Below are 72,089 nucleotides of genomic sequence, written 5' to 3'. Positions count from 1 at the left end.
TCAATACATAAGGCAAATGCTAACAGCCATAAAAGGGGAAATCGACAGTAACACAATCATAACAGAGGACTTTAACACCCCGCTTTCACCAATGGACAGATATTCCAAAATGAAAACAAATAAGGAAACACAAGCTTTAAATGACACATTAAATGAGGGACTTAATTGACGGGAAGGGAAGAGCACTGGAATAGTCAAGTAAAGCTTACTATAGGAGGTGGATTCCAGCTGGATCACGAGGAAAAGTAAATTGATTGTGGAGAAGCGGCTTGAGGTCTTTCCAGACTTGGAGGACAGAATCAGCAAAGGCCTGGAGGCAGGGGTGGCCTTGACATGTGTGGGAGACAATGAGATGGTCTCCCTGCTGGAGAAGAGCATGCCTCGGAGAACTTCTGCTGGAGAATAATGAGCAGGTGCCATGGAACCAACCGAAATGCCCAGAAATCCAAGGTAGGGTGCTTGGACTTGACTCCACGAGCAGAGAGACCCCGAAGTTCCTTGAGTAATTTGGTGAAAGCAGTATTTTAGGGAGCTTCAAAGCTTCATTTGGCAGAGATGGGCAGGTGGAGTTGGAGAGGGGAGAGATTAGAAGCGGGAAACTGGACAGCTTGTTCATGTGAAACTGATGAACAGAGCTGTCATCCCTCCGTGCAGACCCTGCCATCCACCATATATGCCAACCACAGAGGCTCTCCTGAATCCCCACACTCACACTGCTTTGCACCTTGGCCCCTTTCCACACACCTTCCTCTACCTGCAAAGCCATGCCTCTTCTCCACTCAGTAAACTCCTATTTGACTTGGAGGACCAGCTTGAATGTGCTTGTGTGTCACCCTGGTGGGGGATGAGTGTGAGGAAGGAGTGTCCCTGGAGTAGGGAGAGCCCTACAGGGCATCAGGGGCAATGCTCTGAGCAGCTCTGCCGGGATGGACAGTTCAGTGGTGGTCTGGAGGAGTCAAGGCCATGCCATGAATCAAAGACAGAGAACCGAGTAAACATAGGGCTTGAGACATCGTGGGGAACCTGTGACTAGGATGGCAGAGATGGGGGAAGTTTAGGGTCAGGGGTGCATATCTCAGTCCAGAAATGGCTTTGCAGGGGCTGTGTCCTGGCAGTAGGTGCTGTGAAGGAGCCAAGCTGGGCTGAAAAAAACGTCACTTCCCTGGGCTCTCCTTTCAAGAGACATAGTTGCTCCCTCCTCTCTGCACTTACATTTGTTATGCTACACACTGAAGTGTGGTGTTAGTACTTGCCCATCTCCCTATGGCTTCAGTTGGACAGTAGACTCCTGGAAGCTGGTGATCTTGCTTTTTCTTCCACGGTGGTTCTGCCCAGATCCCGGTATCCTGCCTGACACATTGTTTTTGCTTAGTAAATGCTCTGTTTGTCCTTTCAATCTATGCTGACCCCTCCAATTCTCCTCGAGGGCTTCAGGAGGAAAACTGATGGCTTTGAGATGACTCTGGCCAATGTCCTGAAGTTCTTGCAGTTCAAATGGTCAGTATCTACTTATTTGATGTTTGATTAGTGACATGGAGATAATGTCTCAGCAGTTGCCTTCTTCCCTGGGTTATCATGATCTTATTCCAGCTCACCTCCAACAGTGGAATTGCAGGTAAATCACAATTATTAATACCTCCTTTTTATTTCTATGACTATATTTTCTATGACAGTGGGGGTGGTGGTGTTCTGGGTCATCTACCTCTTTATCTGTTAGATGTTCCTTTTTAGTCATTGTGCAATAAGCAACCATTGAATTGGAGTCACATTAAATAATGTGAATTCATATGTATGAAATTAAAAGAGAGCAAGAAAGAAACAGTGAGCCAGTTACAATGGTGTATGTGGTGAAGTGAGCCTGAGGTGGGTGTGTCCATCTGCCACCAGCTTCTAGCCTCTGTCCCCGAGCGCCTGCCCCACTGTGAGAAGCTCACCAGGTGAAGGGTGGCTCTAGGTTTACACCATGGCCCCTAAACACTGCTCAGCGACCTCACTGGCTGCACAATCAGAGACTCGGATCTCTTTCTACCCTGGAATTAAAACAGGCTTTTCTGGACCTGCTGAGAGATGGTGTGCACTCTGGGGTGAATGGAATTGGAAGCTCATGCTGGTCTCACGACATCGTTGCTTTAGATGCTGACTTTGGAACCTAATCTCCATGTAAGATGCTTCATGCAGCCACTTCTCAGAACTTCAGCGCCTGCTGCAATGACGACATGAACTCGGTGGAGCCCTGAGGGAGCTCACAGTCTTGTCCTGTCCCTATTCCACTCCCTGGGGCTACTTCTTCTGTCTTTACAGGTGACCAGATGATGCTACCCTGCCCTTTCTCTCTTCATAAGTGATCTGACATGGAAGGTTGAGGAGGGGGTTGATCTGATCCAGTAAATAATTTCTAACAGATCCAAATATAAACTTTTGATAGCTCCTATTTTGTTTTTATGAAGAGGAAAGAGATACCTGTCCATTCCTGACACTGAACGTGAGGTTTAGTCACCCTCTCGTGATACGATGACCAACACACCAAACCTAATCACAACAGCGGATTTAAGCAATTGCTTTACATTGTTCCTCATTCACCATCCATCCAACCACCTGCCTATTTATGATAAATAAAAACGTCCTATACCCTATGGCAGACTTTTATGCAATATAGGAAGGCTGACAGTGACAAGCAAACGCTCCTTTCCTGCTCATCCTATTTCCCCAGTTTCTCTTCCCAATTTTTAGGGTATATTTCCACAAATATTTCTTGTATAAAAAGCAGTATATTTGGGGGGGGATGAATTAGGAGGTTGGGATTAACATATACACGCTACTATATACAAAATAGATAACCAACAAGTACCTACTGTATAGCACAGGGAACTACACTCAATATCTTGTAATAACCTATAATGGAAAATAATCTGAAAAAAATACATATATATATATATCTGAATCACTTTGCTGTACACCTGAAACCAATACGACATTGTAAAACAACCATACTTCATTTAAAAACATTTAAAAAGCATTACTTTTAAATCCTTGTATTTTATTTATTTTTGCTTAAATAATATCATAAAATACATACTGTTTCACCTTGTTCTATTTCACTTAACAGTATATCTTGGATTTTCCCACATCTCTGAAGTACATTTCTCTCTCACTCCTTCCTGACGCTTCCTTCTTAGCTCTCACACTGACGTTCAAGTTCTGCTTGTGGCCTCTTCAGTTGTGGCAATGTATATGAATAACAACATAGCAAATGTATAGCACTTTACATATATTAACTCATTTAATCCATGCAACGAAATTATCCGCACTTTGTGGATGAGGAAACTGAGGAATAGAGAGGTCACAGCAGGAGAGTGAGCAGTAAGAGCTGGGGTTTGAAACGGGCAGTGTGGCTCTGGAGTCCCCCCAGCCCAGCTTCTATGATACACCTGCCTTGGCCATATATATTTAGCTTTGCTTGCTTTATTGATTTCAATATTTCCTGCATTCTCAGAGGAGAGGCTCCTTCTTCTAGGTTGGGCTCTGCCCTCCACCCCTGCTAGGGGTGATAAAATTCAAACAGGATCTGGGGATGATAAAACTGGGAGTCGTGAAGCAACCTGTACTCCTGGACGGAACGCAAACATTTGCACGTAATCTCACCTTCCAGGGATTACCTGATTGGGGAAGAAATCGGGTCACAGCAAGTTCCCAAACGTATCTGCTCTGGCTGATATGTCTTGGGAACTCTATGCAGTGCTCCCTCTACTTTCTCCCAGATAGGTTTTGGAAACCCTGAAGAATGCCTCATGAGTGCTGCACAAATCAGTCCCCTTGACCATCTCCCCTGGAAGCTGCCACTTTCCAGCCGCCTGTCCTGGCTCCTGGCCAGGGTGCCTCTGATTTTGCAAAGGCCACAAGGGGCAGTTACATACCAGATGCCTGCCAAAGGGGCTGCCCTGCTGGTGCCTGCCTGTTCTGCAGCGAGAGGAGATAAGTGTCTTCCAAGAGCTCTGAGCAAAGTGCCCTGAGGTGGGGGAGAGCCTTTGGATCTCGGGGTTGGGGACTGCTCACAAGGGGGTGCCTTTGATCTGGAGACCGTGTCAGTGGATGTGGGCAGATGCTATTCTGGGCAAGGAGAACATCGCAGACGAGACACACAAATCTGTCATCTGGGACTACTGAGTGGTGCTCTATGCCGAGCCCTGAACTCAGCTGGAGATGCCCCTAGTTTCCCACTGATTCAAATCCTACCTGACTACACAGGGCGTGCGTGAGGCTCTGCCACCTCCTGGTCCAGTTCCTCTTGGACTTCAGTAACATTTATCACCCAGGAGAAATCGACACATATTTATTGAGAGCCAGCTGTTTGCTCAGCACTGCTTTCCATTTGGTGTATATCTTCCCTGGAGTTGGGTGAGGTGGGGTGAGACAGGACGCTTCTTACCTCCTGCATTGTCTCTCCCTCCCTTCTCATCCCAGGCTGTGAGGGTTTTCTCACTATTCAGCACTCATTGAGGGGTTGGCAGCCATGGCCAGAGCATGGCCTGGAGCTGGGTTTCCTAGAGCTCAGTTTGATTAGGCGCACGTAGCTGATGAGATAGAGCGTAAAGGGAGGAGGAGATGGGTTGCTGAGTCTGACAGCATCAAAATCACCTCCATCTCAAGGTCCTGAGCTGCATCCTCTTGTGGATGCATTTGTAAGTTACTGATCAAGTTCTTTGGGGGTTAAAAAAAAAAAGCAATGCAAAGCAAAGAGGAGAGAATATTTTCAGACTGTTCAGGAGAAAAATCAGAGCAGTTAACTTCTCCAAAAAGGCAGGCAAAGTGAAGGTGGGACTAGACAGAGACCCTGACACCCTGGGTCCCAGACTCAAGTTCTCATCCATACATACTGCTACTAATTAGAGCCTGGGGTTTCTTGATGCTGCTTACCTGGAATTTTCCAAAAAGATCTGGATCTCTCCATACACCAGAGAGAAGGGCTGCTCCCAGGATTTTAAGCTGTATGACTTGAAACTAGGTTAACAACAAAGGAATCCACAACACAGCCACACGAGGAAGGGCCACGCCATTGAGGTGGGTGGGACTGCCTGCCTTGAGGAAGATGCTCTGAGTTCCTGGATATTTGAGGACAAGAGTCAGTCCTTATTTTCTGAAAAGAAGTCGGGTAGAGATGAAAAGGAACCAGTCCCTCAAAGCAGGAGTTGAGTGTATGAAGGGGTATTTATTGATTCTATCCCATAAGCTTTTGAAAATGATGAGAAGAGTTGCAGCACTTTTGGGGATTTTGGGGAGTTCTGGATTGCACTGGAAGTCCATGGAAGCTGAGTGAGAGAAGGAGGGAAGTGGCCTAAAAATACTCGGTGGAGGAAGGGCCCATGAGGTCATCTCCCCAGGATACTCTGTCCACCCTGGCCAGACTCTGGCTCCCACCCCTTGTCCAGCTCTGAGTACAGTCATCTGAACAGAGCTGGAGCTCAGTAATGAGTGTTGACTGACGGGCAGCTTGAGAGGGACACAGGGAACTTGGAGAGGGTTCGGAGGTGATGAAATGGCTGGAAACTGGAGTTCAGCTGCAAGGTCAAGCTAATGGGACTGGCTCCACCTGGACAGGAGCAGGGCGGGGGTGAGGGCTGGGGGAAGAGGCATTTCTAGCCCCTGAGGGGTCAGGTCCTGGCTATGCTCCGGCTCTTCAAGGATGGAATCAGAGTCATGTGTGGTTTTGCTTTTGGGGGTGGACCATGAGTTCCCAATGCATTTGAAACCCCACGGCAAGGCAGAGCTGCATTTTTCAGGTTATCTGTGCAATTGCCCCCTTCTGTAAATGAGAGTGACTAAGATTTACAGCCACTGCAGTAACAGGTCCTGAAGCCCTCTCAGCCTATAAGAATGACTCGTGAGTGGTGTGTTTCAGACAGCTGGCATGGGAGTGGTGGAGACATTCTTGAACAGGTGGGGAGCCTGTCTAGTGCCCATTAATCACCCTCTGCATGAGGTCACCCACTTCTACAATGCACCCTGGAAGGGAAGACTGGAGTGAGGTCAAAGTGGGTAGGTAAGGACTCTTTTTCTGGGGGAAGGGAACGAGCTCACACTTATGGAACCCTTACTATTGCCAAGAACTTTACATGGGTTTCCCATTTAATTTTTCAATAATCCTATGAGGGAGAGAGGAGAGGGATTATTCTCCCATTTTACAGGTAAGAAGATGAAGGCAGAAAGAAATTAAGCAATTTACCCAAACTTGCGTAGTTAATTAGTTGTACAGTTGCGGTTTGAATCAGGGCAGGTTTAATTCCAGAGCCCGTCTGCAGCTGGTGAGAGGAATGTGGAGAATGCAGTCAGATTTTCATTTGGCTGCGTGCTCTTCACTGGTACCCAGGGAACATCCTTAGGTCAAGCTTGTTTCTGACTCTCAGGGTCCATGTCTAAATTAAGAGGCCAGTTGAAAGTTTCTCCAGAATCCCTCCCCATCCCTTAGGTCTGGATCTGCTCTAAGTGGAGGGTCCACCTTGGACCCTCTCTGAAGTCCCTTCCAGGCTGAGAGGAAAGCTGAGCGGGGAGGAGGAGGGATGCAGTTTATATGTCTGGAAGCAGCGAAAGAGATACAATCCCCAAGCTTGGATTTACAGTGGGTGTCTGGTTGCCTTGGCCTGGAATCTGAACCGGACCATTTTCCATGGGTGAATGAGCTAAACAATCCAGCCTACAAAGGGAGCAGCTCTGATCTGTCAGTTAACAAGCTGAGAGGGGCTGGGGGTGCACGGAGCTAGGAGGTGGGGGAGGAGATTGCTGGCGAGAAATCGACCTTCTCTTGTCTTGCTACCCTGAGTCCAGCCTTTCTGCTTGGGAACCTGGACGGGAGGCTGGTCTGATCTCCCTGTGGTCTGAACGGTGGGAATTTTTTTTGGTGGCCGGTTATATTTTCCCTAGGCGGTTTGAATTACACCTGCCCCATTTCATTTAATTAGGGCTGATGCTGCTGTCTATTGTGTCCAGTGGGCCTTCCTGCATGAATAAATAGTAACATGTTTGTTTTCTTTTGGGTGGGGTATTTTTCTTTTTTTAATGATGGGTTGGCAAAGGGGAGAGCATAAGGAACGGTGATGAAATCATCAAGAAAGAGGATGTTAGAGGGCAAATTCTCATCTCCCTGAGCCTGCAGGGGTGACTACCCCCCACTTCTTCTTGGATCGACTTTTACACAATGTATTCAGAAACTCCTCTGTTTTCACTTCTATTCCCCAGCCAGGCTTTCTTTCTCTTTGCAACATGCCTGGGAATCAGGCATTTCCTCCTTTAGTACTACTTGTCTCCCCTGCTCCTTCTCATTTTACTGTAATTTTCCATCCAAACTCCTTTCTCTCTCTCTCTCTCTCTCTCAATAGCTCTGTCTACTATGAGATCATTAACAGGGAGCTTGTTGAATAACCAATGGCATGGTCTTGCCTTGGAATGTTATGAAGCCAGGAAAAAGGATATAAAGATCTCCATATATGTTGACTTGGAACACTTGTCAAGAGACATTACAAAGAAAAAGATGTAAATAGTATGCTCCCTTTGTACAATGAAGGGATGCTTGTATGTGCACATACATTTCTGGAAATACAGAAAAAAAACATCAGCAGTGGTTGATTTTAGGGAAGGGGGATAGAGCCTGGATTTGAAGAGAGATCTACTCTTATATTGCATACATTTTGGAGGTATTTGATATTTTTTATTATATTATCATGTGCATGTATTATTTTTTGCAATAAAGAGTTGATTTATAAAAGGAAAACATGAAATATGAAAACATAATACAAGACAATACATATTTTATTACCGGGGAAGCAGTGATTAAGATCTGGCTTAGAGGATCTAGGTTTGAATCCTAGTCCCACCAAATATTAGATGTATGACTATAGGCAATTTACTCAATCTTTCTAATTCTCAGTTCCCTCATCTGTAAAATGGGGAAAATAATCGTACCCACTTTGTGAGGTTTCAATCTAATAGTTTTCAGGGAAAGCTATTCATTAAATATATGAATAAATGGATTTAAGTTTCAATTTCTTTATCCAATTTTCCTTGTAAGTAAACGCACAAATCATTAAAAAAAATGTTAAGATCACGGATCTTGTTTTTCCCTTTAGAAAATGATAGAGCAAGATAATGAAAGCTCTAAATTCCAGGGAGAGTGAGAGCCTTGTTTACCTGGGATGTTCCTAGAGGCTGTGGGGAGGAATCACAGACAGCTGAACCTTGAGAGGTGAAGAGAGTTTCGCTGGGCTGCTTGGTGAGGCCATCCCAGTCATGAGCAACGGTGAGGTCCAAGGGACCGAAGAAAGAATAGAAAGTGTTAGTGAAGCGGTGACTAAACAAATTTGACAGGAGCAGAAGTTTCCTCCAGAGGGCAATAAATGGAGACAAAGAGGTTGGAACCAGCTTGTTGAGGGCCTTGAAGGCCAAGCCAAGGATCTCGCACTGTGTCCCAGAGGCGATGGGAGGCACTGCAAATGTGATAAGGGAGTGGTTTAGCTATCTATCGCAGTGGAATAAATTGTGCCCAAACATAGTGGATAAAACAACCATTTGTTATGCTCACAGAGTGAGATGTATCAGGGATTTACACTAGGCACAGCAGGAACCATCTGTCCTTGCTTCCTAATGACTGGGGCTTTAGCTAGAAGACTGAAAATGGGTGGTGACTGGGGCTGGAATCATCTGAAGTCTTGTTTACTCATATGTCTGCAGTTGATGCTGGCTGTTGGCTACATCCCTGGCTGTGTCTGTCTGCCAGAACATGTACTCAAGGCCACTCCATGTAGGCTGGGCTGCCTTGTAACATGGAGGCTGGGTTCCAAGGATTAGCATCCCAAGAGAGCCAGAAAACTGTAATACCTTTTCTAACACAGCTTTGAAAGTGATGCAGCATCTCTCCACAGATTCTGTCCATCAGGACAGTGGCAAAGTCTTGACCAATTAGTAAGGGAGGGAAAGTAGAGTTTATCTCTTGATGGAGGAACAGTATATGGAACCAAAAATCTTGTTGGGGCCATTTTTGCAAAATACAATCTGCTCTAGAGTGTGACATGGGAAAAGCCATTCATTCAAAACAAATATTTGCAGAGTGTCTGTTATGTCTTAGGCAGCAGGCTAGAAGCCGAGGTTAGAGTGACAAGTAAAAAGAGACCTGATTCCAACCTGCTGGAGCTGACAGCTTGGTGGTGGAGGCTGACATTAATCAATTCATCATACCAAAAATTTCAACAGTGTAAGTCCTGGAGAGCAAGAGAGGGCTATGAGCTCATGTGACAGAGTGTGGATTTTACAGAGTCAGAGAGGGCAGGAAAGTTTCCCTTAAGGACGTGATGTTAAGGTTGAGAACTGAAGGATGATAGAAGCAGAGTAAGCAGAGTGGGAAGGAAGTAGCTTCTCTGTGCGAAGGTCCCATGGCAGGTGGGAGAAGGCGTACGTGATGACTATTTGTGTAGTGCTGATGAGAGAGGACAGTGGCAATGAGAATAAATAGCCATTTATTCTACTGACAGAGAAATTTTGAAGGAAGAATCAGTTGACTGACTGTATATGGGGAACTTAGGAGAGGTGAAGTGTCAAAGGTTTCTACAATGTTTCAGGTCAGGATGAGAATGAGGGTGATGCTACCATGAATGAGAGTCAAGAAGTCAGAACAGGGAACAATTTGGAGGCTAAGAAATTGTGTTCAGGTTGAGAGATGTTGAATTTGAGGCAGTAGTAGCATGAAATAACAGAGATAGGGGTAGGGAGTTGGTTTGTCTGAACAGGTAAGGGATGGAGCTACAGATTTTGGAGCTATTGATAGAAAACTGAGGAATGAAACCATAAGCATGAGTTATATTTTCAAGGGAAAGAGAGTAGATTGAGAAGGGCCTGAACTCTGGGGAATCCCCTTGTTTAAAGGGAAAGAGGAGGAAGAAAGCCAAAGAAGGAGATGGTGAGAAAGGTCTGAGACAGAAGAACTGGAGTAGGGAGTCATCTGGAAAGTCAAGGAGGAAAACATCTCAGGAGGAAGGGGTGGTCCATGATGCCGCATACAGCAACCAGGGCAAGAGCTAGCACTGAACAAAACCTCATTTATGCCAAGCTGGGTAGTTTGGTACAGGCTTTTCCCAGGGACTGGAGACAGAAGGAGGCAAGTAGGGTAAGTCAGAGCAGAGATGGTGGTCAGGAAGTGGAGGCAGATGATGGGAGTGGCTTGAAAACTTTGTCAGTAAAAGGAGGGACCAAGCTATGGGGAGAAAGCACAGATAGGTCAAGGAGGCTGGACAAAATCGAGGAAACTTACTCTCATGAGAGAACAAGAGGAAGGAGCTGGAAGATGCTGGAACAGGAGCTAGGGTGTGTTGGAGGCAATATCTTCAGGTCTTTGAATCTCTCTTTGTCTAAGGATTCCCTACTTACATTTTAGGGTGGTGATCCCAAAGGGTCATGGTTAGAGAAGACCCTGTCAGATAGAGAGGTGTGAACCCAGTAGAGATTACTTAATGTTTTATTTTATTTTATTTATTTTTAAAAGCATGGAATCTCAGCTTATTATTTTATGAAATCTATCCATTTGTTCTGCTCTGGTCTGAATAAATAGAAGGCCTGTACCCACCCAACACAAACTCTTCCCTCCTGTCCACCCCCAGTGTCTCCTTTGTTTTTGTTTTGCTTGGTTTTTAAAAAAAATTTATTGTAGTATAGTTGATTCACAATGTTGTGTTAGTTTCAGGTGAATTAGTGTTTTATTGATTTATTTGTTTTTGGCTGTGCCAAGTGGCTTGTGGGATCTTAGTTCCCCAACCAGGGACCGAACCCAGGCCCCTGGCAGTGAGAGCACCGAGTCCTAACCACTGGACTGCCAGGGAATTCCATTGAATTAGTGTTTTAAATCCACTCCTGGCCAAGTAACTAATGTCAAATTATAGCTGAAAACCGCTCATCTGTATAAAATTTTGCCTCAAGTTTCCCTTACAATTAAAAAAAAATTTTGAATGTTAAAAAGCCCTCCAAGGGCTTCCTTGGTGGGGCAGTGGTTGAGAGTCCGCCTGCCGATGCAGGGGACACGGGTTTGTGCCCTGGTCCGGGAACATCCCACATGCTGTGGAGTGGCTGGGCCCGTGAGCCATGGCCGCTGATCCTGCGCGTCCGGAGCCTGTGCTCCGCCACGGGAGAGGCCACAGCAGTGAGAGGCCCGCGTACCGCAAAAACAAACAAACAAACAAACAAAAACCCTCCAAAGGCCTCTCCTATGCTGCCATCGGGACATTTACAACATCATTTTAAAATGTTTTATTCACATACTCCCCTCTCCTAGCTAGCCCCCATCTCTCCAGGCCAGGGGTTGTGTCTTATTTGTCTTGAATTCACTTTTGCTATTCACAAGAAAGTTACAGATTTATTAAAAAAAATTATTCTTACAGAAGAATCTTCATTGAATTCTTTTAGTCAATCGCCATGAGTCTGTGCATAATCTCATTGGGAGATGATGTCAACATCTATTTTTGAGGCTCTGAAGGCTTTGAGACAATGGTCAAATGACCCTCCTACCATGACAGCTTTCCCAGTCATCCCCCAATCCTGCCTGGCCCCCTGCTGAGCACTGTGGCATACAAAAGGCACTCGATACATGTGCTGTTTCCTTGGTTTGGACCACACTGTCCATAGACATCTCTCTGGAGTCATCCTTCACCCTTTACAGACTTTTTTTTTCTATACTGAAACTTTATTACAAAGTTATAAAGCAGAGCTCCATAACAAAAAATACACATTTCGGTTTGCTCTTAACACACAAGTAAGTTTGAGAAAATCTTAATATAAGCCACATTCACATCCAAAAGATTTCAACAAGTTTATACATTTTATATTGAGTGCTAATTCCTGTACAGCTTATTCTTACTAGTTTGGATCCAGCTATTCCAATGTATTATGAACGAGTCAGCTGTCCATGTCTTTTAAAACAAGTCTCAACTGAAACCTCAGAACAGTCACAGCAAAAGCCATGGAATAATGGAAGAATTAGATGTTTCCATGATAATTAAGACCAAGGACCTATGAGGAGGAGAGAATATTCAAGGATAAAAGTCAAGTTTTCGACCTAGGTTAGATAGTAACTGAAATGGGATCTTAGAATTCCCAACTTTTACTTGGTGTAGGAATAAAGAAGATACCAAAAAAGTGGGAGGAGGTGTTTGCCACCTTTTTTTCTTAAATGGAAGCCTTCACCAAAAGAGGTGAGAAGACTTCAAAGCAAGTTCTTTCTCCAAAATGAGTAAATGACATCAGTTCTAATTCTTACTGAGGTTACAGACCAACCATCAGGGTATTATTAACTCGTGTCTAAGAGGGAAGTTGGGAGGTAGGGAGAGGTAAGGCCTCAGCAGAGAAAGCAAGTTTTAAGTGGGGAGACAGCCAGCTTCTGCCCTGAAGTTATTGCTAGGTTGTAACTGAGCTGCATACATGTAGACCTGTTTCACAGTGGAATTGAGGAGTAGCTGAATCCTTTGTTAAACTGGTGGGCACTGTAAACTGTAGTGTTTACTGTCCAGCAGAAAGGTGAAAGACGATGTCTTTATAGGGAAATTTCTTGACTCCCCCAGTTCCTACAATACAGACCTTTGCTCAAACCTCTTTGGAGCAGCCTTCCCTGACCATTCAATTTTAAATCACAGCACTCCCCATGCCCCTACACCTCTGACCCCCTTCTCAGCTTTATTTTTCTCCATCACACTTATTGTCATCCGATATTCTACACACGTTGCTCATTTGTTTTATTGTCTGTTCTTTCCTTCTAGAATGTGAGCTCCATGAAGGCATGGAATTTTGATCTAGAGTGAAGGTAGTTGGCTTGTAGTTGTTATAACAAAGGACCACAAACTGGGCGGCTTACACAACAGAAATTTATTGTCCCCTGGAACTGGAGGCTAGAAGTTTGAAATCAAGGTGTTGACAGGTTTGGTTCCCAGCAAGGCAGTTACACACACATAATCACAGTGACACAGATTCAGCGTTCAGGGCAAAGGAAACTTAATTCAGTTCAAGGAGCAAATGTCGATCACCAACCAGCAAAGCCTAGACCCTGGGGATACAGAGATAAGCTAGCAACCTAGTAGAGGAGATGGGCATGTAAATAAAAGTTCAGCACCACAGGGAAAGTGTCAAATGAGATACAGAGTTTGTCTCTATTTGTTTCTTAAGGCTGCTATTCACTAAGAACCAGAAATTTATAGTCTCACCATTCTGGAGGCCAGAAGTTTGAAATCAAGGTATTGGTAGGGTCATGCCCTCTCTGATGGCTCTAGAGGAGAGTTATTCCTTGTCTCTTCTAGATTTTGGTGTTTGCCAGTAACCTTTGGTGTTCCTTGGCTTGTAGATGGATACACCACTCCAGTCACATGACTGCCTTCTCCCTTGTCTCCACATCATCTTCCCTCTCTAACTGTCTGTCTCTGTGTCTAAATGTCCCCTTTTTATAAAGAACCTCAGCCATTCTGAATCAGGGCCCACCCTAATGACCTCATTTTGACTTGATTGCCTCTGCAAAGACCACATTTCCAAATAAGGTCACATTCTGAGTACCGGGGATTAGGACATAGCTTGTGGTTTTGTTTTTTTTTTTGTTTTGTTTTTTTTGTTTTTGTTTTTGGAGGGGGGATACAATTCAATGCATAACGTTACTCAGTGAGGGAGTGACTACCTCAAGGTGTGTGTATACATTGGGTAGAGGGTTAAGGAAGGTTTCAAAGGGAGATGAAGGTAGAAGGAAAGGCATCCCAGGTAGGCAGAACAGCATGGACAAGAAGACATAAAGATAGAGACTGGGATCCAAGGGAAGAAGGAACTGAACCCTCTTGGAGGTCCTACCTGTTGGGTTCACCCCCATAGCACGTACTACACAGATACCATCATTTCATTGACTCCTCACCACATTGCCATTACTATCCCACTTGACAGATGAAAACTGATGTGTGGACATAGGAAGTAAGTGGCCAATGGTCAGACCACAGTGTGACACCTCAGTGGAGATAAGAACTCACACTCTGGACCCTACGTCCAGGGACTTAACCTTAAAAATGGCACGAAGTTGAAGGGTGCTCTCAGGCAGTGACTCCCAGGTGGAAGAACGTTTGGGGGCAGGAGTGCCTGATATCATTGCACGTGGATGGAAGCCTACTCCATGGGGGTCAGATATCACAGGAAGGCCTTGGGCTGACCTCTGCATCTCCAGGGAAGCCAGCTGACCTTCTGGAGGCTTATGGATCCAAGCAGCCACGGAGATGGGGCTGAGTGATCACACCCCATTGCAGAACTTGGCTCAGTCTGCCTCCTTGGGAAGACAGCGCTGTTCCTGATGAGAAATCTAGCTCTTGATTTCCTGTGTGCCCGTGGCCTTCAGGGAAACAGGGAGCAACCAGGAGGTCCTGACTCTCCTTCCTCTGTGCATTTGCCCAGGTGCTCACCCCCACCCGCTGCCTCGAAAGTCCTACTAAATACTCCGTGAACTGCATTGAACAATCTAAGCTCCCACAGATGTAGTGAGAAAATCTCTGCCTCTGGAGGTGGAACATTGTGTTTGAACTTGGGTCCTCCTACTTACTGTGAGATCTTGGCCATGTCAGTTCTGACCCTCAATTTCCTCATCTAGACATTGGCAAAATAATACTTAATTCACAGTGCTGTACTGGGTATTGAATAAGATCAAGATGCATTTTCTTACTTAAAAACTTTTGCACATCAAAGGAAATCATAAACAAGACAAAAAGACAGCCCTCAGAATGGGAGAAAATATTTGCAAATGAAGCAACTGGCAAAGGATTAATCTCCAAAATTTATAAGCATCTCATGCAGCTTAATATGAAAAAAACAAACAAATCAGTCCAATAATGGGCAGAAGACCTAAACAGACGTTTCTCCAAAGAAGATATACAGATTGCCAACAAACACATGAAAGAATGCTCAACATCATTAATCATTAGAGAAATGCAAATCAAAACTATGAGATATCAGGCTTCCCTGGTGGCACAGTGGTTGAGAGTCCGCCTGCCGATGCAGGGGATGCGGGTTCGTGCCCCAGTCCGGGAGGATCCCACGTGCCGCAGAGCAGCTGGGCCCGTGAGCCATGGCTGCTGAGCCTCCGCGTCTGGAGCCTGTGCTCCGCAACGGGAGAGGCCACAGCAGTGAGAGGCCTGTGTACCGCAAAAAAACAAAACAAAACAAAACAAAAACTATGAGATATCATCTCACACTGGTCAGAATGGCCAACATCAAAAAAATTACAAGCAATAAATGCTGGAGAGGGTGTGGAGAAAAGGGAACCCTCTTGCACTGTTGGTGGGAATGTAAATTGATAGGGCCACTATGGAGGACAGTATGCAGGTTCTTGAAAAAACTACAAATAGTACTACCATATGACCCAGCAATCCCACTACTGGGCATATACCCTGAGAAAACCATCATTCAAAAAGAGTCATGTACCACAATGTTCATTGCAGCACTATTTACAATAGCCGGGACATGGAAGCAACCTAAGTGTCCATCAACAGATGAATGGATAAAGAAGATGTAGCACATATATACAATGGAATATTACTCAGCCATAAAAAGAAACGAAATTGAGTTATTTGTAGTGAGGTGGATGGACCTAGAGTCTGTCATACAGAGTGAAGAAAGTCAGAAAGAGAAAAACAAATACCGTATGCTAAGACATATATATGGAATCTAAAAAAAAAAAAAAATGGTCATGAAGAACCAAGATGGGAACAATGACACAGACCTACTAGGGAATAGACTTGAGGACACAGGGAGGGGGAAGGGTAAGCTGGGACAAAGTGAGCAAGTGGCATGTACATATATACACTACGAAATGTAAAACTGATAGCTAGTGGGAAGCAACCGCATAGCACAGGGAGATCAGCTCGATGCTTTGTGACCACCTAGAGGGGTGGGATAGGGAGGGTGGGAGGGAGGGAGATGCAAGAGGGAAGAGATATGGGGATATATGTATATGTATAAATGATTCATTTACACTCCAATAAAGATGTTAAAAAAAGATGCATTTTCTTAACATTAAAGTGCTATGTATATGCGAGTTATTCAGACTCTTCGTGGAGCTAAATCAGATCATCTTTCCTGTAATTCTTTATCTTTCGAACAGAATCCTCTAAAATTGGGGTTCACAGCCCATGCCTCACAGGCCAACACTGTCCTGTCTCCTGTGTCGTACAGCCCATAGGCTGAGAAAGACTGTTACATGTTTAAATGGTTGGGGAAAAAAGTCAAAAGTAGAATATTTCACAACGTGTGAAAGTGATACAAAATTCAAATTTCCATGTCAATAAACGAAGGCTTATCAGGATATGGCCGTGCCCGTCGGCTGCTGTCTGTGGCTGCTTTCATGTTATAAGGGCAGAAGTGAGCAGCAGCGACAGACACTGCACGTCTGCAAAGTCCCAAATATAGGCTAGTCCCCTCTAGTCCTTTGCAGAAAAAGTTTGCTGCCCCTGCTCTAGAATAACAACACTAAACAAATAGAAACTCTGGGCCAAACCCCAATCTGTAAGCATTCATTCACATGGGCTATGTGCACAGTCCTTAAATCTTTGGGTCTTCGAGACGTCAATATGGACCTGACTTCCTGAGTCAGCCTGAGTCGCTCATGGCTTGGGCTGAATTGACAAAGCTCCCAGGAGAGCCCTAGTGGGGGGCAGCCCCCAGATCTGCCCCGCAGGAGAGCTGCAGAACCACACAAATCCAGTCCTACCCACTGCACTTTAGCCATTGAAGTTGCCTCATGTCAGCTGCTGGAGGACTTCACCTAGTGAGAGATCTCTCATTTAGATATAATCACCTTTTTATATCCATGTAGCTCTCTGAATGCCTCTCCCGACCAGAGCTTTCCCTGGTGATTGAAAAGAGCTAATCCAACAAAGGACATGATCTCCTCTGAATGGCCTCAGTTTATCACCTGGACAAGCCCAGAGAGTTCCATCTTGAGCTTCTCTTTGTTGTAGCAACAGGTGCTCCGGAAGGGGGTAGGGGTGGGTGAGGGGGAGGATGGGTTTAAATGCCGGAATGGGGTGAGAGGAGGGAGGCTGTGGAATGCTCTTTGGGGGAGAGCTTTAGAAATTGGATCAGCTTCACTAGTCTGGAATGGGCTGGGACAGAACCCTTGCAGGACTCAGGGGTGGCAGGTGACACCAGAACACTTCAGGTTTCTGAAAAATACTCCATGATGCACCTAAGTGTTGTCTGTTCTAAAGTGAGAGTCCTAAAGAGTTTTCCTAAAAAAATTCTAGGGGAAAATATTCCAAGGGAAGATCTATTTTTCTTTATATTTTGTGGTTCTGTATATAAATATCCCTATGTCCAAAGCCAATTTAGACACCACTCCGTCTACCTAGTCCTATCTAACAAGGCCTAGAAGGGTTCCATATGTCTCAAATGCTAATATTTTTTGAGGTATTATAATGTTTAAACATACTGTAAAACTTGGTATTGGGGAGTCTGGAGCTAAAGTTCAGAAAAAGCCATATAGTGTAGGCCAGGGGTCAGCAAAGTTTTTCTGGAAAGAGCTAGATGGTAAATAGTACAGGTTTGCAGGTCGTGTGGTCTCTGCTGCAACTATTCGACTCTGCTGTTGTGTAAAAGCAGCTACAGATAGTATGTAAACAAATGGTCCTGGCTGTGTGTCAATAAAACTTTATTTACAAAAGCACATGGCAGGCCAGATTTGGCCATGGGCTGTGGTTTGCTGCTCCCTGGTATAGAGTTTTATCCTGCTCTCTATTAGCACTCTCTGCTTTTCCCTACAGATGCTGGAGCACAGAAAGTGTATCAGTTTACGGCAGGAGGAGCCCTGATGGGCCTAATGTGAGTTGAAGTTACGAGTAAGCAGAATCCAGAAGAGGGGCAAGATACTTGGAGTCCAGGTGAGATGGTGGCTGTGAGCAGAAGGAAGAGTAGGAGCAAGAGGGGAGGAGCTATAGGTCTGCTTATTGGCAGAGCATCTGCACATAGATGCTGAGGTCGGGGTGAGCTGTAGGGGGAAGACATCTGACTCCCTGAGCTGCCTAGAGCCCTAAACAACTTCACTCTTCTGGGCTCCATGCAGCCCACTTCTACTATGGTTTCTGCTCTTTTTGGCTATCCCTGAGGTCTCCTGGGATTTCTGTCTCCTTTATCCTATCTGTATTATTGTAAACTCCCAAATCTCTGCTCTCTCCAAAATCTCTCCTATAATAACCCTGCCTCGTGATACCGTCCCAGACTCATGGCATTCAGAATGAATTAGCCCTCCTCTATGTTTCTCTGGTCTGGCTATAAATTCCATAATAGTGCAAGTTATAGTTATGACTTCCTTGTTGCTCTATTGTGAGATTTTCAAGTGTAGGTTCTATTTTACATTCCCAGTGGCTAGTTGGGGAAAAAATGCTTATCAAAGAAAGAAATACATAGGTACAAGAAGGAGTTAACTCAAAGCCTCTCAATCTAGTGCCATCTTGCATGGCTTTCCAACTGTTTTGTTTACAATGTCTTCTTTCTCAGGAGGTTATACTGGTTGTCGTATACAACCTACAATTGTATTATATTGTGGGTAGTATATTGTAAGTAGTATAGTCACAAATGGCAGAATTTCCGTAATCAATCCAGACTATAAGGGGGATTTGTTGATTCCTGTAACCACAGCTAGGGGAGGCCGAGTGCAGCTGGCCTCAGGGACAACTGGGAATGGGGAAAAGACAAGGGACAGGACTCTGTCCTTCATCTTGGTTTCTGTCCATGTGCCAGCTTTCACACCTTCTATCTTTATGCCAAGGAGGAACTGCCTTTTTTTTTTTTTTTTCCCCCCGGAGGTCTGATTCAGAAAGTCTTAGGGACGTATTGGCCTACTTTGGATCACATACCCAACCCAATCAGAGAGACAGGTTTTCATCATTGGTAGCTCCTGGTAAAGTATCAGGGGCATGGGGTGGGAGGAAGACACCCTGAAGGAAGGAGGGTGCACTTCTTAGAAGCCAGGAGGAGGTGTGCCAGGCAGACAGAATGAGAGACACCACATCAGTGTCTGTCCTTCCTCAGCGCTTGATCCTGAGCTGGGCAGAAACTCACGTGGACAGATATGAGCCATTTTCCTCCCGAAGTGCCACCGCTCATCTCTCATCCAATTGCTCTCCAGATTGGAATTGCCAAAAACCTTTCCCAGAATAAATGCAGCCCCTTCACACTGATGGGTTAAGGACCCACATTTTTCACAGACGTTATAGGATAGAAATGCTGCCGCTGACTCTGCTCTTCCTTTCAAGCCCTTAGGTGTTGAAGAAATGAGTCCCAACCATTCATCATCCATTGAACACATATCTGTCCAGCATTAGTTTTTTACTTTTATTTTGTCTTTTTCCTTTTTTAATTATGAAACGCTTCAAACATACAAAATGCTATAATGTGTAGTAATAATGAACACACTTGAAACTGCTACTCAACTGAAGTATAACAATACAAATAGGATTCGTGAACCCTCTCCAATAGTGTCTTCTTTCTTTCCCATCACCCAGAAGCAGTAACTATCCTGAATTTGGCAGCACTACTTTTTAAATTAATTTTTTAAGAGCAGTTTTAGGTTCACAGCAAAATCAAGTAGAAAGTGCAGAGTTCCCATCCAGCTTTTCATAGGCTACAGCATGATCAGCTTCTGTTGAAGTCAGCTCATTTGTTCTAACCAGCATCTCTGTGAGGTAGAGATGTGTTCTCATCTGCGCTTTTCAGATAAGAAGAAGGCCTAGAAAGGTAAAGGGGCTTGACCAAGACCTCAGGGTTTTTGAGGGGCCAATCTGGGATGTTACTGTCATTTTTGTTGGACACTTTCAAAGAGCAGAAGATTCCAAGGCAGGAAGGGCTGACTCTTTGATGGTAGAATTCTCCACACCCATATTCGATGCAGAGAGAAATAGCATAGATCTCGAAAGGTTTTCAAAACCCTGAACTCAGCCAACAGCCAGATTGTTTGCCCAAGTCCATTCAAGTCATCAACCTTGAGCCACCACGGTGTCCCTGGAAGCGAGTCTGGCAATTCAGTTAAGTGATGGGGATCTGCTGTGTGTCCCCCTCTGAAACACAGATTTGGATACTCTGACCCCTCCATGCTCATTTCATTTGCATTGAACAGCAAAGTCCCTGGAGGGAAAGGTGCCAGGGACAGGGGGAGGTGGCTGGCAGGGCTCCCCAGATGCCCCCAGGTGGTCTCTTCCAGGGCTAGTTCTCATGCTTGAAGGAATCTTATGGCTCAGCCCATGAGGCCCGCAGGGCTACACTACCAGTTTCTTCTTTCCTTGGCTTCAGTGCCTCCTAGCCCTGGTCTCTTGGGATTAGGGTGTATATGACTGGGAAGTGGAGACTGGGGCAAGGGAGGGGGCTGTCGAGTGGAGTGGGTGGCTGGTAATATTTTCCAGGTCTTTCTAAAACGTCTGCCTCCCCTTAATGGATACAGGAGTGAGCCAGCCAACTGACTGTTCCGACTGCAAGATTGGTTACTGCTTACATCATCTGGGCAGCCAGACTGGGGATGGGGTGCAGGTGAGGTGGGGAGAAGCTGAGCAGGGATTAACCCAGCCCTGAGCGAATTGACAGACGAAGGTGGTGGTGATCAGGTGACCTTTTTCCCGAGCACGGGGCTTGGAGAGTTGGAGAGGAGCCAGGTAGTCACATTAGCGTCTGCATGAGGTGCTCGGTAGCTGCCCCACCCTTTACCAGCATTTTAGTTCCATTTCATTCCACTCTATGCCACTCCACCTTAAGAGGTTTGATTGAGAATCGAATATCCCAGGAATACATTAGTGAAGAAGTGATATCGAGACAACTAGGATGGACCAGGCTCGAGGTACTCCCTTTCCAGTGAGGGACAGGGATACAAACCGGTTAGTCTGTGCTGTGTGATAAACCACCCTCAAAGTTAGTGGTTTCTGACACCATTCCTTTAGTGCTGCTTCTGAGTCTAAGAAGCGGCTGGGCAGTTCTGCTGAATCGGATTGGGCTCTGTGGCTGGCGGGTCAGCCGGCTGGTCAGTGATGGCCTGGACAACTACAGTCCTTCTTCACATGCCCTCTTATCCTCTCCTGGGCTAACTTGGGCTTGTTCATGTTCAGGGGCAGGTTTCCAAGGAAGTAGGGGGCAGCATGCAAAGCCTCTGGAGGTCCAGACTTGGAACATATGTGAAGTTGTTTCTGGCCACATTCTACTGACGAAAGCAAGTTACAAGGCCAGCCTGGATTGAAGGGGTGGGGGAAGGGACTCCACCTCTTGATGGGGGAAGCGGCAGAGAATTGGAGACGTTTTTGTCCTCTACCTTAGGCACATGCGCCGTTATTATGGACGGAAGACTGACCACGCTCTATTATTGCTCTTATCACAAACTGCTAGGACGGAGGAGTATATTCTGATAATGGTGGGTGGGGTGGGAAGGAGTTTGGAGAAAAGTTCACAGAGAAGAGAACCTTGAAGGACAAATAGTATTTCAACAAGAGCAGAAATACACACCCATTTCGCTTCCATTTGTATTGTTTCTTTTGCCAAAATCCAGACCCTGGACCCACCAGCTACCACCACTGGTCTGATAGCAAGGATTCCATCAGTGACCTGGGGTTGGGGGGGGGGGTGGGTGTCATCTCTGCCCCCTGCATCTGGAGACAAGAAAGGCTCCAGAAAGCCCTGCTGGTAATTAGAAAAAGGGAGATTCCTTGACTCATGTTTTTGCCAAATTGTTGCATTTCTCTCCTATCTCTCATCTCTTCTTGGGTTCTGTCCCTATTTCTCTATCTTTCTCCCACTGTGATTTCTGATGGGATGGGTCACTGGAAGTCAGCAAGGAAAAGATAAATAAAAATTGCTTTCATTCCATTGCCAACGGAAGACAAATAAACTTGTTTCTCTTGTTTTGTGGTGGGATCACGAAGACTGTCCTTGCACTAGCACGTAAAGAGCTTCGCCCAGTGCCGGGGGCAGAGTAGGTGGGTTGGTAAGTGGGTGAGGGCAGCAGTAGAAGTTGCTGTAACTATTATACCTAATGAGTCTTTGGAGCAGAAACATTATCTGAGCCGACCTCTCCTGCCTTAGCAGAATTGCTGGCATGCTTGACCAGTATGATCATTAAGAACAAACAAATAAACAACTTTGTGTTTGAGCAAATGCTTGGGGAACTCCCTTCCACTAAGACAAAAATAAATAAATAAATAAATAAATCCCGCAAGGAATCTGTCTGGGGCTGATCATCGTCTGGTGAAGTCCTTGGACATCACTTCCTGCTTCAGGACGATCCCCCACCCCACAGTCACCCTAGCACCAGCTAGAAAAGACAAGAGTAATCCTGAGGGTGCAGGCTCTTTTCTTATGTTCCCAATCGCTGTGGCCAGGACTACTTCTGCAAAGAGAGGGGTGATGCCCTCTAATCCTGGCTTGTCTAGTCTCTGCCTCTGCCCTGCCTTTGAAGTTCCCAGGGGCCTCGTGTTTTCTTAGGTACTGATAATGGAGGGGGCTGGGGTCTTTGGTGGGAGTTCACTTTGTTCCCAGTCTGGAAGATGTGGCCAAGGGTGGGGTGCGAGATGGGAGCCAAGGCAGCCCTGGCTACCTCTGTTCACGTGTGGGTGTCAGATCTCCTTCTTCAGAGTTCTTCATGACACCAGCAATGAATAAATCTGAAATGTTTGGTTGCAAGGAGCAGAAATGTAACTCCAGCGAGCTTAGACAAATGAGACATTTATTCCAGAACTGGGCAGGACACTGAAGTGCTCATAGAAATAAAGGAAGAGCTACAGAAATTGAAACCGGGCAGGACCCTGTGGGGCTCCTGGGCACTGAAGCCTTTCTGTCCCCATTTCTTGTTTGTAGGGAATAGACCCCAGACTCCATGACCTTCCCTAGTTCCAAAGGACAGATTTGAACAGTTGCTAATCAGGGAAGGGAGGGGATGCAGAGATAAGGGAGGAGCAGCCAAGAAACAATAGTGCAGCCTTGGGGCAGGGTCCTGGTTCCCACTCAAGGGTTACACATAACAGTATCTTTGAGCTCTTTACAGAACTAAAACCCCCAACAAATGGAAGATGTCAGCATTCTTCATTCCAGAGAAGACCACCTGAGGCCAGACTAAAGGAACCAGAGAAGCACATCAAGAGATTATCTGAGACCAGATTAAAAGGGTGTAGGCCCTGCATATACCCTAATCTTATCAGCAACACTGCCCTTGAAACATTGCTATAAAACTCCCCTCCAAATCCTCCCAGGTTGGGACACAGTTTCGAGGCATGAGCCTTCTCTGTCCCCCGTTGCCTGGCAAGGCAGTAAAGCTATTCTTTTCTACTCCACCCAAAACTCTGTCTCCAAGATTTGATTTGGCACCAGTGCACAGAGGCTGAGTTTTCGGCATCAAAATCAGGACCCATCTTCATCACTCTTTGCTCATCTCTGCTTCTCTCTGACTGTTAGCTAATTGTGACCACTTCCCAGAGGCTTTCTTCTCCTGGTAAGTACGTGACCGCCAGCAGTCCCCACTTAGCAACTTCTGCAGAAAGAGGGTGACTTTTTTTTCCCCCCTGTAGTATTCTTAGTTCAATCTTAGGGAAGAGTTATAAGTTTCCCTACTTGGTTTATAAGCCACTGTTGCCTGAACATGGGCACTAGGCTTCATGGGCCCTCAGACATTTCCCTATCCCTCTATGTAGGGCTTTGGGTCCTGACACCAGAAGAAAGAAGATAAGAGTGTTTGCTGAACAGATCACGATCAATAAGTGCACTCACAAGCACAGGACTTTCGGAGGTACGCTCTTTCCATAGTTGGCAGAACCCATCAAAGTCTTTGCTGTCTACTCTTCCTTTGTGGGACTAATTGGTATAACCTAATAATTGTTGTTCTGTCCCCCATTGGCAGTGGTTGGTTTAGGCCCAAGCATGTGATGTAATTCTGGCCAAAGCAGTATAAGGAGACACCAAGTGGAAGACTTCAGAGAAATGTTCCCGTTCCAAAGAAGGGTAATCTCTTTTACTGGCCACTAACCCACCTGCAGAGGATGTCTGGAGCTATTGGACCAGAATGCAGCTATGAGGACCCAGTCAAGATTGAGGCTAAGATGTTGAGGAAGACAGAGCAGAGTGGAGTCAGGTCCTTGAGGACCTGGTTGAGACAGAGAGGCAACTAACCTTGGAACCACCCTCCCCAAAGGCATATTGTTTATGAGAATACATTTTCCTTATTGTTTAAGCCAGTGGTTTTCAAAGTACAGTCCCTGGACCAGGAGCATCAGCATCCCTTGGGAACTTGTCAAAAATGCAAATGCTTGGGTTTCACCCAGACCTATGGAATCAGAACTTCTGTGGGTGGGGGGTGGTTCTGATACGTGCTAAGCCTTGAGAACCACCATGTAGGACTAGCGGGTCTGGAAAGGACTTAGGATCATCCTAACTGCACCCTCGTGTTTCACACCTGGGACTGGGTGTAGGGAGGAACCATAAGCAAGAGTGTTGTCTTTCTGCTGTGATGCTGCTCCTGGAGTCTGGGTCCTTCCTCTTTTGGAGCCTTTAATCTCATCGTTTGTTATTGCCATCGTAAGACATCCTTACTTTCCCTTACTTTGCTATGGGGGCTGCGTGGAGTGAGTCACAAGACTCTTTCCCTGAAGACTTTAATCTCAAGACGCCTGCATCAGTCAGAGTTCTGTCAGGAACCAAATGTCTCAAAGCAGGAAGTCAGAAGAGAGTTTAAGAAAGGGACTGTTTATAAGTGTGGCAAGGACAAAGGAAGCTCAACCAGAGACAGGGTAAGGTGCCAGAGCTAGTGACAGCATCACTACCCCCAGGTCGATAACGGAAGGAGAGAGCACAGTTGCTAGAAGATAGAGAGGGTAGCTGTCATGGGGTGAGCGGTGGCCCCCAAGAGATACATCCACATCCTAATCCCTGGAAACTGTGACTGTTGCTTTATTTGGAAAAAGAGTCTTTATGAATCTATTTAAGGATTTTGAGATGAGGAGATTATCCTGGATTATCCATTGGGCCCTAAATCCAATGATGTGCCCTTATAAAGGAAGAGCAGAGGGAGTTCAAGACAGACAGCTGAGGAGAAGACAGAGAAAAGGAGGAGGCGATGTGACCACAGAGACAGAGACAAGTGATGGGGCCACACGTCCAGGAGTCCTGATAGTGCTGGAAGCTGAGAGGCAGAGCAAAGATCCTCCTTGGAGCATCCCCAGGGAGTGTGGCCCTGCCAACACGTTGGTTCCAGACTTCTGACCTCCAGAACTGTGAAAGAGAAAGTTTCTGTTGTTTTACACTACCAAGTTGGTAGTGATTTGTTACAGCAGCCCCAGGAAATGAATACAGTAGCTCTGTGGAGAGGACTGCCTTGCTTCTTCTGCAGGGAAGCTGGGTCAGCCTGAGAGAGCATGGCAAGGAGGGAGCTGAGGCTGGTCTCTCACTTTTTTCATTCCCTTTGACCTCCAGATGGTGCCTCCCACTGGCCTAATTCAGCTGAAAACTATAGTGCATGAGACCCCTTGATATGGTCCATCGGGGTCGGCCTCCCGAGACTCAGAGCGGGGTGGAGAAGGCTGGAGGGAGGCTCTGGAGGGGCAGCTGGAAGCCGCCCAGCACAGACACAGCTACGGTCAAAGCACAACTGAATCATAACCTCTGAACAGACCTGGAAGGATAAGGTCCAAACATGTACATGAGACAAATGTGGCAAGAATTCGTGCTTTGTGAAGTTAGAGAAAAACAACAACATTCATCCGGAAAAAGTAGCCAGAAGAAGTGGAAACTCTAGTGATGTTTAAGGAGTGAAGATGTTATACAAAGAAGGCTAGATGCCCTGTGGGTGAAGTGGTGATACTTAGAAGATAGCTCGAGATGATGGTGGGATAAGAGTATGAAAGGTGTGTTGAACAGCAGGTGCTTCAGAGGAGTGGGGAACAGGATGGGGAGAGGGAGGGATTGGGGAACTACTATGTTACCTAATGGAGGATTTTGATATTTTTATAAATTTCCAGCATTGTGGTTTAATCAACAGTAGGGTCACTAACCATCCCTTCTACTGACAGGTGAGGACAACCCCTTAAGACCTAGCCTCAAAGCCCCAGGGAGTTCTGCTTCCCAGAAAGGTGGCAGAGTGAGTGTCTGTGCCATTTGGATGAGGGGGCCCAGGGCTCAGACGACAGACACACAGCATGTCCTGGGTTCATCTTCCCAGAAGGAAGTCGCTAGGCAGGGCCTGGGGACAGGGCTGGGCTGGATCCATCACAGCCACTGTCTTCTGTGGCCCCAGGTCATGTCTTTTGTGTTTTCTGCGCCTCAGGACCATAGAAAGAATGAGGCTAGCTCTATCTTGGAGAGACTTTGAAAAGAACAAATAATGGTCAATAAACCAAGGGAAATAAATAACAACCAGTGATTTACCAAACTACACAAAATTATCTAATTACACAACAGGAAAGAAAAACAAAAGGCTAGGGAGGGGAGAGAAGCATCACATGGGGGCCACAGAGGGATTAAAGGAATCCAGATTTATGAGCAGGAGAGAAAATGGCACTCCCTCTCCCACTTCTTAAGAAAGTTTGCTTCTCTCCTGCGGATGCTCAAAGAGAGAGGGCTGTCTACATGGCTCCTTTGCTCTGACTTGTGAGGATTTGGTCTGAGGAATTGTCTGCAAGCCTGTGAACCGTTTGGCAGCCTCTGGTCTGTGATATCGCCTTATGCACCGAGTAAGGCACAAGCTACAACAACAACAACATACAAATTTGTTGGTCACGGAGTCAGAGGGGTGGGTGTCTGACCCCTGGAAGGTCCTGCAGCTTGCGGAGTCGTTCCTGCATGGCGCATGTTTCACCGTGTGCAGAGACTACCTCTAAAATATACAGAGAACCAGAGGGTTCATAGTAGCTTGCATTTGGAGTGTGTGTGTGTGTGTGTGTGTGTATGTGTGTGTGAGCGTGTGTGTGTCACTGAATGTATCTGTGAGCCTGTGTGTGATGCTGGGCCAGCAGAGGTGGACACACTTCCATGCACGAGCCAGGACCCTGGCCTGGCAGCCTGGGGATGTACGTGTGGGCATGAGGGTGAGCCGACCTGGAGTCCAGTCCCAGGGCCTCTGGGGGCCTGTCGCCTGCAGGGCTCATTATAGAGGAGACCAGGTGCTTGGAGTGTCCCCAAAGCAATACAGAGTGCAGTCATGAGTTTGAAAAATATTCCTGTGAGAGTTATAAATAAAGACTCCAAGCCCAAAGCCATGGTTTGAGAAAGCCATCCTTAAACACAGGATAATTTATAGCCGCAGCTCTCCTGTCCTGAGAATGACTCAGCTCTCCTAGCCCAACCAGGCCCAGCCTGCTCCAGTAACCTTTGGGTTTGGCTGAAAGGGAAGTGCTAAAGAGAGAGAGCTCTAAGGAAGCCGTTGAGCTAACCACCCGGCTACCAGGCTGTCCCTGTTGTGCTCCCCTCCTTTCTTCCTTTTGGGAAAACTCCAGCCACAACAGGGACGATCAGACCCTGGAAGCTGAGAAACAGGACGCTTGGGTATACTCCCAGCTGGCTGGTCCCTGGGAAGCCTCTGAGACAGATGCCCGTCTACCTCTGGGATCCGATGGGTTCTGGTACCCACACAATGGGCCAGTCTTCCTCTGGGAGGCGTGGTCTCAACATAGACCCGAGTAGAACTGGAGAGTTATTCTCAGTCATAGAGACTCTTGTGCCCCACAATAGAAATGAGAGTACTTTTCCCTTTTATGAAAAAAGTAACTTACCCAAGTCAAGTGCCAAAAGTGGGCTGAGAAGAGGGGCAGATAAGCTTCATCATGGTGGTAAATGTGTGAGGGAACGGTCAGACCGAACGGGGTTAGTTTCTAATTCTCTCTCCCCCGCACCGCCAGCCCCCCTTCCTTCATGATATTTTTAGCAGACTCTTCAGCCAACCTCGTGGAAAGAGACAAATGCAAGTACAGACAGTGCTTATCAAAACCCATGGATGTTTCTTTTTCTCTTTCTTCTTTTTCCCTTAAAAATCTTCCAGGAGCGGGGAAAGGACTGGAAGTACTTGAAGGTCTTTTGAGCTCCAGGCCTCACCCCGGCTTGGATCTCGAGAACATTTCAATGTCAAGGCCAAGTACCTGACTGTCCAAGTGTAGAAAAAGAAAAACCTTCATGCTGGACTATTTTAAAAATAGTTAAGCTCTTTGATTAAATGGCTAAACAGCCCTTGAATCAAGTGTTCTCTTCTCTAGCAGATGAATTTGTGTAATTGGCCTAATTTTTTTTTTTTTTTTTTTTTGGTACGTGGGCCTCTCGCTGTTGTGGCCTCTCCCATTGCGGAGCACAGGCTCCAGACGTGCAGGCTCAGCGGCCATGGCTCACGGGCCCAGTCGCTCCGCGGCACGTGGGATCCTCCCAGACCGGGGCACGAACCCGTGTCCCCTGCATCGGCAGGCGGACTCTCAACCACTGCGCCACCAGGGAAGCCGCTTGGCCTAATTTTAACGTAGGCCCCCACGTATCAGGAATGTAATCCTTGCTGAATAGATGAACAACTCCTTAAATCTGTAACTAGGTGTCTTGTCTTTTTTCAACATACATTTAATAAGTCATTCTGTGTGTGTGTGTGTGTGTGTGTGTGTGTGTGTGTGTGTGTGTTTGTTTCTTCAGATGTGTGTCTGCAAAGGGATTGTTAAAATCTAAGTGAGGAGGAGCTGGGGTGTGATGTGAGGTGCAGCCCAGAGCATCCTGTACCTCACTGTAGGGTGGTCAAGGGGTCTGACCTCTGTACAGGGCAGCATCCTCGGTGCCCATCTCTGCTGTGTGCAGGACTTATTACTAAAATATTGTCCAGGAGGGGAGGCACTAGGCTGGCCCCTGGGTATTTATTGCTGTACCTAGTGTTTATTTGCAGTCCATAAGGTTTTCTTTATTTTGTGTATGATCAATAACCACTTTTAAAGAGAAGGAAATTTCTTTTTCCAAGAAGGAAGTTTCAAGTCAGCCAACTTAAAACACACATACACACACACACACACCCCTCCCCCAAAATCTACACACACTGACTTTATAAATGATAGAAAGCAGAGGACCTCGGTAGCTGCAGAACTAAAACCACACAATTCTGGCCAGCCCTGGCCTGGTCACGTTGGAAATGCAAGGAGCCTCCTTCGGATGCTGTAGCTCAGTCTTTTGAAGTCTGTCCTCTGTCCACTGCCTCCTCTTCTTTCTGATTTCTCCCTTTGGGAGTTTTTTTGCATCATCTCCCAGTTTCTAAGCCCCCTGCTCTTTTTGTTTTTTATTGGAATATAATTGCTTTACAATGTTGTATTAGTTTCTGCTGTACTATGAAGTGAGTCAGCTATATGTATATCTATATCCCCTCCCTCTTGGACCTCCCTCCCACCCCCGCCATCCCACAGATCTAGGTCATCACAGAGCACCGAGCTGAGCTCCCTGTGCTGTACAGCAGGTTCCCATCAGCTATCTATTTTACACACGGTAGTGTACGTATGTCAACCCTAATCTCCCAATTCATCCCACTCTCCCCTTCCCCTCCTGTGTCCACATGTCCATCCTCTACGTCTGTGTCTATATTCCTGCCCTGGAAATAGGTTGATCTGTACCATCTTTCTAGATTCCACACACATGCGTTAATATACGGTATTTGTTTTTCTCGCTTTTAGTCACCTGTCTTTTCACATTATCAAAATGAGAGGCTGCCATGATAGAGGATATGTGTGGACCGATCAGCACATATAGATTGATTAGACACTTCTAGGTTGATTAGACGCCTGAAGGGCAGCAACCCAACCCTCTCATACTGATTGAGAATTAATTGAATATAATAATTGTTAAGGAAGAGCTGGAGAGAAATTCCACAAGCCCACCAGATAGGAACCTGGAGGTGGCACCGAGGTGGGGTCGGGCCAATCTTCCTGCCCTTTGCTAGCTGTTCACTCTGCTTGGATTAACACTAGTGTGTATTTGGTTAGGCTGTGGGTGGTTTCTTCTACTCTCTTTGGAATAATCCACACACCTGGCTGGGCTCCCCGGATGTCATCTGCTTTCTGAAGGTCTCAGCCACCAGGCAGAATAGCCCAGCAGTCTTTGGTTCTGAAGCTTAGGGGGAGGCCCTTAGGTAAGAAGACCAGCCTTGGATTTCTGGTTTCTCTTCCAGAGACAGAGAGGCCCTTTTGTGTGGGTTTGCAGAGTTAACCCTGGAGGCTCAGCCTGTGCACACCCTCTGATCACCTGCTGCTCTTGGTGAAACACTCCAAAGATACTGTACCCATCTGGGGTGCAACAGGGGTCTCCTAGAGCCAAAGAGATACAAACCTCCAGTCCCACGGGTTAAGGCTGGAAGGAAGCCGAGTACACATGCGTATCTGTTGCTCAAAGGAAAGGGACCGTGCGTGTCCTCGTACAGCGACGGGATGGCCTTTGGCCAAAAGTAGCACAATTCTGATCTGACAGGCTCGTAAAATGGGCTGCTCGTGTGTATTGCAGCCCATGCCGAGGTCACTGGGAGCACACACACGACTACCCTGGGAAAGGAGGATCTGGAGGCCCTGGAGAGAATTCAGAGGAGCGCAGACAGGAGGAGGTGGAGAGTAGAGAGGGAGTGGCCCACCTTTCAAATCCAGCCTCCCCGCCCCCCGCTCCCGCCTCCCCTAAGGCAGAAGCCAAGGGCAGGGGCCAGACCAGAGCCAGCTGATTCCGTGGCTGTTTATACCCTGTAACCGGAGCCTGTTCCTGCGAGGCTGCCTAACAGCTGCAGAGATAAGGGGATGGGCCGTCACTTCCAGAGACTGGGTGACCTGTGCTGGCGCCCACCTCGGGGGCAGCTTATCCAGATCATTTTCCCAAGCCAGGGGGTGGGAGTGGGAAGAGGTGGGGCTGGCCGCTAGCTGCTGCCCAGGTGGCCAGGGTGACCTTCCCAAATCCGGAGTGTATCTTCGAGCTCTATATTGGACTTACTCCTGTGCTCTCTCCAACCCCGCTGTCTCCCCACGGGGTTGCTTTCTACAAGGTCAGGGGAGGTGAGAGAGGAGTTCTGCATGTTTCATGGGTTTGTTTTCCTCCCTCTTTATCTTTGTCATCACAGAAACAGAAAAGAACATGTGGTGAAGCTCTGGGTCAGGCAAAATTTCTAAATTCTGTTGCCAAACACATCTTTCAGGCCAGAGCCCTGCTCTCCTTGCCCCTGTCCCCAGCCTCCCCTCCAAGGTTAGCCTTGTCTTCCCTCCCATCTCCGTCCTCTCAGCACTCCAGGCAGTGTCAGGGACCTCCCTCCACTCATCCCTTCCTGGACTCCCTGCAAGAAGCCGGGGAGGTAGTGGGCTCTCTCTGCCAGTGTCTGGTGATGCTGGGAAGCTTCAAACCAGACTCATCCTACTGGTCCTTCAGTGAGTGGTGTCCGACTCCCACCTTGCTTTCCAGATCCTGATCCTTTGGGGGCAGGCTCCCTCCGCCTCTACCCCCCTCCCCTTCCTTTTTTCTCTCCCATTCTTGCCGCTCTAGCAGCTTCCTCTGACTGTCTCCAGCCCCCGGTCCTGGGTACCCCTTTGGAGCGGGTACTCATGGTGTTCTGGTTCTCAGTGTTCACACCTCTCAAGTATGAGATTTGAAGACGGTTAACGTGTTCTTTCCTTTGGTCTCTTGTTCCCCTGCCACGTTGGCTCATCTGGGAGCCCAGCACTGGCCTGGCCCATGACCTGGGACACTCAGGGCTGCCTGCTAAGCGGGGCTCTTTTACTGTCCCTGCCTGTCCTTCCTCTGCTGGCAACATGGACAGGGTCAGGGTGGGGCTCATGGGGTTGGCTGAGTTTGTTCAACAGCTGCCTCAGATCGGAAAAGGTGAGGGTGAGGCTCTAGGGTAGGGGGAAAACAGCACAAACCACGGCCTTTAGACTAAGGGAGTTCTGAGTTCAAGTCCACACATGACCAGTGACCAGTTGTGGAACCTCAGACAGTCTGCTCATCATTTAAAATGGGGATGATGATACTTCACACTTCTCGGGGTGGATGTCAGAGTCAGAGGAGATAATGGAAAGGAAGATGCTTGGGAACTTGCTTCCTTAGTGTGTGGCTAGTGGTGGGTGTCGGCAATGTTTGCTGCCTGAGTGAATAAGAGACAGGACAAGGGAAGGGTGGAGAAGGAGGGAAGGACATAGGGAGAGAGGGAAGAAAGAGGAGAATGAAGTTTCCAGGGACCCTTGCTTTTGCAAGTATCGAAATCTGAAGCAAACTGAACTTAGGGGCTGCTCTGTCTGCAGGTTCTGGGCCCGAGATTTTCTGTGTCTCAACTTTGTAATTGGACACTCACAGACAAAGCTTTGCTTTTTCTTTTTTCTTCCCCTGCTCAGAGTTTAAGGGAGCAGAGAGCATCAATTTAACAGCCAGCACAGAGGGGTTGATTAATAACTGTTGGTTTGTGTCTGGAGGACTTCTCCAAAGGGAGAGCTGCCTTGACCAGCAAGGCTTCCCACTCCCCGCTCTCCCCACCTCGCTCTGTGCCCCACTTTCACTGTGACCCTTCTCAGTTCTCAGGCTTCCCCTGCTCCCTCCCTCCTCAAGGCCTTTGCCACATCTCCTGGAACACTTCTGATGCAGGGCATCTCCAGGACCCTGCCACTTTCCAACTGAGTTACCCAGGTAGGTCAGTGAAACCCTCTGGGTTTCAGTTTCCTTATCTGTAAAGAGAAAATCTAGACACAGCCCTTGGCTTCTTGGGAAAACTAAATGGGATCAGGTAAGGGAAAGATGTAGCCCAAGGCCTGGCTCAGGGCCCTTGCACAGGTGATGGCTACTCTTTGGTTCATCAGAGTAACTTCCTCCTCCCTCTCTCTGGGGGTGCTGTCATCTTCCATTCCATTCCTTACTCTTCTCCTCCCCCAACAAAGACTGACTTTGGACAGTTTCCTCCCTGTCACCAAAGGTAAGCCCATCGTCTCTCAACCTACCTGCATCTTTGTTTTACTGGATGTGGGAGAAGTTAGGCAGATTTTCAAACTTTACACAGTTCTGCAAGTATACCACCGCATAGCATCTTCTCTGTTGGGCTAATAGCTAGAAGCTCTGTTGGGAGTTAGCCTCCTGCTTGAATCCTTTTTATTTTATTTTTCTAACAAAAACCACTTTTATTTACTAACCAAAGGGTTGATCCTAATTGAAGGAATACTTTGAAATAGTTGCAAGTAAAATGTTTGTGATAAAGATAATCGAACATAGGAAGAGAAAATAAGAAGCAGTATGGAGATTTGAAGAGATCTTGCTTATCGTCTCACAGCTAATTGTTATGAAATTTTTATTCTGATTTTCTATAGATCTGAACACAGGTGACATTGTTCCTAATGCATTGCACCACTAGTTTTCCATCTTTCATTTTTCTTGTCATTCTTTCCCCTTTCTCATTCTGTTCCTGGTGTGGAACCGATGCACCGTCAGCAACGTTGTAGATCTGAGTTTTTTCTGCCATCAGCTGCGGTTTCTTCAACTCTCTCTCCCAGGTTACAAGAAAACTGTGTTGATTTCAAAGTGCTCTCAGCTTTTATGTGAGGCTTTTGTCATCAGAAGAGATGACACTATATGGTTTTTGGCCATTGTACCGGTTTTCGACAGAGCCGGTTCCCATTTCTACTGCCTTCGTGTATTCATGGAAGTCTATGCTCATTGCCAGGGGCCATCTTTCTCCCAGATGCTGAATGGTGGTTTTGGTGGGTGTGGCTGGTTCTTACACCCTCTTCAAGCGAGGTGGGAGTGTTTCTAACCTATTTTTAGCCAATCTACATATTGTACGTATCTTTATTTTCACAAAAAGAACCCATTTCCATTATTCTTCATGCTAATAAACAAGGCACCAGTAGAAACCCAGTTTTGATTAGAAAATTAACAAAGTCTTAGATGTGATAAAGATCTTGATACTCGAAGGACTTGGGGTGGCTGACCCCAGAGACATGACTTACCCTCCAGTGTCCCTGGGTGATTGGGCGGATGCCACCCTCTGCTGGACTTTGAGTTCACATCCTTGCTGGGTTTCTCCCTTCTTGTTCTGCTCCCCCATTCCTTATCTGCCCTTTTGGGGGGCACTTTCATAATAAATCACTGTGTAAGAACCCTCCTCTCAGGGTCTGCTTCTGGAGAACCTAATCTAAGACAGCCGGCTATGCATTTCTGTTCTCAGATTTGAGAGCAAATCGGAATCACTAAAGGAGCTTGATGAAAAATGCAGATTGCAAGGTCAGGTCCCAGAGACTGTGGTTGAGTAGGGTGAGGTCCCCAAATCTGCAATTTAGTGAGCTCTCTGAGGGGGGGGTCCTGCTGTCTGTGGCCCTGGAGCCTCATTTTGAGAGCCCAGACTGCAGCCCCTGGGGAAGCGCTTGTTACACCAGTAACAGGTTGATCGCTAGCTTGGGCTTCTGCAGCCCCACCCTACCCTGACATCTGCTGATCCCACAACTCCAAGTGGCTTGGCTTCAACCGGGAGCAAATTGCTGCTGTCTGCAGTCCAACTGGCACTCCCCTGGTGTCAGGCTGATCCTTCAGGCTGGGTCACTTGCACTGCGCTCCAATCCAGCCAGGGTGCTTTTCAGAGGTCTACATGTTTGAATGTTTGAGAACCACGAGATCTCTCCTTGGCTCCCATTCTTCTGTTCTTCTTTCCAGCATCTGCCCAAGTTGCCCAGTTTTCATGTTCTGGTTGCTGAGGCCCCCCTCCTCGCCCACCACACACACGCTTTATCTCGGCATCTCACATCTCAGCAGAATTGGGGGTGGAACAGAAGCCTGAAACAGCCACTTCTGACGGTAAATGTAGTAGTTACACACACGAGCGTTATTTTTACACTTCTTGGGTTGAATCTGGGCTCCATCACTCGCTAGCTGTGTAGCTCTGGGCAAGTTATTTAGACTCTCTGTGCCTTAGTTTTTTTTTGAAAACTAGAAATAACAAGAGTAACTACCTCTGAGAGTTTGCTTGTCACTGATAGGTAAAACACCTGGCACGTAGTGTCCAATGAATGTTTGCTAATCTTATCATACAGACAGAACAAAATCCTCCAGCTGCCAAACAGACAAGCCACCTAGAGAGGATGGAATATTACTTGTACCCCCCACGCAAGGGGGTGCATGCCTCAGGGGCCCTGGTGATGCTGTCTTACTCCTCTTCAGCCCTGCACACTCTCTGCAGTGTAGGAAACGAGCGGTGGAAATAAGCTGTTTTGTAGCTTTGTTAACAGACACGCAGAAATTTTGACCACAGGGATAGCCGAATGGACGGGAAAATGACAGGATTTGGACTGGAAAGTGGCCTGGTCCAATGCACACTCACACACTCACACACACATTCTCATCTACTCACGTACACCCTCCCTCACACGATGTACTCACACACAGACAGGCTCACACGTACTCACTTTCACACACACTCTCACTCACACACGTGCTCCAGCAGACTCACACACTCTCACGCTATCTCACAAACACCCTCTCCACTGCCCACACTCTCACGTGTGAGCCCTGTGGAGTCAGAATTAAAGAGACCTTTATTGGGAGTGGGTGGAGGTGGCAGGATCCAAGCAGGAGGCTCCCTGGGGTCTACTCTGTGCTGGGCTTGGGGAGGTGACAGGTAAACCAGACTGGCTTCCTGAGTCTTCTGAGTGAGGCAGCCGTGGACAAAAACAATCTCATTTCAGAGCCAAATAATTAAGCTCTATGCAGGAGAGTCCGGCAAACTGTGATTGAAGCGGGGAGGCAGAGTTTGAGAGATCTGCCGGGAAGACACCACCACCTCCACCGGTGGTGGAAAGAAAGCCACGTGCCAGGTGCTACGTATGTGCTTTTAATGAAGTAGCTTATTCAGTCTGCTAACGACTGGTCAGCAATGCTATGGTCCTGTTTTGCAGATGAGGAAACAGGCGTGGTGGGGTTCAGTAACCTTCTCAAGGTCACTTAGCTCGTATATGTGGGAGTCGGCTGTGAAGCCAATGGCAGCATGTCCCTAGGGTCACACGGAGGGGGTCATGTTTGAGCTGAACTTGGAAGCTGTGTGTGGGGTGGGGACAGGGGAGGTAGAGAAAAGACATACAAGTGGGAAAGTGGATGGTGTGTCCCAGAGAAGGGAAGGCAGCCAGCGTGAGTGGGGGTCAGATCTGGGAGGGACTTGAGTGTTTGTTTAAGGAGTTTGGCTTGTGTTTTGCCCCCGTGGGCAATGGTGGAAAAATAGAGACCAGGAGGAGGAGAACGATTTGTATTCTAGGAGGATGGCTCTGACAGGATGGAAGGAAAGGGCCACAGGTTAGAGAGGAAAAGCCCAGATGGGAAACCATTACATTGATGTGGTCCACGCGAGAAGAGATGGGGACCCGATAAGTCCAGTGGCAGAGAGTTACGGCCACCGCGGTGGTCAGATGGGTGGGACTTTCTGAGTAATGGCAGGAGATGGTCTTGGAGGGGAAGGAAGGGGGAGACCAAGTGTGATAGGAGGTTTCTAGCCAGGAAGCTGGAAGGATGGTGGGGCTGGTCGTCAAACTAAGAACACAGGAGGAGAGGATCAACTGCATGGTGATGGATGGGAACTAAATTTTTGGTGGTGAGCACATTGTAGCGTAATACAGAAATGGAAATATGTCGTACATGTGAAATTTATACAATGTTATAAACCAATGTTACCTCTATAAAATTTTTTTAAGGTATATAATAATTAAGTTAAAAATTAGTAACCTAAAAAAGAAAAGACTTTCTTTCTAAGAAATGATTGGAAAAAGAGCTAATGGGATAGGAGATTTGAAATGTATTGTGATTTCAAATTTTTTTCTTAAAAAAAAATGTGTATCTTTGAAACTCTTCCCCAAATCAAAATGTCCAAAAATGTTTGGCTTACAGTATCTTCTGGAACTTTAATAAAATAATTGCGTTAGAAAAAAATTAAAATAAAAAACAGGAATAAGAAATTAGACAGCACTTTCCTGGTGGTGCAGTGGTTAAGAATCCGCCTGCCAATACAGGGGACACGGGTTCAAGCCCTGGTCCGGAAAGATCACACATGCCGAGGACCAACTAAGCCCGTGGGCCACAATTACTGAGCCTGCACTCTAGAGCTCACGAGCCACAACTACTGAGCCCATGTGCCACAACTACTGAAGCTCTAGCGCCGAGAGCCTGTGCTCAACAAGAGAAGCCACCGCAATGAGAAGCCCACGCACCGCAACGAAGAGTAGCCCCGCTCCCCGAAAGCTAGAGAAAGTCCATGCACAGCAACGAAGACCCAACGCAGCCAACACTAAATAAAATAAATTTATTAAAAAACCCAAGAAATTAGACAGGTACACTACATAAAGTATATACGTTTCTCTTGTTTAACTGATTTGCATAGTCTACTAAAAAAAAGAACACAGGAGAACATGTTGGTGGGAGAGGCAGTGAGGGACAGGGCATGGATGCAATCATTTGGAAGAAGTTCCTGGAGCTGACACTGGGTCTCTAGCTACAGGAGGCTCTGCTGGTCCCAGGGCCTGTGGGACAGTTGCGTGGGGCAGTGCCCTGAGGAGAATACCCACGTGGGAGGCTGGGAGAGCTGCCAGTGCTGCTTGTCAGAGAGGTCAGGCAGAGAGTATCCCACTGGGAGAGAATGGTCCGCGTGTGTGTTCTGGGACTGCCCTTCCTCGTCCCCTCCCTCCTAGGGACCAGCTCTTCCCCTCAGAGCCTGCTTTCTTCAACTGCCCTCTTCCCCATGGCCGCCACCATGACTCGAGCTCCTGCTTCCAACTCTTCTTCTCTCCACAACTTTGCTGGCTCAGGGGGAACGAGCAACGTGTAGGGAAACTTTTCTCTTAAAAGCACATAACTAAGACTGAGCCAGCACTGGGAACCACTGTGCTGAGGGAGCATGATGGTAGCACGAAACGAGATCCATGGTGTTGACATTGACCAAGACCTCTACTCTTCCCAGCACTGGGCAAAACCCCTGGGGAACAAAGGTGAATGAGACCCAGTCCTTGCCCTCAAGGGCTTCAGAGACCAGCACATTAACGGTTTCAGGGTGTAGAGGTTGCAGTTGGGTCATCAATGGAGGATCCGGAGAAAAAGGACTGATTGATGTCTTCCGGGAGCATTGTGGACACTGCCTCCAAGAAGGAACTTTTTGCACTGGGCCAGGGGGTGAGCAGGTTTTCTAGGCAGACGGGAGCAGAAGATAGCATGGGGTACAGGGTAGGGAGGGCGTTCTCAACAAAGGAAAACTGCATGAAGCAAGTCATGAACAGGTGGAAGTACCAGCCAGGAAGAACATGTGGTTTGGTATAGAATATAAGGGAGCAGAGGGGTGGGTGTGGCAGGAGAAGAACCTGGACAGGAAGGCTGAGACTAAACTATGAAGGACCCGGTGACTGAGGCGAGTTTTGAGTATCCTTGTGCCACATTGTACAATAGAATTTCCTGTGATGGTGTTTATATCTGTCCTGTCCAGTATGGTAGCTGCTAGTCACATGTGGTTACTCAGCACTTGAAATGTCGTGTGGATAAGGGATTGAATTTTTACTTTGTCTTATTTATGTTTCAACTTAAATAGCCACATGTGGCTAGTGGCTACTGCATGGGACACGGGAAGTCATTTGTTCCTCACGATAACTCAATGAGTCGGGCAGAGATCACCTGTCCAGGTTTCAGGCAAGCTGGGGTTCTAGAAGATTATGTGACCTGCCCAAAGTTACATGAATATTAAATGACAGAGCCAGGGTCTGCATACAGATTTCCTCCATAGGAAGCTATTTATGGTTACTGCTCTGGGCAACATAAGGCTCTGATACGCCTTCCGAGTCATTAAGAATAAAAGTTTGCAGTTGTAGTCTTGGAAAACTGGTCCCTGTTGGTTAGGTAGGGAGCTCTGTTTGTTATCACACCTAAGCTCCTGCCACAGTGGGACAACACAAATATACAATCAGAGGGAAGGATGGGGCAGTGGGGTGAGGCTGTTGTAGGGGTAATGGGAGGACCACTGGGTTCTTCTCTTGATTCTGTCGAATGGCAGAATCCAGGTGTGGATCTTGGACCAGTTACCTATGACCTGTGGGATGGAGCATCTTTATTGATGGAATGAAGAGGCTCGCCAAGATGACCCCATGGTCCTTTCCACCCCACTTTTGGGAACTAAGACTCAGAAGAAGCCATGCTCTGGAATTCTTACAGCTCAGACATCTGCTGGTGGGGCCGATCCCACATGAAGGTGAGCGTACAGCTTCAGCCTCTTGTCCAGAGGCCCTGGGTGTGAGATAGACTCAAGGTTCCAATATAGCAAACACAGCTTCAATACAATTCAGCTTCATCCTCACCAGGGATGAGGGACAAAGTCCAGGAATTCAAGTAGAGCTGTCACCCGGGTTAGATTAAGGACCTGGGCAGGAGGGAAGTTTGGCTTCTGATAGCACAAGGGTCTATCAGAAGGGTCTATCAGAAGGGTCCATAGTGAGGAGGCCTCACTAATGAACAATGTAAAAGTTCTGGAAAGTTTGAAGCTACGAGAAAAAAATATAGAGAGTATTGTTTTTTAAGCACTTAATTTTTTTTTTCTTTTTATTCCTGAACTCAAAATAAGAAGCACCTACTAACTCGAATGTTTTAAAGATGATCACATTTGGTATTTTTGAGAAGACAGTTGTGCCTGAAAACAACAAAAGGATTTGCGGGAAAAAAACACTGGCTTTTGACATCGGTATCCTCATTTTTACTGAAAATGAGTATTTCTGATCTTTCATTCCCTGTAGGCCTTGGCATTGCTGCAAATGCTCACAGCCATGGAGGGGCACGGTGGGGAGTCCAGCACCCGCCTGGATTTGCTCAGCACGAGGTCTTACCTGTGTCAAGCACAGGATTCCTCTCCTGGGCTTTGAGTCCCTGAAGAACTGGAAATTCTGTGTCCCATTTCATCTCACCTGGCTGCATTTTTTTTCCCTGCCACCTCTCCTGCCTTGTACAGAGAAGCCACAGGTCATCAGTCATAATTGAGCTACTTCTATATCCAAAGCTTGGAGAAATGGGAAATTTAAAGATCTTCAAGGCAGATAGACAAAGTCCTTAAAGGCGACTGGAGAGGTAGGGCTGGGGCTTAGTGTGTCCTGCCGTCTGTGCCCAATTGTGCATTGTACATAGGGTAGTCGGAAAAAATACAGGAAATGCAGTCAAATTTGCATTTCAAATCAATAATGAATAATTTATTTAATATAAGCATGTCCCAAATATTGCATACATTGTTGATTTGAAAATTCATATTTAACTGAGCATATTGTATTTTTGTTAAATCTGGCAAAACTTAACTGCACATCCTCTTGGCCTGCATTTTACACAATTACTGTGGAGGCAACTAGCTCAGAGCCCCCAGCAGTCCTCATCTAAGCTGCATCCTGTATCCTTTGCTTCTTGCTGGCACTTCTCTGCTGTTACTGTATAGGAAACTCCTGGTCATTGGTGAGGTACAAACCATGAAGGGTAAGGGAGTTAACCGCCATGGGACAACCTCTGACCAGCGGGATGGAAGTTGACGGAAAAGTGTTCGTCTCTTTCCATCCCTCTGTAGCATGGAGTTATGAGTGCATTCTATACGGCTCTTCAGAAGATACCAGTGAGACAGCGGTTTCCTGCACCATGAAGCTTTGAGTGAAGCTCTTCCTGGGGACCATGTGGGCTTCAATATCAAGAACGTGTATGTCAAAGATGTTCATCATGGCAGTGTGGCTGGTGACAGCAAAAATGACCCACCGATGGAAGCAGCTGGCTTCACAGCTCAGGTGATTATATCAAGGCCAAATCAGAGCTGGATATGCACCTGTGCTGGATTGTCACATAGCTGGATTGTCACACAGCTTACATTGCTTTCAAGTTTGCTGAGCTGAAGGAGAAGATTGATTGTCCTTCTGGGACAAAGCTGGAAGATGGCCCCAAAGTTTTGAAATCTGGTGATGCTGCCATCGTTGATATGGTTCCTGGCAAACCCATGTGTTTTGAGAGCTTCTGTGACTATCTTCCTCTGGGCCATTTTGCTGTTAGAGACACGAGACAGTTGGTTGCTGTGGGTGTCATCAAAGCAGTGGACAAGAAGACAGCTGGAGCTGGCAAGGTCACCAAGTCTGCCCAGAAAGCTCAGAAGGCTAAATGAACATTATCCCCAATACCTGCCACCCCAGTCTTAATCAGTGGTGGAAGAACGGTCCCAGAACAATTTGTCTCAACTGGCCATTTAAGTTTAATAGCAAAAGACTGGTTAATGATAACAATGCATCATAAAACCTTCGGAAGGAAAGGAGAATGTTTTGTGGACTATTTGTTTTGTGTGTGGCACTTTTAAGTTATTAGCTTTTAAAATCAGTACTTTATTTATTTTTACATCTTTATTGGAGTATAATTGCTTTACAATGATGTGTTATTTTCTGCTTTATGACAAAGTGAATCTGTTATACATATACATATGTTCCCATATCTCTTCCCTCTTGTATCTCCCTCCCTCCCACCCTCCCTATCCCACCCTTCTAGGTGGTCACAAAGCACCGAACTGATCTCCCTGTGCTATGCAGCTGCTTCCCACTAGCTGTCTACCTTACGTTTGGTAGTGTATATAGGTCCATGCCTCTCTCTCACTTTGTCACAGCTTACCCTTCCCGCTCCCCATATCCTCAAATCCATTCTCTAGTAGGTCTGTGTCTTTATTCCTGTCTTACCCCTAGGTTCTTCATGCCTTTTTTTTTTCTTAAATTCCATGTATATGTGTTAGCATACAGTATTTGTCTTTCTCTTTCTGACTTACTTCACTCTGTATGACAGACTGTAGATCTATCCACCTCATTACAAATAGCTCAATTTCGTTTCTTTTTATGGCTGAGTAATATTCTATTGTATATATGTGCCACATCTTCTTTATCCATTCATCTGATGATGGACACTTAGGTTGTTTCCATCTCTGGGCTATTGTAAATAGAGCTGCAATGAACATTTTGGTACATGACTCTTTTTGAATTATGGTTTTCTCAGGGTATATGCCCAGTAGTGGGATTGCTGGGTCATATGCTAGTTCTATTTGTACTTTTTTAAGGAACCTCCATACTGTTCTCCATAATAGCTGTATCAATTCACATTCCCACCAGCAGTGCAAGAGTGTTCCCTTTCCTCCACACCCTCTCCAGCATTTATTGTTTTTAGATATTTTGATGATGGCCATTCTGACTGGTGTGAGATGATATCTCATTGTAGTTTTGATTTGCATTTCTCTAATGATTAATGATGTTGAGCATTCTTTCATGTGTTTGTTGGCAGTCTGTATATCTTCTTTGGAGAAAAGTCTATTTAGGTCTTCTGCCCATTTTTGGATTGGGTTGTTTGCTTATTTGTTATTGAGCTGCATGAGCTGCTTGTACATTTTGGAAATTAATCCTTTGTCAGTTGCTTCATTTGCAAATATTTTCTCCCATTCTGAGGGTTGTCTTTTGGTCTTGTTTATGGTTTCCTTTGCTGTGCAAAAGCTTTTAAGCTTCATTAGGTCCCATTTGCTTATTTTTGTTTTTATTTCCATTTCTCTACAAGGTGGGTCAAAAAGGATCTTGCTGTGATTTATGTCATAGAGTGTTCTGCCTATGTTGTCCTCTAAGAGTTTGATAGTTTCTGGCCTTACATTTAGGTTTTAATCCATTTTGAGCTTATTTTTGTGTATGGTGTTAGGGAGTGATCTAATCTCATACTTTTACATGTACCTGTCCAGTTTTCCCAGCACCACTTATTGAAGAGGTTGTCCTTTCTCCACTGTACATTCCTGCCTCCTTTATCAAAGATAAGGTGACCATATGTGCATGGGTTTATCTCTGGGCTTTCTATACTGTTCCATTGATCTATATTTCTGTTTTTGTGCCAGTACCATACTGTCTTGATTACTGTAGCTTTGTAGTGTAGTCTGAAGTCAGGGAGCCTGATTCCTCCAGCTCCATTTTTTGTTCTCAAGATTGCTTTGGCTATTCGGGGTCTTTTGTGTTTCCATACAAATTGTGAAATTTTTTGTTCTAGTTCTGTGGAAAATGCCAGTGGTAGTTTGATAGGGATTGCATTAATCTGTAGATTGCTTTGGGTAGTAGAGTCATTTTCACAATGTTGATTCTTCCAATCCAAGAACATGGTATATCTTTCCATCTGTTCGTGTCACCTTTAATTTCTTTCATCAGTGTCTTATAATTTTCTGCATACAGGTCTTTTGTCTCCTTAGGTAGGTTTATTCCTAGGTCTTTTATTCTTTTTGTTGCAATGGTAAATGGGAGTATTTTCTTGATTTCACTTTCAGATTTTTCATCATTAGTGTATAGGAATACCAGAGATTTCTGTGCATTAATTTTGTATCCTGCTACTTTACCAAATTCATTGATTAGCTCTAGTAGTTTTCTGGTAGCATCTTTAGGATTCTCTATGTAGAGTATCATGTCATCTGCAAACAGTGACAGCTTTACTTCTTCTTTTCTGATTCAGATTCCTTTTATTTCCTTTTCTTCTCTGATTGCTGTGGCTAAAACTTCCAAAACTATGTTGAATAAGAGAGGTGAGAGTGGACAACCTTGTCTTGTTCCTGATCTTAGTGGAAATGCTTTCAGTTTTTCACCATTGAGGATGATGTTGGCTGTGGGTTTGTCATATATGGCCTTTATTATGTTGAGGAAAGTTCCCTCTATGCCTACTTTCTGCAGGGTTTTTATCATAAATGGGTGTTGAATTTTGTCAAAAGCTTTCTCTGCATCTATTGAGATGATCATACGGTTTTTCTCCTTCAGTTTGTTAATATGGTTTATCACTTTGATCAATTTGCTTATACTGAAGAATCCTTGCATTCCTGGAACAAACCCCACTTGATCATGGTGTATGATCCTTTTAATGTGCTGTTGGTTTCTGTTTGCTAGTATTTTGTTGAGGATTTTTGTATCTATGTTCATGAGTGATACTGGCCTGTAGTTTTCTTTTTTTGTGACATCCTGGTCTGGTTTTGGTATCAAGGTGATAGTGGCCTCGTAGAATGAGTTTGGGAGTGTTCCTCCCTCTAGTACTTTTTAATGGAAACAACTTGACCAAAAATCTGTCACAGAATTTGAGACCCATTTAAAAAGTTTAATGAGAAAAAAACTCCAAAAACCAAAAAACTCAGTTTCCTGCCGTGGTGACCAGCTCAATAATTTACTCTTGTGTTAACCTGTCTGCCTTCTTCCCTCCCTCCGTCCGTCCGTCCCTCCCTCCCTCCCCTCCTTCTTTTCTTCCTCCTGTTACCTCACTCCTGTTTCCTGGGATCACTTCAAAAACTAAGCCTCCTGCACTCAAGCCCTTGGCTCAGGTTCCCCTCTCAGAGGGGAAGCTCAGGTTAAGAGAGGTTTACTGCGGCTTCTTCTGGAAGGAGAAACTAGATCTCAGAGCTGTATAGAATTTTAGCAAATTTGGACTGGAAGAATCCTGAGAGATCATATAGCACACCCAGTCATTTTAGAGACATGGAAACAGGCCAGGGACTTACCCATGATCATCCCCCAACCCTCCCAGCCCAGGGATAATCTGGAATTTCCGTTCTTTATGAGGTGAACTAATCTATATAAACACACAGTGCTTAACACACAGCAGGTGCATGGTAAATGTGAAAATGGAATGACATGGGGAGGGGAGTGGATAAAGGTCTGCTGTGAGAGTGGACAGACTGTTTCCACACGTCTCGATGGCAAGCCTCTGTCTCTAGGATCCTGGCTCTTGCCACCTGTCGCTGCTCCTCTGGTCTCTTTGCACAGATGATGTCAAGGGAACTCTGTATGATTAAAGGCATCCCAAGAAAGTCAGCCTGGGGACTTTCAGTCCCCACTGAAAGGGACTCAGTGACAAATCTTAGTGGAAGCACTTATTCCTCCATTTCTGCACCAGGGGCCGAGAGTTTGGACAAAGGCAACCAGTGTTCCCTAGGGATTGCTTAGAGCCTTTATGGATCAACCCAACTAATATAATTTAGTTCAATTCCACAAATTTTTGTGCCAGGAACTGCCTAGGTCTGAAGAGTCACTAATAGACTGGTCTGTGCTCCAGGAGACTCATAGTCCTGTGGCTCATAAAAGCAGCCCTCCTGAGAAGGGAGTTCTGGGCCAAATTTATTAAACCAAACTGTTGAGATGGATACCCCCTAACCTGTAAGAAAACACCTGCACCAGGGAGAATAGAAGAAATAAATGACATAGGAGAAGGAGGAAAGTCCATATGTATTACATGCTTTCTCCATGACAGGGGTTAGGTCTTCAGAGCAACCACTCCTGTGCTCTGTTCATGATGTTGATGAAGTCGTGCTAACTGGACTTGTTGGCAGGAAGCAGCCTAGCTAAGACACATGCTTACCAAAAAGTGGGAGTTAAGCTCCACAAAGATTCAAAGACTGATTTGTTAAAAGATCAAGTCCATTTTAAGGGGTACAGTGGTTTGAAGCATACCCAAACACCCCCTCTAGGGTGAATGATGAATTGTTGTATCTTGGGCCCTCAAACATTCTACCTCTACTGCCAGCTCGTTCTGGGCTCCTCATGCTGATGGTCTGGCAGGCAAAGAAAAAAAATAATTACTGTACTGGTGGGGGTAATTGACCTTGATAGATATGAGGAACTATGGTGACTTCTATACAGCAAAGCGCAGGGAGGAATATACCTGGAATTCATGGGATTCACCAGGTATCACTTCATGCTTTCTTGCTTAGTGACATAAGTGGATGAGCAATTCTGACATCCGTGGCCTAACAAGGGAAAGACAACTAAAGATGCAGACTCTTCTCTGAAGGGCCTGTGATGCCCCATCAGGAAAGCAATGCAGACCAATCAAAGTGCTGACTGAAGGAGGGAATCTAGAAAGGATGGTGGAGGAAGGGGGTGATGAACATTAATTATGGCTTCAGGACAGCTATAGCAGTAGGGAGTGTATCTGGTTTCACTAACTCTCTTTTATTAATTATTTGGGGAGTTGTGGCTGGCCACCATCCTGAAGGAGACCGTGATAAATTAGATTTAAGGGAGGGAGGGCATGAGCAGATCTGAGTGGTAAAAGAGGTGGATTGTATCAGTCACTTCTTGAGCATCACTTTACATCCTCTTGGGCTCACTTCTTCTAGCCACTGCTGCAGTGACCTCTCCCACAGAGGTTTTGACCTACTTCACAAAGATGGAACCTCATTCTCCTACCATGTGCCTCTTGCTATCTGTCCTGGGTTTTCTAACGGCACAGTATGGGACACCCATGGGAAGCCCTTAGGCACTGCCTTATATGCAACCTGGATGTGCAGAGCAATGAACACCTTGGGGTGGGGACAGCCCGTAACCAATGGGGGATGGTTGGGATAGATAAATGCTCCTCCCTTTTCTTATCTAAGATACAATTCATAAGGTTTTTCAGATGGATGCAGGATCGACCATTCACTCCCTTAACAGTGGCCGATTTGGTAATGTATCCTAATATTGGCTCTCTCTTCTTCCGTTTCATTTTCCTGTCCCTTACTCCTGATCCTAGGATCACAATCCTGAATAAACCATGCACACAGAAGTCTTCATTTAGGTCTCTGCTTTCTCTGGGTAATCCAGCTTAAGAAACATTCCCAGGTTTGCTCCTTTGGAGCTGTGAGACTTCAGGATAGTTACTTAATCTTTTAAATCTTGTCCTCCCTGCCTTCCATCGCCCCTGGAGGAAGATACTCCCCGAAGCACGTGGAATCCTGGAATTAGAGCAAAATGGGGCTCTGTTAGAGAAGAAGAGGGAAAGAAAGAAATGGTTGTTGGTAGGTGGACAAGTCAGGGTTCTGGGGAGTAGAAAAGAACTGGTATACTCAGAAGGAATGGTTGAAAAGAGTTTAGCAAAGAACTACGCAGTGCAGACAGGGTTGAGGGAAACCAGGAGGAGGAGGTGAAGCACACAGTGACTGGCACTGTAGGAGGCTGCTCCCATCCCTGGGTGTAATGTTGTCAGGTAGCTATAAAAGATAGCTGCCTGGCAGATGCTATGGTTTTTGCTAGAAGAATTCAGCCACTGTCAAGCTCAAGACCTGCAGGGAGAGAGTCGGCGGATAAATAGCCTAACTTTTCTTTCCTCCCACCTTCTATCTCCTACTGATAGCTTCCGTTGGTTGAATCCAACCAGAGGCTAGAGGACAAGGAGGCTTGATTGGTCCAGTCCATACAGGTCAGCCTCCTGGGGCAAAAAGCAGGTTGGAGAATGGAGCTGAAGAGGCAAATGGAGAACATCTAGTCTAGTGAAAAGCAAGCATCTGTCCCAGTAACTTTATTTAAAACTTATAACTATAGTAACATATACAACTGGCGTGGACAAATTTAAGAACACAACTGACTCTTGATAAATAAACAACTCAATCAGTGAGAACAGACATGCATTAGGGCATGAGAGCATGGCCCAGTAGCCATGAGCAATCAGTGTACTCTGGGCTTGTCTGGTTTACTTCTCAGTGGAAATGGAGGGTATTGGTTCAGTCTGTGAGTCAGTTAGAGGAGATGGGTTAGGAGAGCTTTCCTATTTTACCTCCCTTCTTTCCTGGGGTGTATAAAGAGCAGACAAGATTCTGTTAAGTACAGTTTAGTATTGTTTATTAAGTATTTCCAATGTACCTATTATTGAGAAATAGATACTGTAGGGAAAAACAGAGGAAGGATAAGATATGACCTCAAGCCTCCTGGAGTTTACATTCTACGTGGGGGGATAAATTCCATAGATGAGACAGAATAATAAACAAGAGAGAGAATTGAAATGCTGAAGTGTGGGATCCAGATGAATCACAAGGAATTTGACCAAGGTGCACCACATCCAAGTCTATGGTTTCTACAGGGTCTTCAAGGGCCTACCACCTGGGTGGGATGTGGTTAAAGCCTTTATGCATGAGTTTGGAGACCAGGGTGTACCTAATCAAAATTGGGCAATGGGACTAGAAAGAATGTATCATACTTGGACATTCGATTTCCTCCCTTTTGGGTGGAGGCCTCTTGGATCTCCTTGTCTTAACTATGTCTGTTGAAGGCTCATGTTGGGTTTCTCAGGGCCCAGACTGATGAGGGGTCATGGGCTAGAATAGACACTTGGGAATCCTTTGCTCTTTGCAGATATTGCATGTGTGCAGGGCCAAGGAGGAAAGCCGTTTGCAAGTCTGGTGAGTGGTGTTCACTCCATGGGTGGTGGGGATGGATAAGAGGTCCAGTATCCTCACTGGCCTTGCTCTCTACACACTGAAAGGGAAGGTGAAGTGTTAAACTCATCCATTATCCCTCAAGAGTTACAGCAGGATTTCACAAAGTGTGTTCTCTGGGACATAAATGTCCAGGAAATGATAAGAAAAAATTCATGAAAGAAAAGGGTTCCTTTGCTGAGTAAGTCTAGGAAACACTAGATTAAACAAAGTTAAATAAGGTTTCCTCTGCAAGGTCTCTCAGAGTCTTGAATGTGATGCTGTGTATTATGAAATTCTTGCAAGGGGCTAGCAGTGGCATGTGGAGATTCCCAAACTTTTTTGATCAAAAGAACACCTTTTTTAGGAACACCCAAGAATATCTCTTGGAACACTAGCACTCTGAGGAACAGTTTCAGAAATGCTTAATATGTGGGGAATTTGCCTTTTAAATAGGGACCCCGCAACAGAGCACAATGTTTAACACCACAGGATTTCTGCTAATACGTAGCTTTTCAGGTACCAGTGGGAAGTTGGGGGGATTCCCTCAGCATTCCTGGAACTTCCCCTTTCCTCCATTGGGTTGAAGAGTGGGCAACATTGAAGGAGGGCTTTAGGTGAGGGGGCAGGTAGCAGAGAGAGTTCCTGCTGATGGACAGAACAAAAGAAGCCAGAGGTAGGGAATTTGGGAACCTCCTTCATAAAGGGCTAAAAGAACCTGGGGGGGAGAAATGTGGGGCTTCCAAGATGGTGGGACTTGGGAGATCCTAAAGTGATCCTCTCCTTCCTTAAAAAGGCTTTCACTTCCAACTCTCAAGCCAGCAGTGCATATTTTATAATTTTTCCACACCCCCTTTCCCCAGGAAGCAGGAAGAGACTGAAGATGCAAGAATCTATTGCATCTAGAACCTGTATTTTTACCAGGGTTTCTAAGTTTGTGGAATTGTCTGGCAACTATAGGTCCATGAGGAAGGAAACCCCCCCAGCATACTTGAGATGCTGAAGTATTTTACTCAAAGCCTCAGTGCAATCACCATGAGAAATAGACAAGAACAACTGGCTTTGGCTTAAAAATAGGAAGGTTCAGAAGTCACAGAAACCCCCAAGTCTGGGTCTCTGGGTTAAATGTATTGAGTTGAACCATGATAAAATTGCCCCTTTCCCTAGGTCAGAAATGATTGAATATTGACCATTTTATATGGGTCAGCCTATATCTGGCAAACATTTATGGGAGAGCCAGAGGGAGAAGAGTGTGAGTGTATGTGTGTGTGTGTGTGTGTGTGTGTGTGTGTGTGTGTGTGTATGTGTGTGTGTGTAGCGAGTACATTGCTGGGAGGCTAGTCTTATATGTAACGGAAATAGTTTCCTTGCTGATAAAAAGGTGGAAGAGAAAGGCTCTCTTGGGCATTTTTCCCATGGGTGAACAACAAGATTAGACGTTCATAACGGGTCTAGATTCAAGGAGATAAAGGTGGAGGTTGTTGGGACCGGCTTTTAGGATTAGGTGTAGAAAGACACTGGGCACACTGTTGGTCTCTAGGAGCAAGGCATGGGCACCTGGGTCTGACAATGCATTAAGTCACAAGCTGTTAGTGACTTAGACATGAGAAAGAGTGAAATAAAGAGTCACTCTAATTAGAGAAATTGAACCAACCCTTTAGGGTGGTGGCTTATTCCTTACTCTTTGGCCGGTCCCTTCATTTGTCCTCCCAGTACACCTGAAAATCAAAGTGGTGGGATGTAGGGTAGGACTGGGAACAAGGTAAAGAGAGAGACAGTTAACATAGGGGAGTGTGGTCATCTCTGGGGAATTTCCATGCCCATCACCTCAGCTAGTCCTTTTGGAGGATGAACACAGCTGTTATAATGGTAAGTTTCCTAATTTCCATAATACTTGGCAAAACGGTTGTTCAGGGATCAGGCAGGTAACAGGTGTGAGTGAAGCTGGTTGGTTATAGGCAATAGGGAGTGGTGGGGACTGTGGCTCAGGATTGGTGAGTCTACATCCTGCCAGAAGGTGTAGTCACTACTCAGCTCCAGGTGATTATTGCCAGGAAGATGTGCCAGTCTGATTTTTTTGAGAGAAGCTGGAAGTTCAATTAAATAAGTGTTTACTGAGTGCCTACTATGCACCAGGCACCAGGGTAAAGCAGTGAATAAAATGGATAAAAAACTCTAGATTTTTATGTGAGCTTGTCCAATTTTTAAGTGTTGGGAACTGATAGAAAATTTAGAAAACATTATTCAGGCCAAAGAAAACACATCTGTGAGTTACTTTTGGCCTGTAAGTTGCCAGTTTGTGACTTCAGTTCAAAAACTTTGATGGACCAAGTGTTCTCCAAAAAGGGGACTGTGCAGAAGGGTCCACTAGGTCCAGGGAAGAAACTGTTAACACTTTTATTCATACTGGTCTTTTATCTCATCCTTTAAAAATTCTTATTTTTGTGAATACTCTATCATAAACATAACTAATTCGTGTATAGCACATGTATGTCCTTATAAATATTTCAGTAGATATTATTTCTATTTAAATAACAATAGATCTTATAATATTTCAATAGATATATTAAGGGCACATGATTAAAGTACTTTATTGATAGTGATGTGGATCAGGAAAAGTTCAAGACCACTGGGAATAGTCTTTACAAAGCAGATATTTGTACACTCCCTGCCTGAAACAGGGATAAAACTGTAGACTTCAGTTTAGTGTCCAGAGGGCTTCCGGGAATGTGGGAGTGGGCAGAATGTCTATAGCAAGATTGACTAAACACAAACCATCCCCCTGTTCCTTCTGCCAGAGCGGCTGTCCTATGAGTGAAAACTGTGGGCCTTGCTGAGTGATGGAAGAAACAACTGGATGATGGGGTCAGTTCAGGGTAGAACTCCCCTGCCAAGGTTATGGGGCTCTTATAGTCATGATTGTTTTTACTTCTTAGAAAATGAAACATGCTTGTGGGACTGTAGCTGTACTGGAGAAATGAGGAGGGAGGGGTCGTATAATACTTACCCTTAAGTGTCAGGAGGTTATTATAGGAAAGCAGGTGATCAGACACTCATCAACTTCTCTGAGGACAGAACATGAATAGGTGAATGTAAACTAATAGAGAGATTTGGGTTACAACTACAGAAGATATTTCTTTTTTTAAACCGCTTTTAAAACACTGAAGTATAGTTAATTTACAAGTGTTAGTTTCAGGTGTACAGAAAGATGATTGAGTTATATATTATATATATATATTCTTTTGCAGATTCTTTTCCATTATAGGTTATTACAAGATATTGAATATAGTTCCTTGTGCTATACAGTAAGTCCTTGTTGTTTACTTATTTTATATATAGCAGCATGTATATATTAATCCCAAACTCCTAATTTATCTTCCCCTTCCCCCACATATCCCCTTTGGTAACCAAAGTTTGTTTTACAGAAGATATTTCTGACAGTGAGCTTTGTCTGAGTCCTGTTCTAAAGCCTGTCTTGACCACTGTACCCCCCATCTGTCAGTAGAGTGGCAACGTTATGTCCTGAAAAGAGCACAGGACGAGGAGCCAGAAAATGAGTGCTCTAGTTCTGAAGAGACCTTTGGGTGTCCCTGACCTTAGACAATGCCAGATCTGTCTTTCTCTGGATCTCTCTTTCCTCTCTTGGATAAAGAAGGGTGTGGTCTATGGTTTCTGAGCTTCTTTCTTCTACTTCGAACTTTAGTCTCATGCTAAGGGTCGGAGTGTTGGAAAGTGGTCACTAGGTGTTGCAAAGTGTTTTCTCGGGACAGAACAAGTTCTCTCTAACCCAGGTCAGTATACTAGCTGTTATAGCAAACAGATTGCAAAATGTATACTGGTTCTTATATGGTAGAAGCTTATTTGTTGTTCACAAAAATTGTAAATATGTTTTCTTGATTGGTAACTATTTTCCTCCAAGTATTGATAGAAGGATCTATGATTTTTCTATCATGAAGTTCCACCATATTCAATACATGGCTGTAAGGTGGCCAGGCTCATCTACATCAGGCTGATAGGAGGGGGAATATCATGGACAATTAAGCCTGGGATATTTTTACGGACCAGACTGGGAAGGGTGTGCATTAATTCTGCTCAAATTCTATTGACTAGAAATCAGTCACAAGGAAATGCTTAACTACAACGGGAAGCTGGGAAATTTAATTTCCCCAAAAAGAGGAAATGGATTTGGACAATGAGAACCCATTATGCCACAGAGAGAAGAGCTAAAAAGATAAAGGATCATATGGTGTGGAAAAGGGTAGGATGAGAGTGATGTTAATTATCTTCCTGTTTATAAAGAGCTTGGAACAGTCCTCAGCTGAAGAATGGCAGGACCTCGGCTTAAAAGATTTCCTGCGCCACAGGGAAGAGCTCTGAGCTAAGATTTAAGACACGCAAGGTTCTATTTTTGGTTGTGTCTTGACGTAGCTATGGGACTGAACAGAATTTACTTGACTATTGTGCTTCAGTTTCCTCATCTGTAAATGGCAACCAAAATACAGAACTGACACAATTTTCTGAGGAGTCAGGTGTAACAACATCATGCACATTTTAGAAAAAATACAAGAGTGGTTACTACAGAGAGTGAACTTAAACTGCTGGTAGAGAAACTTAAGTTAGATGAGAAAATAAAACTTCCCCCATAGTGGAACATGAGAAACTTTTAGGGAATGTGTAACTTTAAGAAATCAATGTGAATTTAAAGTGATGAAAGGGAAAAACCTACAACCAAGGTTACTCTACCCAGCAAGGATCTCATTCAGATTCAATGGAGATATTAAAACCTTTAGAGACAAGCAAAAGTTAAGAGAATTCAGCACCACCAAACCAGCTTTACAAGAAATGCTAAAGGAATTTCTCTAGGCAGGGAACACAAGAGAAGGAAAAGACCTACAAAAACAAACCCAAAACAATTAAGAAAATGGTGATAGGAACAAACATATCAATAATTACCTTAAATGTAAATGGATTAAATGCTCCAACCAAAAGACATAGACTGGTTGAATGGATACAAAAACAAGACCCGCATATATGCTGTCTACAAGAGACCCACTTCAGACCTAGGGACACATACAGACTGAAAGTGAGGGGATGGAAAAAGATATTCCATGCAAATGGAAATCAAAAGAAAGCTGGAGTAGCAATTCTCATATCAGACAAAATGAACTTTAAAATAAAGACTATTACAAGAGACAAAGAAGGACACTACATAATGATCAAGGGATCAATCCAAGAAGAAGATATAACAATTGTAAATATTTATGCATACAACACAGGAGCACCTCAATACATAAGGCAAATGCTAACAGTCATAAAAGGGGAATTCGACAGTAACACAATAATAGTAGGGGACCTTAACACCCACTTTCACCAATGGACAGATCATCCGAAATGAAAATAAATATGGAAACACAAGCTGTAAATGACACATTAAACAAGATGGACTTAACGGATGTTTATAGGACATTCCATCCAAAAATGACGGAAGACACTTTCTTCTCAAGTGCTCATGGAACATTCTCCAGGATAGATCATATCTTGGGTCACAAATCAAGCCTTGGTAAATTTAAGAAAATTGAAATCATATCAAGTATCTTTTCCAACCAGAAAAAGCTTTCAAAAAAATTCAACACCCATTTATGATAAAAACCCTGCAGAAAGCAGGCATAGAGGGAACTTTCCTCAACATAATAAAGGCCATGTATGACAAACACACAGCCAGCATTGTTCTCAATGGTGAAAAACTGAAATCATTTTCTCTAAGATTAGGAACAAGACAAGGTTGCCCACTCTCACGACTATTATTCAACATGGTTTTGGAAGTTTTAGTCATAGCAATCAGAGAAGAAAAAGAAATATAAGGAATCCAAATCAGAAAAGAAGTAATGCTGTCACTGTTTGCAGATGACATGATACTATACATAGAGAATCCTAAAGATGCCACCAGAAAACTACTAGAGCTAATCAATGAATTTGGTAAAGTAGCAGGATACAAAATTAATGCACAGAAATCTCTGGCATTCCTATACACTAATGATGAAAAATCTGAATGAGAAATTAAGGAAATACTCCCATTTACCATTGCAACAAAAAGAATAAAATACCTAGGAATAAACCTACCTAAGGAGACAGTTTTCTGTATGCAGAAAACTATAAGGCACTGATGAAAGAAATTAAAGATGATACCCACAGATGGAAAGATATACCATGTTCTTGGATTGGTAGAATCAACATTGTGAAAATGACTATACTACCCAAAGCAATCTACAGAACCAATGTAATCCCTATCAAACCACCAATGACATTTTTCACAGAACGACAACAAAAAAAATTTCACAATTTTTGTGGAAACACAAAAGACCCTGCATAGCCATAGCAATCTTGAGAAAGAAAAACAGAGCTGGAGGAATCAGGCTCCCTGACTTCAGACTATACTACAAAACTACAGTAATTAAGACAGTATAGTACTGGCACAAAAACAGAAATATAGATCTATGGAACAGGATAGAAAGCCCAGAGATAAACCCACACACATATGGTCACCTTATCTTTGATAAAGGAGGCAAGACTATACAGTGGAGAAAAGACAACCTCTTCAATAAGTGGTGCTGGGAAAACTGGACAGCTACATGTAAAAGAATGAAATTAGAACACTTCCTAACACCATACACAAAATTAAACTCAAAATGGATTAAAGACATAAATGTAAGTCAAGACAGTATAAAACTCTCAGAGGAAAACATAGGAAGAACACTCTATTACATAAATCACAGCCAGATCCTTTTTGACCCACCTTCTAGAGAAATGGAAATAAAAACAAAATAAATAAATGGGACCTAATGAAACTTAAAAGCTTTTGCACAGCAAAGGAAACCATAAACAAGACAAAAAGACAACCCTCAGAATGGGAGAAAATATTTTCAAATGAAGCAACTGACAAAGGATTAATCTCCAAAATATACAAGCAGCTTAGTATCTAAAAACAAACAACCCAATCCAAAAATGTGCGGAAGACCTAAACAGACATTTCTCCAAAGAAGGTATACAGATTGCCAACGAACACATGAAAGAATGCTCAACATCACTAATTATTAGAGAAATGCAAATCAAAACTACAATGAGGTACCGCCTCACACCGGTCAGAATGGCCATCATCAAAAAATCTACAAACAATAAATGCTGGAGAGGGTGTGGAGTAAAGGGAACCCTCTTGCACTGTTGGTGGGAATGTAAATTGATACACCAACTATGGAGAACAGTATGGAGGTTCCTTAAAAAACTAAAAATAAAACTACCATATGACCCAGCAATCCCACTACTGGGCATATACCCTGAGAAAACTATAAATCAAAAAATACATGTACCACAATGTTCATTGAAGCACTATTTACAATAGTCAGGACATGGAAGCAACCTAAGTGTCCATCGAGAGATGAATGGATAAAGAAGATATGGCACATATATACAATGGAATATTACCCAGCCATAAAAAAAATGAAATTGGGTTATTTGTAGTGAGGTAGATGGAACTAGAGTCTGTCATACAGAGTGAAGAAAGTCAGAAAGAGAAAAACAAATACCGTATGCTAACACATATATATGGAAATTAAAAAAAAATTGTTTCTGAAGAACCTTGGGGCAGGACAGGAATAAATACGCAGATGTAGAGAATGGACTTGAGGACGTGGGGAGGGGGATGGGTAAGTTTGGATGAAGTGAGAGAGTGGTATTGACCTATATAGCTACCAAATGTAAAATAGCTAGCTAGTGGGAAACAGCCGCATAGCACAGGGAGATCAGTCCATGCTTTGTGACCACCTAGAGGGGTGGGATAGGGAGGGTGGGAGGGAGACGCAAGAGGGAGGGGATATGGTGATATATGTATACATATAGCTGATTCACTTTGTTATACAGCAGAAACTAACACAACATTGCAAAACAATTATACTGAAGTAAGATGTTAAAAAAAACCCAGCAACAAAGAAGAAATCAATGTGAAAAAATTTGCTGAATAGTGGAAAAAGAACTCAAACTTGGGGGATGTTTTGTGGAGGGAAGGGAGGACATGGGTGTGAGTCCTGGGTCAGCAAGCCAGTTGCTGTTTGATCTTGAGTGAGTGAGTTCTTCCCCTCTCTGGCTTCCGTATTCCTCTTGTAAAACAAAGGGGTTGGATTACACATTTTGCTAAAGTCTCATTCCCGAATGGTAAGCTTCTGACTACGTCTAATCATGTCTAAGTGTGGGGATTTGAAGGGCTTTAAGTGCCTATGCTGATGAACAGAGTGCTGACAGATGAGCTCCAAACACATCCAATTTCCAGGTGGACCCTTCAACTTAGAAGTTCAATAGACACCTTGAACATTCCATGCCCTTGCAAAGCATTATGGTATCTTCCTTCCCCAAACCTTTCCTCCTGCACCCTTCCACATCTCAGTAAGAAGGCAGCTATTCTGAGAGTCCCCCTTCAACAACCTCACTTTCAGACATAGCCTGCATCCCACTGACCAGCAAGCCCTGTCACTCTACCATCAAAATACACCCCAAATCTCACCCCTTACCTGCCAACACCTTAGTGCGAGCCACCATCATGTCTCACCTGGATGCATGCACTGACTGCTCTCCCAGATCCCACTCTTGCCCTCTTATCATCTAGTTTTCACATAACCATCAGGGTGAGCTCTTTATCCTTTCTTCCATTAAAAATCTTCCAATGACTTCTTATCCCTTTTGGAGTAAAACTCCTTGCCTTGGCCTGGGGAGATTTCTGACCTCATCTCTAACCCTCTCCTGCCCTCCTGTCCACTTCCCAACATGGCTGTAGCCATTTGGGCTACTCTTCAGCACACTGGGCTCATTTCTGTCCCAGCGCTGTGGTGCTCTCTGGCCTTTCTGCTTGGGGCACTCTCCTTCCAGATCTTCTCTGGCTCCTTCCCTTGCTCCACTCGGGTCTTGTCTCAAATGTCTCTTCTTTGAGGAGGCTGAGTGCCCACCTTCGTTCCTTTCTAGCTCCTAATTCGTTGATCTCTCGGCCTCATAATTTTTCCCTAAAGCACTTAACACTCCCTGGAATTATTTTCATACTTGTTTACTTGTGTATTTTCTGTCTCTCTCTCTCCACTAGAATGTTTACACCATAAGTGCAGGGACTTTTTCTGTCTTTTATACAACTGTGTCTCCCATAGCATGTCTAGTAAGTATTCAATAAATGTTAATTGAATTCATGGATGAATTGTGAAGAGAAACTGACCATAGGACCTCTGGAGAGACCGCACCTGCCAGTGGCCAACATTCTTCAACAAAGGGAGGAGAGCTGGGGACTTGGGTTGGATGGCCAGGGGTGAACCGGGGACAACCTCCCCGAGCCTAGGGCATGGGTCTCTGACTCTGGCAGCCAGCTCTCTCTGCCCTGTGGCCCTGATCAGATCCTGTTGCTTCGAGTTCTGTACTGCCCCTCCTTTTCTCTTTTTAGGAGGCACTTGGTGGGCTCTCAAGGGGTATATTTAGCTTCTTTTTCAAGCTACTTGCTCTTGCTGTTAAGAAATGACTAAGCAGATTCTCCATCTCCTGGTGGCCAGCTTCCAGCCTGCGAGAGTTGACACTGTCAGCTCAGACAGGTTTGGAGGACAAGTCCTCCTTCTGAAAAAGCCTCCTTCCTTTGCTTTCTATTCAGAAAAAGCACAAAGCAGACACCTCCATCGGTGCCTTCTTTAAAATGGGCTTACTCATCTCTTGATGGGGCTCTAGGCTGATCCCCATGCGGGCGAAGAAAGCAGAGATTAGTCTGATTCCTACTCTCAGAGCTCAATGTTCGAGTCATGCTAGATGTTGCAAAATGTTTGACAGAGGATATTTGGATGGTGGCATAATAATGATGACACCGTTTTCTGCTTACTGACTGAGTGCTTACTCTGTACCAGGTATGATGCTAACCTCTTCAGGTACGTCAGCTCATTTGCTTCTCACAATGATCCTATGAGGTGAGTGTTGCAAATTTCTAGATAAGGAACTGGAGGTAAGGAAAGGTGAAGGAACTTGCCCGTGGCAGCGTGACTCATAAATGGAGGCACTGCGTTTAAACACAGGACTCTCTGTTTCCGAGAACGTGTGCTTCTTCCTCGGGCTGCACTCTCCACACCACTGCACAGATTGTTCCTAAAAGCTGAATACGGGGGAAACACAAAGCAAAACCCTAGTGATTTTTTTCCAGATTTCTCACCACCATCCCCTTACTTCACACCAGAAAGACTCCTGACAAGTTTAGTGAGAAGTTAATAGGTTTAATGTGGAAAATTGGTTTAGAAGTGAACTAAGTTTGGGAACCACTGGGTGTAAATAAAGTTAGAAAAGATCTTGCAGAATTATTAATGTGTTGAAATTGATTGCAAATCTTCAAGAGGGAGACGTATGCCATTCCTCAGTTTAATTGACCAGGGAGTACTTTTTCTCCCAGGAACATCTTTGGGGTTCTAGAGTTCCACGAACACTCTGGAAATAGCTGAGTTCTACTAATATACTCACTAACTTATAAAGGTGCTTGGGTATTCTTCTTTCCATCTTCACTTTCTTCATCTGAAATCCATCCATAGAGCACCTACCACATTCCAGGCACCATACAAGCTGTTTTCTCCTACATCATCATATCCATTCTCACCACAACTCCATTTTATAGACAAAGATGCAGAGAATCAGCAAGGCTACACAGCTAGATAGTGAGAGGGCAGACATTAAAACCCACATTTCCCAGCCCAGACTTACTGATTTTCCTTCTGTACTCCAGGGTTTCTTCCTTCAGTTGCTTATTCAAATTCTGGGTGTTTGTTAAAATCCCAACTCAAACTGAAAAGAAGACCATACGTCCTTTCCTCCCTATCTGCCCTTTGAGTAGTGAGCTCTCTCTCTCCTAAACTCACTTCAAACTCACCATCTTTATCGGAAAGATGCTGGTTTAAGGGTAAGTTGAGTATGTATGTGTGTATCTTGGGTCTCAAATGAAGTTTAAGTCAAGAACTTAGCAGGTATCATCTCCTTAAATTGGCACATCAACCTTGTGAAGGAAGTACCGTTAGACTCATTTTATAGATGAGAAAACTGATGTGCAGTGGTTCATTCACTGCCCAAAGTCACAAAGCAAGTTAGCAATGAAGCCTGGCCACAGGACTCATTCCTTTCACTATTCCATTCTGCCTCTACCTAGTTCAAGCCCTTGTTTCATAGCTAGGGAAACTGAGGCCCAGAGAGGGGAAGTGACTACCCCAAGTCACACAGCTTGTGAGTAGCAGTGCTAGGACCACCTGTAAAGCCTCAATGCCAGGAATCTTTTCTCCCAAGAAGGCTGCCTTCCCAGGTTTAACTCTGATCCCAGCCATCGCTGACTGTCAGCTCCTATTACCTCAATGCGGTGGAAATCGTACCTTGTAGCTGCAGAGACAGCAGGAGACTGGTAGCCTGCTCCCTGGGGCATAGCCAAGGAAGGTCAGCCTACTAGTCTGCAGACCCAGCACCCAAGATAAACCAGACAGCAAGCTCAAAAGAAACCACACAGCCTTCCAGCAGCCCAGGGCCAGATGCAGCGTCACATTCCCAGGTGTCTTTGGCACAGGGCCGAGCACAGCACTTAGTGGCTGCTGCTTCCCCCTTTTATTTTAAAGAAAATGAGTTCCTGTCGCTCTAGATTTAGAATTTGAGGTTGGCAGGAATTGAGGGAACGAAGGTCCAGGAGACCCTTGGAACATGAGGGGGAAGGAGAAAGGAATATTTTTCACACGGCTGGTTTCCAAATTGGAATCTTATCAGAATCACTTGGAGAGCTTCAAAAAATGACCTAGGTTTCATCCCAGACCTACAGAGATCAGAATCTCTGGGGACACGGCCTGGGACTCTGTATTTGAACATGTTCCCCAGGTGAGTGGCTCAGGTTTGTGAACCACCATCCCAAATATGCCCCTTCCCTGTGCTGGTCTGCTTGACTTGCATCTCCCATTCTCAACGCTCACTTGGGGCACGGTTTTTTTCACTTGTGAAATTTATTTATTTATTTTAAAAAATTAATTAATTAATTACTTTGTCTGCGTCGGGTCTTAGTTGTGGCAATGTGGTATCTTCATTGTGGCATGTGGGATCTTTTGTTGCGGTGAGAGGGCTTTCGAAGCTCCTGGGCTTCTCTCTAGTTGCGGCACACAGGCTTAGTTGCCTGCAGCCTGTGGGAGCTTATTTTCCCGACCAGCGATCGAACCTGCGTCCCCTGCATTGGAAGGCAGATTCTTAACCACTGGGCCACCAGGGAAGACTCACACTTGTGAAATTTAAATTCTAAATTGTCCATGTCTGTAGCATGGTGGGTTGGTAAGATAACATTTAGTAGGGTTTCTGTTCTTTTTGTAAATGGGGATTTCAAGTTTCTCCTTTCAACTGAAGCTCTGTTCTGCAAGAGGTCTAAGTTCCTGGAGGAGTCAGTTCAGGGCAATTTGGTTGCCTAAGAAGTCTGTCACCAATTCCTTTGGTATCCCGGGCAGTCTGTAAAATTAGAGGTCGCTAGGGTAACTGCAGATACCAGGACACAAGCCATTGTAACACCCTTGTCAGCCGCTGAAAATACCTACTGAAAGAGGAGAGTTTCTTTTCTTATTTAAGAAGAGATTGGAAAGTTACTTTCCTCTGGCTTGGAAAGAGTCAGGAGTTTGATTTTGGTGTAGAGGTGACTTTGCTTCTCCTGCCCAGGGTGAAGAAAAGAGACCTCAGATGGAATGGGGGACCTTGCTAGCTCATCAGAAGACCAGAGAGGAAACACAAACTAAGGCTCCTTCTGCAACTGAAGCCCGAGTGGCCCCATCTAGAGAAAAAAAGTCACACTGACCATGGTAGGCCCCTGGATGGGTGTTGGCATCAAGCTGATCTGAACTCCTGGGCTGAAGTTCTAGATGCATGTTCTTACCTGTGGAGGACTAGCTTCATTACAGTATCCTGGGGAAGTAGTTATTAACGCCTTAGTGCAAAGAGCGCCGGCTTCCATTCTGCACCTGCTTCTGCAGGACAGGGCAATGGAAGGAAGCGGGGAGAGGACTTGTGTCAGCTGAATACCTACTGCAACGTCAGGTGGGGAAATAAAAATTGTAAGGCAGAGTGTATACATGCAAGTAGTTGGTTGTCTAGAGGAAGCACGTAGCCAGAGATGGCAAGGAGTCATTCTTTTGTTGACGAGATTGATGTGATTGACTGTGACTGCCATGGGTGTGTGTGTTTGCAGGGAGGGAGGGACGGATGCCTGGACCTAGATAAACCATACCACGATCTCTGCTGCTCAAGGGAGCTCTGTGTGCACTGTGGCCGGCTCAGGGAAGACCTCCAAAGACAGAGCGTCCGTGCTGCTCCAAGATGGATGAGGCATCAAGGGAGGTGAGATGGGGAGAGCAAGTCTGAGCAGGGGGCGTGGGTGTTTCAGGGTAAGGCCCTCATGTGAGCTCAAAGGAGTTTCCCTTTTTGTATCCTTCATCGGAGTGCTGGTGACAGTGCTTGGCCTTAGCAATACCTAAAGTGGACTGAGTTTTTCTTGGGTGTCCCCTGTTTTGAACCCTTTAACCACTTTAGATATTCCTTCCTTAGGATCACTTTGTCTTTGAACAGGTTCTTTTTTTCAGAGAAGAAAACTACCACTAAAGGTAACTTAAAGCACTTCTAGAAAGGCTTTGATTTAAAAAGAAGAGTTGAGAATGAGAGAGAGAGAGAGAGAGAGAGAGAGAGAGAGAGAGAGAGAGAGAGAGAAACACGAGAGAGCGAGCAATGGTTAATCCAGAACAATGAATGCTGGTGATTTAGACAACATTTACCTAACTGGGGAGATTCTTTAGGACAGGGGTTGACAAACTTTTTCTGTAAAAGGCCAGATAGTATATATTTTCAGCTTTGTGGGTCATGCAGTCTCTGCTCAACTTTGCAACAACTTTGCTGCTTTGTAAAAGCAGCCACAGATAATACCAGTAAGTGCATGGGAGTGGCTGTGCTCCAATAAAACTTTTTTGATGGACAATGAAATTTGAGTTTTACATAAGTTTTATGTGTAAAGAAACACAGTGGACCCTTGAACAATGCAGGAGTTAGGGGCGCTGACCCTCAGCACGGTTGAAGGTCTGTGTATAACTTACAGTCGGTTCTCTGTATCCCTGGTTCCTCCATATTCATGGTTCCTCTGTATTTGCAGTTTCTCTGTATCCACGGTTCCACATCTGCAGATTTAGCCATCCAGATTCAACCAACCACAGATTGTTTAGTATTGTAGTATTTACTACTGAAAAAATCTGCATAAATGAACCTGTGCAGTTCAAACCCTTATTGTTCAAGAGTCAGCTGTATTATTTTTCCTTTGCATTTTTTTTTAACCACTAAAAAATGTAAAGACATATTCAGCTCACGGGCTGCACAAAGAGGATTTGGTCCACGGGTGGTTGTTGGCTAACTCATCACCTCTCCCATCACAACCTAAGATGAGGTGCACTGTGTCGGGGTGAGGTCACTCTGCTTGGAGAGTCTCTTTGTATAGCCTGGCAATTCATCCATTTATTCCATCAAATACTAACTGAGGACCTATTGTGAGTTAGGGGCTGTTCTGGGTACTGGGGACTCCGAAGTGAACAAAGCAAAGTGCTTGCCCCTAGGTAGTTTACTTTTCCCGGTCAGAGCGGGAAGATTTAGGGCCCGGAGGCAAGGATTTGGGTTTTGGTCTCAGTTCTTGCTTCCCTAGACATGGATCTCTTTTAGCCACAGTCCTTAGGGCACCACACATTTGCAGTGCTGGGCCAAGGAGCCTGAGTCCCGGGCATCTAGCGATCAGCCACAGGGGAGCTGCGTGGCATGCTTGGAATGAATGGCCTGGGATAGCTTTAGTGTTCTGAATTTCCAACTAAAGAGTCCAGCCAAAAAATAAAAATGGATAAAATAGCATAAAACCCAAGACCTTTCAGGCTCAGTGTACTCTGGCAAAGCATTCCAGTGGGATTCTGGGATGGTTTTCAAGAGCCATGGCTTCTCTTGGACTTTCCCATGGCCTATTCCAAGACAACCACTGCTCTGTAGATGTTCCCCCAGGACCAGGTCATGGCGAAGGTCATTACAGCAGCGCCCACCACTGCTGCCAGGGCTGAGAGGTCAGTGCTCATGTGGACTCTGGCAACGGCTCATGTCCTCCAGCTCCCACCCATTCCTGGGCAGGTGATTGGGAAACTGTGAATTTCTCCTCTGAGACCAAGAAATCCCCTCCGTGATGTGGGGGAAGCGATATGGCTGCATTAAGACGGAAGAGGGACTTACAGCAAGTAGGAAATTGCCCCCAGCCTGTGGGCCACACGATTTATAGGACATCTGCTCCACATCCAGCCACTGTGCTGCATGCTGTAGGGTAGGAGTGGGGAATGGAACCCAGAGAAAAGACAGCAGGAAGATAAGGGATGTGGTATTGTCCCTACTTCCAAGTTCTATATAATCTGGCTAGGTGGGAACTTACATGAAACAGTTAGGGAATCCCAAGCAGCGATGCCTTTGCTCCCTCCTAAAACCCAAACTGGCCTAATCACCGATGAGCCGTGTGACCTTGATGTCTCCTAGGTTCCTCCTGTAGACCGTGAATGTCTTCATTACACGATTACATGATTGCAAAATGTTTTTTTCCCGTTGTCAAAACCTCAAGTTTGGAACACCCTGCAGTCTCCTTTTCCTGGGCTCTCCCATCTTTTCTGCCTCCACCCCATCTCCTGTCTATTCCCTCTGACACTTCTACTCTGTTCTAGCTCAGAGGTGTTCAACATTTGCCCAAAGCTCACCTGGGAGTGCCAGCCCAGGCCAGTCTCCCAGGAAGCAAGGCAGAGGATGTGGAGAGAAGGAGGGAGAGGAGGGACGTGGCTCCTGGCCTGCTGGGTTTTCATTAGCATCCTTCTCTGTCTACTGCCCTGCCCCTAGCCAGACTTCTTTTAGCAATTCTGGATGTGGATGGGTAGTTATTTTCATGGCTTGATCATATATATGACATATTACACATTCATTCACTCAGCAGTTATTTGTTAAGTGCTGACTACACACCAAAGACAATGGTGGGGTTAGAAGAGTGGGTGAAGTAGACCCAGAACCCTCCTCGATGGTGCCATCGATTCTAACGCCCTCATTTTGTGGCTGAGGATTTTGAGGCTCAAAGTGGGACAGTGACTTATTTAAGGCAACACAATCAATTAAGGGCAGAGCCAGGACGGGAATACAGGCCCTCTTAACCAAAGCAAGACCAGGCTTCCTCACTACCGGACAGCAGAATTTGTGTTTCCTTTCCTTTGCTGAGCATTTGAAATGTACGGAGTATGTCTCATCTCCATCTCTGTTGTGGGAGGGGCCAGGCATAATAATTATTATTCATGTAATTATAAATAGCCTCCACAGGGCTATTCACTTTTCAGATGAATAAACTGGGGCTCAGGAAGTTAAACATGAGAATAAATGGCCAGAGGAGGCAGAGCTGCGAGAAGAACTGGGGTCTTCTGATCACACACAACACAAATATTCCCACGTGCACCAGCCACCCGCCCTCCTCTCTCGTTTATGGCTCACTGGCCACCTCTGGTGCAAGAGGAGTGAGAGGAAACTCCCAGCCATCTCAGCAGTATGCTGTAGTACTGTCAGAGTGCAGGAAAGAAGCAGGGACTCAGAGACTGTTAGGGGAGAGGCAAAGAAAATTTAGGGAAGACTGGGAGCAGGGAGAGGTGTGGGGTACTGGTGAGATTAGAGAAGAAAGAGGCCTAAGACAGGCTAGATCAGGGAGAATGGACCTTGCCAATAATTTCTATACCCTCTGACATAAACATTGACATATGTTGTGTGGATCGAAACAGTTGTCATGGTGAAGGAATTAATGGCACACAGAATGAGGCCTGGACCACTAATAAACTTGGGAGGGCTGAGCCCTGTCTGTGATTTGATTACCTGGGGTCTGGTGACCCAGAGTGCTGGGCTACCTAACTTCACCCTTGAGCTCCTGCCTTCTGATCAGATTCCTTCTCACCAACCCCTCTCCCACTGGGAACTAGAAACAGTAGACATGTGACATGCTCCCAGAATTGGGTTTGGGCAGGGGAAGTTCTACGCTGAGGTAAAAGAAAAGGACAATTCCTCAGACTCTCTAAATTGTCTTCTAAAGGACTTTCCCCAGGCTTTTGGGGATCCTAGTGGTATGAGAAGTTCCAGAACTGACTCTGCTAGTAACCTATACATTAAATCCTCAGTGTTTAAATTCAGAGTTCTATCAGCTAATCAGTGAATATATAATGAGCACCTTCTATGCAGCCATTCTTTGATTAGCTGCTTTGGGGGATATGGAAAGAACATACCTCCAAGACTTCAAGTAGCTTGTGAGTCCCTTGGGTCGAGGCTAATGTCAAGACTCTATGTAATTGTTCACTTATCTGCTTGGTAGACTACTGGGGCTCTCGGAATTCATTCCCCACCCACCATTATACTGTCAGTGGCTCTGTGCTGTATAGAGAGATGACTTCTCTGTCCATTTGACAAACATTCATTGGCATATACTATCTTCTAAATATGGGGACGAGATAGTGATCAAAGTAGTCATGGTCTCTGACTTCAGAGAGTCCGTTTAGTGAAAGGAGAGAAGCAACAACTAAGAACAGGATAACTCAATTATGAGAAATGCTGGGAAGGGAGCAGAGAGGACTTGAGATAAAGTGATCATGTTCAGTGTGGGCTGTGACCCAGGATACTTAGATAGGGTGGGAAAGGAAGGCCTTGAAGTGGGCTGGCGTCTGAAGTTTGACAGTGATCAACCGTGAGGGACCTAAGGATAAGTAGACGTGGAGGAGAAAGAAGAGGTCCAGAGAAAGACAATGGGTCCTTTAGTTATCTATTGCCACATAGAAAACTACCCCCAAACCTAGTGGTTTAAAAAAAAAAATGTATTGGGACTTCTCTGGCGGACCAGTGGTTAAGACTCTGTGCTTGTACTGTGGGAGGCACAGGTTCGATCCCTGGTTGGGAAACTAAGATTGCACGTGCCATGTGGTGTGGCCAAAAAACACCCAACAAAACCCAAGAAACCAAAACTCAAAAATGTATTCTCATCTCTCCAAGCTCTGTGGGTTGACTGGGCTTTGCTAGGTGTAGGTTCTCACAGGGGGTCTCTCTTGCAGTGTAGACAGATAGCAGTTGGGACTGGAACCATCTGAAGGATTGACTGGGCTGGAGGTTCAAAATGGCTTCTTTCCTTATGTCTGGCGTGTGGACTGGGCTGGCTGGAATAGTTGGAGGTTGACTATCAATGCTCTCTCTTCATATGGCTTCTCTGAATGGCTAGCTTAGGCTCCTCATAGTACAGAGGACTTGGTATAGTTGGACTTTTTATAGGAGGCTGGCTGGCTTTCTCAAGAGTGAGCAGGAATGAGGAAGCTGCCCAACTTATTAAAGATTAGATAGACCTAGATCTGGTCTAGTGTCACTTCTGCAGCGTCCTGTTGATTAAAGCAGTTGCAGGCCAGCCTGGATTCTAGGATGTGGAGGATTGGAAACTACCACTCCAAAGGAGAATGGCTGGTGCGTTCAGGAGGGAAGGATTGATGATGGCCTTCTTGGAGACAAGCTAAGGCTTTGAGATAGAAAAAGCTTGGGGTGTTAGTGGACCAGGAAGACAGCCAGTATTGCCAGAGTGTAGTGAGGGTGGCACAAGAAGAGGCAGGAGTGACAGGCAGAGCAGGGTCCTGGTAGCCAAGCTGTGGTAGGGAACTTAGATTTCTTCTAAAGTGTCATGAAGTCCTTAGGTGTTCTGCTTTCCAAGGGCTGATAATCATAGGAATCTCCTTTTTCCTTCCTCCAATCCATCCTCACTTTTTGCCGGGAGATTTTCCTAAGTCCCAGTACTGGTCACATGATCCTGTGTATCAAAATTTTAGGGAGTCCTCATTGCCTCCTGAACTAGGCATCAATTTTCCAGCTGGGCTTCAAGGTCTTCTGCCAAGTTGTGCACTTATACACTTTTCTCACATTTTTACCCTACCTGTCCTATTGGACCTCTAATTTCCCCTGAGAGGTGTATTTTGTCTTCCTGCCTTCACGCCTGGTCACATCAGTCACTTTGCTTATAATGCTGTTCTATGATGCCATCTCCGTCTGCCCAAATCTTACCATTCTCTTAAAACTAACCTTCAATGTCACTTCCTCAAACTGAGTGTGACCCCTCACCCCTGGAAACCTCCCAGTTCTTGCTAATTGGAAGGTGCAGCTACAGCTATATTTGTCTAACCTTTACCCTCCTGGACCCATCTCCATTGACTCTAGGACTTCAAGGACAGAAAACATGGCTCTCTTGCTTCTTCTGCCCTACAGCCCCATGCCTTGGGCACAGCAATTGTTCAGTTGATGCCTGTTGAATTAAAGAGCAGTTACTCTGGGACACCAGCCTCCAATTATCTTCCTTTCCCATGGCAAATTCAGCATTCAGCTCCCAGCAACCCCTGATCCATGGCCTCAAGCTTCCTGGCAGGCCTTTCCCGCAGGACCATGGAGCTGCTGTTCCCAGGCGGCCAGGCCTGCACAGGCCAGAACCAGCTCCCGAGAAGATGGAGAGCTTCTGATTTTGTAGGGCCCTCTGGCTCCTCTCTTCCAGATGCCTTGCACTTGTTTTCCTTGGCAGGAGGAAGCCCTCAGTCACGACTTCATCTTCCATTTATAGGCATATATGCATCTTTGTTATTCTTTTCACAAAATGACAGTGTTCTCAGTTTAGAAAAGAAGAGGAGAAAAAGAGTTGAGGGCCATGCAAAGCAAAGAGAGGCATTTGAGATAAAATCTCCAGGGCTTCCTGAAATATTTCTGTTCATATTAGAGAATGGAAGACACTCTTCCTGCCTCTACTGCACTCTCATCTATGCCTCAACCTGTACCATTAGCTCCTCAAACTTCATTGATGGGTAAAAGTAAGATGCGTGCTCAGGGCATGAGCAGTAAATGGGGCAAAGGTTCTTATTAACTAGACAAGAAAATGGGCATGGCTCCCTGGCTTGAGTCCATGCTTCTACAGTCTTTCAGTCCTTCTTCTCACACCAAAGTGTTCTGTGGCCAAGAGTCAAGCTCTGGGGGTTCTGTGTTTGCCCATTAGTCAAGCTACACCTGTATGCAAAAAAGGAGAAACAATAATGGCAAACAATTATGCAGCGCTTCCTCTAGGCCAACTACTATTTTAAGCAGTTTTTTGAATAGGAACTCATGTAAACCTCTCAGTAATCCTGAGAAGTAATACCATTATTATCCCCATTTTACAGATGAGGGAACAGAGTTTAAGTCAGTTAACCTAAGGTTATACACCAATGACCCGTAGCACAGCTGGGATCTGAGTCCAGGAAGACTGGCTCCAGACAGTGTCTTTATCCACTCACAATACTTCTTTAATCACTCATCAAATTAAGATGTTTAAATAACTTAACAGGATCACTTAGTCCTTTTTACATACCCAAGTGTACTGGAAACAACAGTGTGTCTGAGAGTTGTGGGCAAGAGCCTGGACAGGTATGAACCTGTTCTTGGCACAGTTAATTCAATTTGGATTAAATTCTGACTTTCCCACAGATTTATGATTCTTAGTCTAGTGTTTTGTGCCTTTTTGGAAGGGTAGATTAGTGAAGAGATTTTCTAATGTATCCAAGAGCAACCTGCTTCTCTTGGCTGAAACTGCTGGCCTGGGAGTTCACTAAATGACTGATTAATCCATTTCTTCTTTCCTTCAGTAATTCATCAAACTTTGATCCTATGTTTTGTGTGGGTAAGACATCATATGGGCACGAGAAGGATGAGCGGAAAAAAGAAAAGTAAATGAAATAGACTTGGTCTCTGCCTTCTAGCTGTGGGTTTGTGTGCACATGTATACACCTGCAAGTAAAACTGAGAACCCAGCTGTATCTGTCTACATACTCTTTCAGATCATTTAGTACTCTATGAGGGATTATATGTGGTTTATCTCACTGGTTCCCTGGAGTCTAAAATTCTTTGCATAAACAGGTTTTTATAAGGAGGCCCACCAGGGCATGGATGCTCTTACAAGCCAATGGATCTCCAAGCAATCGAAACTGGATAGTGTAGTGATGGTAGATTCCTGGCCAGGCTGTGCATGACATTCTATTCAGTTGAGTTAGAACGCAGACTATATTAGTTTCCTAGGAATGCCATACAAGTTACCACAAACTTGGTGGTTTAAGACAACAGGAGTGTATTCTCCTATAGTTCTGGAGGTCCGTAGTCTGAAATCAAGATGTCAGCAGCATTGGATCCTTCTAGAGGCTCTGAAGGAGAATCCATTCCAAGACTCTCTCCTAGCTTCTAGGGGTTGCTGGCAATCCTTGGTATTCCTTGGCTTGTAGATGCATCTATCCAATCTCTGCTTCATCTTCACATGACCTTCTTCTCTCTGTGACTAAATTATAAATACACCATCATTAGATTTAGATTACACACTAAATCTAAGATGACCTCATTCTGAGATCCTTAATTATACCTCTAAAGACCCTATCTGGCCAAACCCAACCAGAACCAGTTAACAACGGTGCCTGTGTATAGAGTTCTAGGAGTACTCCCTGGGCCAAGAAGAGCAGAGATGGGTTTGCAGTAAAGACTAATCAGCACAAATCTGTACATGGATTGAGAAAGCCTATTAGTGCATCTGTTATACATACAGAGTCGTGGAATCTTGGAAGTGGACTAGCACTGACTCAGTTGCTATACTAACTTTTCATGTTATAAATGAGGAATTGGATTCCAAAAAGGTTAAGTGTCTGCATGTGAGCATGGATATACTTTCCTGGGTAAAGGATGATTTTCTGTCATCATCAAAACTCAAAAAGAGTGTGTAGTATGGCTATTAAGCATTTTAAAACCTTGGGAATCTCAAGGGAAAGTTAAAAATAGTTTTAATTAAATGACAATGAAAACACAACTTATCAAAATTTGTGAGATGCAGTGAAAAAAAGTGCTTAGAGGAAAATTTATAGTATTTACAGTATATATTAGAAAAGAAAAAAGATCTAAAATCAATAATCTAACTTTCCACCTTTGGAAACTAGAAAAAGAAGAGCAAGTTAAGTCCAAAGTAAGTAGGAGAAAAGGAATAATATGAATTAGAACAGAAATCAATGAAATTGAAAATAGGAAATCAATAGAGAAAACCAGTGAAACCAAAAACTTCTTCTTTGAAAAGATCAATAAAATTAAAAAGCCTCTAACAAGGTTAACTAAGAAAAATAAGAGGACACACATTACTAGTATCAGAAACAAAAGACGGGACATCACTACAGAGCCTGTGAACATTATAAGATAATAAAGGAATATTATGAACAACTCTATGACACAAATTGGATAACTTTCTCTTTAAAAGAAAGACACAATTTTCCAAAACTTACACAAGAAGAAATAGACAACCTAAATAGGCCTTTATTATATATATTAAAGAAATTGAATCAATACTTAATAATCTTCCAAAACATAAAGTACCGGGCTCAGATGGGTTCATTTGTGAACTCTACCAAACATTTACAGAAGAAATTATACCAATTACCTGCAATCTCTTTCAGAGGATAGAAGCAGAATAAATAGTTTCTAACTCATTCTATGAGACCAGCATCACCCTAATACCAAAACCAGACAAAGACATTACAAGAAAAGAAAATTACAGACCAATCATCCCTCATCAACAAAGATGCAAAAATACCTCCCCCAAGTATTAATAAATTGAATCCAATAAGGTATAAAAATAATTATATACCACAACAACATAAGCTTTACTCCAGGTGTGCAATGCCAGTTCAACATTTGAAAATCAACTAATGTAATCCATCAAATCAGTAGACTAAAAAGCAAAATCAGCCAATAGTATCAATAGATGTGAGAGAGCATTTGAAAAAATCCAACACCCATTCACGATAAAACCTCTCCGTAAACTAGGAATAGAGGGGAACTTCCTCAACTGGATAAAGAATATCTACAAATACAGCTAACTTACAGCTAACTTCATACTTAATGGTAAGAAATGTGAGGGCTTCTCACTAAGACTAGGAACAAGGCAGGTATATCTCTTTTCACCACTCCTTTCCAATATTGTACTAGAAGTACTAGCTAATGAAATAAGATAAGGCAGAAATAAAACTGTCTTTGTTCACAGACAACATAATCATCTATGTAGAGAATCTGAAAGAATTGGCCAAAAAATTACCTGCAAGTAATAAGTGATTGTAGAAAGGTTGCAGGATACCAGGTTAATATACAAAAGTCAATCACTTTCCTACAAACCAGCAGTGAATAAGTGGTATTTGAAATTAAAAACAGTATCTTTTTTTTTTTTACCTGTACCCCCTTTTCTTTTTGTGATAACCACAGAGATGGGTTGGAAGTGAACCAATCAGATCCTCCCTCCCCCTGGTCACAGTGACTGGTGCAGGTATTGCCAGGTTATTCAAGCTGAGCCATCCTTGACCCCAAACTGGCAGACAGATTGGCTTGTGATTCAGTCCAAGCCAATGCAAATAATTCCTTGGGGCTTTTCTGGCTGGAGTCCATGGGAACTATTCCTTTCCACTCTGACTGCAGAACTGGTGAGTTGGGAGTTTGGGGTCTCCAGATGCTGCACTGAGAGAGCCCAACTGCAGTAGGAGAGAATCTGTTTCTGAGATTTGCCCACCTGCTGCAATACATTCCCAGGTTTGCTAAGATTGCTTGGTTTGAAAAACACAGTAGCATTTATGTTAGCACTCCCAAAGATTAAATGCTTGAGTGTAAATCTAACAAAATATGTATAAGTTCTATGTGAAGAAAACTACAAAAGTCTGATGAATAAAATCACAGAAGAACTAAATCAGTGGAGATATTCCATGTTCATAGATAGGAATGCTCAATA

The 72,089-nt window shown here is 44.9% G+C and overlaps 1 pseudogene; it reads left to right on the top strand.

Annotated features, from left to right (window-relative positions):
• Window positions 1–37,873: 37,873 nt before the first annotated feature.
• Window positions 37,874–41,134, top strand: LOC116756331 (annotated as a pseudogene).
• The last annotated feature ends 30,955 nt before the right edge of the window (window positions 41,135–72,089 follow it).

The sequence above is a fragment of the Phocoena sinus genome, chromosome 7 (assembly GCF_008692025.1).
Source record: "Phocoena sinus isolate mPhoSin1 chromosome 7, mPhoSin1.pri, whole genome shotgun sequence".
NCBI lineage: Eukaryota > Metazoa > Chordata > Mammalia > Artiodactyla > Phocoenidae > Phocoena > Phocoena sinus.
The sequence above is the reverse complement of the archived record's forward strand: the minus strand, read 5'-3'. Positions and strand labels throughout refer to the sequence as shown.